Genomic DNA, 72089 nt, shown 5'->3' on the forward strand with positions numbered 1-72089 from the left:
ACTATGGCTTCACTTTTCATTCAGGCCTCTCTGGAAGGGCCAGGCACCTAGGCATGATGTCCTGCAAACTCTCTGCAGCGAGCAGGGTAGATGAAACAATCTGTGCAGCAATCTGCTCAGAGCACAACAGCACACCAACAGGGGCATCCATGACCCTGTCCAGTTAATTGACCACCTAATTACTGAAATCCTGTTGCGTAGCTTAGTAGTTAAGCGTACTAACTGCTACTAACGATTCCATTAAATCAGTGGAATTTATAGACGAGTTAATTTGTCAGATCTCCACTGGTTAAATGGGCCTGCTCTAGTTGAGGCTTACTACATTGAGCTACAGGATTTCAACCAATAAGTAAACAATATAGTGCCATAAAATGATAGTTGATTGTAGCCTGTTTATGTGCTTAGGAGACCACTTCATGTGCAGTCTCTGGCAGAGAGAGGTTTATGCTACAACATATTGAGTGGTTTTTAAGGAGCCACAGAACTTTCTCTTATATCATATTCCTACATTCCATTCTGTGCATAATTCTGTTTCTCTACATATTTATCCAGAAGTATAATATATGATCAAGCTAGATCTGCCTAATTATTTTTGTCCCTTTTCCCCCCAAGTATACCGGCAGAATGCTTTCTTTCCTGGCTGAAAGTGTAACTTGTATTCCAGTGGCACTGAGTGTTGCTGTGCTTGTGGGCCACTTAAATCTTCAGAAGTAAAAGGATGGGGTCAGACTAGACAAGTAACAAGGTTAATCAGTTTGAATTAATGACTTTTGTTTTAATATGGTTCAAAATAAAGCTGTGGCCAGAGGCCTTTGGCTTTACCTATATGTCAGTGTCAGGATGGTTGTTTCAGGGTAGCTGGGAGAAGAGACGAGATGGCACTCATCAGGGGATAATTGGAAAGATTGCAAAGTCATAGGACAGGGCGCCTACGTCAAGCAGCCGTCTTGGAAGAAAATCCCAAATCGCCCATCTCTGTGTGTTTCTGTGAATGGATTTTAGCCTTAAGTGCTTTCCAGGTTATCAGTGAAAGCTTTTGTGTGGTGCAAATATAAAAGGCATGCCAGTTTAGTATTTCACGCACAATATTTAAACCCCAACAACTTCAGATGCCAACTGTATGCAACTATAATATAGTGGTTAACTAAGCTGTATCATAGAGCTTAGACCAGACCAGATGGGCGGGATATAAATCAAATAAATAAATAAATAAATAAATAAATAAATAAATAAATAAATAAATAAATAAATAAATAAATAGAGATGCACAAGGCAAACTACCCTGAAGTAGAAATTTAAATTCTTCCTTGTTTGTCCTTGCACTTGAAACAAAGAATTGACAAATTCTTCTTCTCTGCTCACAAGAAAGGGACATATTTCGTGACTGTTAGCAAGACAAGAATATGTCCCCCTCACAATGGCTGTTGCTTTGTTGCATGGTCTTCAAAGTATTACAAGCCTTATTTGCAAGCATTTAAAAAACCATCTAGTTGTTATTGTGGTTTTTTTGTGTGGGTTTGCTTTTCAAAAAGTAGGGACACTAGTTTGAACCAAGACAGTTATATGAACCATAAATTTACGTGAACTTTGACAAGGGGGAAAAAAGTGTGCCTTGACTCACTCTGATTTCCTTGCTCTTCTCCCCCCCCCCCACATCCATCCATCCAACAGATTCATGTTTATCCCTTAGTTCAAAACACCATTGTCAAGATGGTTTATCAAATAAAATAAAAAGAATCACAAGAAATCTCCTTCTGCCTATGTCTTCCTGATTCTTCTCTTATAACATTTTATTTTCCCAATGAATGTTTATTATTATTATTATTATTATTATTATTATTATTATTATTATTATTATTATTATTATTATTATTATTATTATTATTATTATTATTATTATTATTATTATTATTATTATAACTGTTTAAAAAAAACCTTGAATAGCCAAAACAATATTGGACACTTTGGAGAGCCCAATTTCAATTCAAGTGTTGCTTTGGGCTTCTAAAGCTTCCCTTCAGATAGGTTTTGACACTGATTTCACTACAGATTCTGAAAAATTTCCAAACCTGAAGCAAATCCACAGATTCTACTATTAATCAGTGAATATCCAGCATCAGATACTGCCCAACAGTAAAAAGGTGGCTAAAACAACATTTTCTCAGATGAATAACCATTGCATCACCAAGGTTTGTTGTGTTGTTATGTGCTATTATGGCAACTCTATGAATGTCTTGCCCTCAGCCGCCCTGCACAGTTCTTGCAGACTCATGCCCATGGTCTCTTTTAGGGAGTTAGTCCATTTCATATTTTGTCTTCCTCTTTTCCTGCTACCTCCCAGCATTATCGTCTTTTCCAGAGAATCTTGTCTGCTCATGATATGTTGAAAATAGGACAGCCTCAGTTTCAACATTTCCCCCCTCAAGAGATCGTTAAAGCTTGATTCAATCCAGGGCTCACTTTTTTGTCTTTGGCAATCCAGGGTATCAACAAAGCTCTCCTCCAGTACCACATTTCAAACAAACAAATTTTTCTCCCTGTCTGTTTTCTTTACTGTCCAGCTTTCACACCCATATATAGTGATCAGAAATACAAGCGTGTACATGATTTTGGTCTTGCTCTCCAATGACACATCCTTACATTTTATGGTCTTTTCTAATTCCTTCATTGCTACCCTTCATATTACCAGTGTCCTGTTAACAGTGCAGTAATATTAGACTCCCAAATGTGGATGGCTGATGGTTGTGCTTCTTTCTTAGAGGTAAGTTAGCAAAAGCACAAAAGCAAAAGCTGCATTGGAGGTGGGCTTTTCAAACTATGGCTAAGGTAGCTGTTGATTTGATATCATACCCTAGCTTCTCAAGCAAAGAAACCTGGACATTATGCATATACCCTATCTGAGCTGTAGTTTGAAAACCTCCAGTGTAGCTTGCACCTTTCCCAACCTACTTCCAGGAAACAAGCCTGACCATGAGTTTTTGGAACTCTGCACTATTGACAAGACATTGGTGCATGCCTGAGAAAGTAAACTTTGATGCATGAAAGCTAGCAGATTGTATGATTTCTTTGTGGTTTAGTAAAGCAAAGTACAGTGGTGTCTCGCTTAGTGATGTTAATCCGTGCAGCAAAAATCACTGCTAAGCGATTTCATTGCTAAGCGATATTAAAAAGCCCATAGAAACGCATTAAAACGCCATTAATGCGTTCCTATGGGCTTAAAAACTAACCTTAAGCGAAAATCCTCCATAGGGGCGGCCATTTTCGATGCCTCTAAAGCGAGGCAACACAGCGTGCGGCCATTTTGTTTACCCAGTGGCCATTTTGGAACTGCCAATCAGCTGGCCGAAAATGGGGGTTTTGCGATGATCACTTCCCTGCGATCATCGCAAAGCGAATTTTCCCCATAAACATTGTCGCAAAGCGATTTCTTCGTTAAACGGAGCGATCGCTATGCGAGGCACCACTGTAAAGTGTTCTGCTTATATACCACCCCATCATGTTTAACGCACCCTCTGGGCGGTTTACATTTTATTTATACAGGCTACACATTGCCCCTCCCCGCAGTGAGCTGGATACTCATTTTATTGACCTCGACAGGATGGAAGGCTGAATCAACCTCAAGCCAGCTGCCAAAATCTGTTGGGGTCAAATGCTGACCATGAGCAGGGTTTTGGCTGCAATACTGCAGTTTAACCACTTCATCACGAGGCTCCTATAACATTGTGGTTTAATAAAGGTATCACATACTCCTGCATGTAATGATCACATGTCTCTCTTTGATAATTTCCACTCTGTAGTTTTTAATTCTTACAAAGTAACACAAACATTTTGTATAAATCTCCTAGAACTGTACATGGAGGGAGTAAAGTTTATTTGTATTCCATATCCAGATTTGTTTGAATTTTTCTGTTCTTCTCTAGATAATTTTGGAAGGTGATAATGCCTACCTTGTATGGATTTATATCAAAGTTTCTCCATGGAGCCTGAATGGACACTTTAACCTAATGCTTGAATCACTGTGAGGTCTTGGGGGAGGGGGAAGACTCCACTAAATTCTAATATGAGACAGCCACGGAGAAGCAGTTGCAGCATGAGCTGAATGCTGTTCTGCCTTAGATGAATCCTTGTTGGCCTGAAGGATGGCATAATATTCTCGAAGTAATGCAGCCCCAAAACATCATCATTAGCCACTTACTGAAGGCGCCAGCTGTTGAACCATAGTGTGCCACTTCCTTCAGACACTTAAAATCTGAAAACCCCATGTCATAGTGGTGAAGACTTCATGCAGCAGAACAGAAATCTATAGGATGTTGCCCCAATGTTTTGAGGGCATAAATGGTCACATGGGATGAGAGGTTTCATCTCAGGATAATTAGACATGAAGGATATAAGATACAAGTTTTGACTCTGCTGAAATTGATAAAAGCAGACAGACACTAATGTTATCAGCTAAAAGGTGTCTGTTTAATAAATGTATAAATTGAATTTTGTAATCTACATGTAATCTACATTGAAATCTACATCAACACCAAAGAAGGTGTTGTCCTGAGTCCCTTTGTCTGCAAGACAAAGATCTATCTATCTATCTATCTATCTATCTATCTATCTATCTATCTATCTATCTATCTATCTATCTATCTATCTATCTATCTATCTATCTATCTATCTATCTATCTATCTATCTATCTATCTATCTATTTGTCTATCTATCTATCTATCTATCTATCTATCTATCTATCTATCTATCTATCTATCTATCTATCTATCTATCTATCTATCTATCTATCTACATACCTGAAAGCCGTGTCCATCACATTCTGTTGTGCTGTAAAGCTGCTTCCAATTTACACTAATCCTAATAGGGTTTTTGCGATATATGAAATATTTATATGGAGAAATTTACTGGTGCCATCCCCACCCCCAAATGACTTGACATCACTGAGTAGAAATTTGAATCCAGTTCTCTGGAGTCCTCATTCCTCTATCCAGTATGTAATGCTGGCTCTTATTAAATGTTGATCCATTGAAATTATGAAGAATTTCAGATTTAAAGTTTATATACATGTCAGCGTGCTGACAAATACATATGGAATACTTGCTTCACCTACCATGATTCCATTAGGTTTAACTTTCAGATCAGCAGCCAGCAGCCAGGATTATACAACAACATCCTTTCTCGAAGCACCACAACCCTCTGGTAACAAACAAAGCAGCTTGTGTTTCTTCCACAGTTTGCAACACACCCAAAGAAAAAGAGAGAAAGAAAGAGAGATGGGGTGAGGGGGGAAAGAGAGAGAGCATGCCAGGCAATGTCAAATGTACACTAGGATGTTCCTTTAGAGCACCCTTACAGATACGTTATAGCACCACACATGTCTACATTTATAGAAGAAAAGCTATTTTAATCATTTCTTTTTCATCAGATTTGACCATACACAATAGAAAGAACAGGAAAGAACAGATCAAAGATGTCAATCCCTCCCTGCCCCAGTTCATTTGGAAAATTTAATCTGGGGTTGATATTATTAGATTATAACTGCACAAATGAAAACTTCCAGGGCTAAAGGTGATGAGAATTTGCATTTGCATGTGTGGTGGGGAAAGTGGTAAAATAACATTAAGAGGTTCAAGATACATGAAAGAAACTGCCCAACACTGACAGCAGTGAGGGGGCTCCTTATGCACTCTTTTTCATAGTAGCTATTCCTTAAATTCTTATCCATCCAAGGTGTTTAAGGTTGGGATTCCCATTGTCTTCTGGCAGCCATTGATGACACAGCAAGTCAGTTGCAGCTGACTGGGGCTTAGAGAAAGGTGTGCTGGAGGAAAAGATAGGAGAAAAAATATTGAGCTAGAAACAGCAGAAAAATGAAGGAAGGAACAAAATGGACCCCATAGTGCCAGCTAGCACATGTTGAAGAGTTAAGATGAAAAAGAAGAAACCAAACTGTATTAATCGAAGTTCAATACCCCAAGGGACAAATGATTCTCATGCTTGAAGAGATTTAACTCTCCCCAAACAGTAATCTCGCTCCTGCACAGCTAATGAAAATAAGAGCAAGCTATCAGCCAGGCAGAAGCTGCTTCCATCTTTTGAGCTCTACAGCCATTCAGAAACTGGAAACCCTATTTCTGCAAGTCTTCTGTAACTGTATTATGCAAGTATTCACATTTGGATGTTAACCTTTAAACCATTAGGGATTTCTTTTTATTTTTTATGTTTTTTTTAAGGGACTGTTTTTGAATGCTCCCGTTTACTGCTATTTTTCTTCCACAGACATGGAGGCTAAATCACCACTTAAAGATCTTGTTGGTTTTTCTTGGCATCGTTTGAATGTGTATGTATGGAACCACTTCAGTTTTTTTAAAAAAATCCCTTTGGAATATCAGATCATGTTTATTCTGATATGGAAATCTGCAGGAAGCTACTTTCTAAATGCTTTGTTATTTCAAGAAAGCATTTAACATTTTCCCCCTTAACACTAACATTATAAAAAATCCTGCCTGGGATGTGAGAGAAATATAGCCCTTATGCAGAGATTATTACTTTATCAGACTTAGTATCAGGGCTAAACAAAAATAAACTATAAATATGGATAGACACATTTAATTCTTACTTTTGATATGGAAAACTTCTGATTTGGATTTTTGTCTTTTTGTTCATGTTACTTTGATAAATTGTGTGGTAATTGGCAGATCCAATCTTTCAGGAAAAATAGAGAAGAAATATGGGTTGATTTCAGCAGTATTGGTGGATTCATAACGGTACAGGATCTAAAGATAATCCTCAGAGTTTAGGACTAACATTTTAAAACTAATGACTGTGTGCGCGAAGGGCGCGTTTTTTGCGCCATTGAGCGACGCAGCGTTTTTGCTTCCCCGGGCCCAGAAGAAGCAAACAAAGGGCCACGTGAGGCTGGGGGAGGGGCCGGCGCTGATTTAAGGAAGCGCCGGCCTGTTTACACTTGTTCTTTCGGTTTTGGCACACACCCACCCACCCTCTTTTTAGTGTGTTTTTGGGGTCGCCAATTTTGGGGCCGGATAGGAATTTTTGACCTCCATCCTGATTGGCTTTTGGATGGGGGGATTTTTCGCATATCCCACACTGGAAAAGGGTTTGTTGGCATTTGATGGTGGTTTTATATAATTGGTCACACGGGCGGGTAGTGCGGGAATAACTGGTTGTCACAGTGAGTCCCTTTTGTAATTATCATAAAGCAAACAGCGCGTCAGTTCTGACGGTTCTGCGGATTGTGCGATTACAGGGCCGAAGGAGGCTGATGCGCTGGACCACTTTCGGACCAAAAGTCATCAAATACAATGGCTAGAGGTCCGGGGTGTTTAATTGAGGCCTGACAGGTTTCTCCAGTCATTAGACAGCTGGAACCTGGGGCCTGGGACTCGCCCATTGACTGACAAGGAATTATTTGGCGTTATTTCCCCGCACTACCGCAGGCCCCCTCAAGTTTGGATTTGATTTATATGGTTGAATTTGAATTGGTATTAATAAAGTGTGGCCCGTATTTAAATTCCAAAGAATTGTTGTGTTGCGTCTTCATTTCGGGGCTTGGGGAAGCAAATGATGATACCTATCATATCTTACTCTTTCAAATAGTTAGAGCCAACACTATTTATTTAGAAAGTACTAACACATGTGACATGAACCTAAAGTTTCCAAGCTCTGACTTATTTACTGTTGACCATTGAAATCAATGGGATAGACATCTGTCATATTAAAATCATGAGTAAAGTGTTATGGGTTTGTTCCAACTGTGATCGAGTGTGGTACAATGCAAACTAATGTTATCAAACCATTTATTTTGAGGAAAATGCATCCTGCAACCTGTTTGGTAGCAAAAAGTGATTAAGAGCAAAAACAATAGAAGGCTTTTTAATTTAGGCAGTAAAATCTTTGCAGATAATCACACAAACTATCCATGTTTGTAATGCGCAGCATCTGAAGATAGACTGGGAAGCATTCTAGCCCCATCACCTCCATTGACACTTCCACTGCCTTTGCACACATGGAGCACTATGAGCTGGAAGAAGGAATAAGGATCCTCACTCACATGAAGAGACCCTGAAGAAAATGGAGCTGTACATTTTCAGCCTCATCAGTCTCCATGGTTAAGAAGGTAATAAAACAAGGAACTGTGCTACAGGACTCCACTCCATGCATGAGAGTTCTCCATGGATGTTAAAGTCTGAATAGTGTTGATGTTTTCATTTGTTATGCTCACTCTTCCAGCAAAAAGGCAGAGTAAAAACTATTTTAAATGAAATGAAATAAAATTTCTAGTTCTAAACTAGAACAGTCCCAGGCATATCTACTTAGGAAAAAATCATAGTGTTTAAAATCATGTTGCTTAGTGTAGCAAGTTGCATTAGAGTAGGTCCATATGAATAAATGGAACTCACATGAGTTGACTCACCAAATCACCACTATCCAATGGCCTACTCTAGTGCAAATTACTATGCTAGGCAACAGGATTTCAGTTGTGAATTCATATTTATTGAATGAGCATCCATAAATGCCCAGATAAACAACTTTTTAGCCTGTTGCCACAAGACCAGTAAATTTAGTACCATGTATATCTATCTCTTGGGGGAGGATATTCCAGAAAAAAAACCCAGTCACCCAATGTTTTCAAGAATACACCCAGTGTTTTCCTTATGCATGAACATTCATGTTCATATTGTGCTTTTTCTTAAATATTCATGCATTTTCCCATATATATTTTTCACACACACATTTTGTATACATACTCTATGAGTCAAGAACTGTATCACAAAATTCAAAGAAATGTTTTGCTTAAAGGGTGGTTGCAAATCAATTCACATAGAGATGCAGTAGATCAGTTCACATAAAGATGCAACCACCACCTCACCCCACTTCCCTAATCAGGGTTGTAATTTTAAAAAGTGTGGCTTTTTTAAAAGAAAAAAGAAGAAGGGGAAGCTTTTACAGTATAAACAAATATGATCCCTGTTGAATCAAGTCACAAAAGAAAACGTGGAATGGGATCCTGGACATTTAATACATTCCAGGTTCTCTAGATGTAGGTGGGAATTTTAATGTTAGTAGAGAGCAAACCATTTGCATGGCACTGTCGGCTGAGGAGACATTGACTGTGAAGAACAGAAATGACACAGGCAGCTGGGGGAAAAATTGATAAGTATAGCCAGCTCTTCAAGTTTGTGTTAGGAGGCCACCGTTTTCATGGATGGTTTATCGCAAGAGTGGTGTGTGCTTTTCAATAATTAGTATCCTGAGCAACTCCGAGATGATTGTTGACACAGCTGTTGTTGTTTAAGGTAGCAGACACATCAATGGCTAGGCAGTAGGTATTGATCTGTGCAGTGACATCCTTCTCGTGGTGTCATCTGAGTGAAAGAAGCCCCCAAATTAACCAATAATAAAGTGTTAGAAGTTGTAGTCTTTGCCTCTTGGGACTTGTTCCGGTCGAGGGTAGATTCTCCTCCTCTCCCCACAGCTATCAATCCTCCTCAAAGGGATGGAGTGTGACTCAGAATTGACCAACGCCTAGGCAAGTCTAAGGCACAGAAAAGTGCAGGTCCTTGCTTCCCCCGCCCCCCTTTTAAATGTATCCAGAGACAAAGCTGTGAAATTCACCTGCCTGCAGATCTGCCAGAGACTTTTGCCTTTAGAAAATGTGGAATGGTCATATTCCATACAGGTTAGGTATATAGAATTGTTACGGTAGAATCAAAATTGTGTAGCCAGTGCAGTTGGTTTTCTTTTCATTTCTTTTATGTAGTCTCTTGTTGCTCCTCCATCAATTGTTTTGGAACTGCTTCCTGTGAAAGGTAGTAAGTATGGATATTGGTAACCTTAGAACACAGGCTTTGGAGAATGTAAATGTTTGCTATGCAATATTTAAAATGCCCAAAGTCAGACCGAAACCTACTACATTGTGATGAAATATTTTTGTATATTTGTTCTAGTTCTGAAATTAATTTCCCTAGTTCCTGTGGAAAACTCACTTTGAATACAGCTTCCTTTACCAACCATGGGCAGTGGAAGTGGTAATCCAAAATATGGCTCTCCTAAGCTATTTGAAATGCTGTTGCTCTACATTAGGTAGGGTGACAAATATTGCCATAGACGTAGTTTTAACATTCGCCTTGGTCTTCATCTTATTCATGCTTCCCTGGAATTACCATTCATTCTATTATTAGTTCTGAATAGTTCTGCATAAAACCAAAACACAAAAACTCCTGATATACATTTGTATGGCAACATAAATAAAGTCAGAAATTTGAATATTTCTATGAGAAAGTGATGAGTTACATTGCCCCCCTACCCCAGAATAAAGATGCAAACCATAATTATGGATTAAACACGGGCCAAGCTAAGTCCCATGCCCGCCATCGAGCTCACCAAGCTCCAGCAGCAGACCCCCCCCTTGATGTCTTCAAAGACACTCAAACCTTGTTCAGATAGATGTACACCATCTGACCAAAAAAACTCTGGCCTATCCATGCAGATCCTATGGTGACCAATCACCGATCCAAGGCTGCTGCAAACAGCTCTGCAGACTTCCCTGTTAACACTCTTTGGGCAGTATTTATGGGCAAAAAATGTCTTGCATCCCTCCATACCAACCGAGGGATGATGGTTGACCAAACAAGACACATATCCAGGTATGTGGTCATCAACCAGGTGAGATCATGAACCACATTGATGATCAGGGCCTTTCCACCATGCCTGGTCAAATCATTACCACCCAGGTGCATTACCAACACCTCTGGGGGATGATGACCGAAAGCAGCCGTAGGGCAAATCTGGTTCCACAGCAACCCTCAGCGCCCTCTCCACTCGAAAAGAGCCCTTGCTTTGAGTCCAAGACAAGTCCCCCATGGGGACATAGCTGCATACCGCGCTGTCCAAAAAACATAGCTGTGGCCCAGAATCATGATGTGTCTTCTCCTGGCCACCACTGCAGTACCCGTAAGACATAAACAAAAACCAAGCCCCTGCCTAGACATTAGGAAGTGCCCTCACATCATTTTAGGTCATTTAGCCATCCTTCTGTCTCGAGAGACTATGGTAACATGCTCTGCATGGAGGACTTGGAACAGTTTCTAGTGTGGCCCAGAAATCCAATTCGAGAGCGACAATCCCTTCCACACTGAAGACAAATACAATCTGTCCTCTGTTCAGCTCCCTGACCTTGCTGTTTTTATGACTGCCTCTTTGCCTCAGCCTGCTGGACAAGGGTATCCTCAAATTGGGAGGGGCTGTGATGCAATGCCTGCCTCCAGGTTGAATGCTCCGATGTCAGGGCTTCCCACTTGTTGAGGTCCATTCCCAAGGCATTCAGATCCCACCTGCAGACATCCCTGAATTGCAGCTGTGGTCTCCCTCTGGGGCGATTTCCCCGCACAAATTGTCCACACTGGAGATCCCCTGAAATCCGACCATCAGCCATTCTCACAACATGTCCGAGCCAACATAGACGTTGCTGTTTCAGTAACGTATACACACTAAAAATTCCAGCTCATTCTAGGACCAGTCCACTTGGAACTCTGTCCTGCCAGGTGACACCAAAATGTGACAGAGGCAATGTATATGGAAGGTGTCCTGCTTCCTCTCCTGCCATGCACAAAGGGTCCAAGATTCACCGCAGCATAGGAGTGCACTCAGGACACAGGCTCCGCAGACCTGGTATATGCCGTCAGCTTCTTACTGAGCCATACTCTCTTTGTGAGTCTAGAGAACATGGTAGCTGCTTCGCCAGTGTGCCTATCCAGCTCGACATCTAGGGAGAGAGTGTCAGAGATCGTTGAGCCAAGATACATAAAGTCATGAACAAGCTCCAATTCCTGCATAGACATGGTAATAGAGGGGGTTGAGTCCACGCCCTGGCCCATGCCCTGTGTTCTCTTCAGGCTGATTGTTAGTCCAAAGTCTTGGCAGGGCCTGCCAAAACAATTCATGTGTTGTTGGAGTTCTTCAGCAGAGTGGGCAACAATGGCTGCATCATCAGTGAAGAGGAAGTCCTGCATGCACCTCAGCTGGACCTTGGTCTCCACTCTCAATCCAGAGAGATCAAAGAGTCTTCTGTCTGATCTAGTCTGGAGACAGACACCCTCTGCTGCAGCTCCAAAGGTGTGCTTCAGCATGACAGCAAAAAAGATCCCTAAAAGGGTTGGCGTGAGGATGTCAAAAGGATCTGATGTTGAAACATCAAAAACTATAGTGCCCTTCATTTCCTCATGAAAGGACCTGATGATGTTAAGGAGTCGAGGTGGACATTCAACCCTGGGAAGTATTTTTAAAAGGCCACCCCTGCTAATCAAATCAAAGGCCTTTGCCAAAGAGTGGCTGTTGTTGTTCCCCACATTTCTCCTGCAACTGTCTGAGGGAGAATACCATGTCAGTGGTGGATCTATTAGCTCGAAATCCACACTGTGATTCTGGATAGACTCTGTCTGCAAGCACCTGGAGCCTCTTCAGCACAACACAGGCAAGCAGCTTCCCTACAACGCTAAGAAGAGAGATGCCATGGTAGTTGTTGCAGTCGCCCCTGTTTCCTCTGTTCTTGTACAATGTGACAATGTTTGCATCCTTCATGTCCTGTGGTACTCCACCTTCCCTCCAGCAAAGACAAAAGACTTCATACAGTTTGATGTTGATAGTCTCTTTACAGCACTTCAGCACTTCAACAGGGATGTTACCCTTTCCAGGTGCCTTGCTGGAGGCGAGGGAATCCAAGCTGCTTTTATTTCTGCTAAGGTTGGTTCGCTGTCCAACTCTTCTAAGACAGGAAGGCACTCAATGTTATTTAATGCTTCACGGTTGCTACATTCTCTCTGGAATATAGCTCAGAGTAGTGCTGCACCCAGCGGTCCATCTTCTGTGCTCGGTCCTGGATGATCACACCTGTAGCAGACTTCAAGGGAGCAGATTTCTTCTGTATTGGACCTAAGGCCTGCTTGGTACCATCATACATTCCGTTCATGTTACCAGTGTCCACTGATATCTGCATCTGAGAGCAGAGCAGAAGCCAATAATTGTTAGAACATCTCCTGGCAGCCTGTTGCACTTGGCTACGAGCAGCTTGAAGAGCCTGCAAGTGGTACTCACCAGGACAGGCCCTGTAAGCTTCCAGAGCTCTCCTTTTATCCTTGATGGCTGGCATCAACTCCTCCGAATGAGCTTCGAACCAGTCAGCCATCTTTTTGGTCTTCTTGCCAAATGTGGACAAGGCGGTGGACACAGTGTTCTTCAAATGTTCCCATCGTTCCTGTGCATTTGCATCAGCTGGGCCTGGAAGGGTTTCCACAAGCGCTTGGGCAAATTCCTCCACTTTTCTTTGATCGCGAGTCTTGCTGATGTCAATACGTGGTCTTCCTTCCTTTTTCATGTGATACAATCTCTTTGTTCATAGTTTACTCTACTACATACCGGGGAGTCATCAGTATCGCAATCAGCACTCTGGTAACTGTGTGTGATCGTAATACTAGGAAGGCTAGAATACCTAGTGAGGATCAAATCAAGCTGGTGCCAGTGCTTGGATCTTGGATGTCTTCAGGAAACTCTGTGTTGAAGCTTCGTATTAAAAAACGTGTTGCTGACACAAAGACCATAACATCAAAACCTAGCAAGCCTTGGCCATTTTTGTTCATGTTTCCAGTGCCAAAACGGCCTAGACAAGTGGGCCAAGAATTGTGATCAGCACCAACTCTAGCGTTAAAGTCTCCGAGAATGAATAGTGGCTCTCTCTTGGGGATAGTAGCTGCCAGATCATCGTAGAATTTGTCTTTCACTTCTGTTGTGGATGACAGTGTTGGTGTATATGCACTAATGAGGGCGACCGGTCCTGCTGATGAGTGGAGCTGCAGAGACAGAATTCTTTCACTCCCCACAGTAGGTGGAATAATGGATCTCAGCAGAGTATTTCTGACTGCAAAGCCAACACCATATTCCTTGGTCTCATTCAATGGTTTTCCCTGCCAGAAGAATGAGAAGTTTTTTTCCTTGAGAGATCCTGAGTCTAGCAATCTTGTCTCTTGCAGGGCAACAATGTCCATCTGCAGTCTACTCAGTTCCATGTTGATGACAGCTGTCTTGCACATGTCGTCTATTTCCTGCAGGTCATCAGAAAAGCCGTAGTCAGAAAAGCCAGGGGTCATTGTCCATACATCCCAGGTGCACAGTTTTAGGGCAGAAGTTTTCTTATGATTATTGCATGGTGCAGGGTTATCGATCTACTTGTCGGCTTTCATCCTAAACCCCATGCATCCTGTGAAGTTAACAGACCATGGTGAGGTAGCATCTTACTGGCTGGGGGCTGCCCAGCTTAAGATGGGCGGTAGCTCCCTAGTGAGGTGCAATGACCTCTCCCACTGTCAGAAGTAGCCCCTGGCATTCCAATCAGTTCAGCCGAAGAAGATCTGGAATCTGAGGGGTTAATTACAGCTGAGGAAAATGCTGGGCAATTGGAAGCACAGACAACCGAATCACCACCAGATTCTCCTCCCAGAGTAGCCAGGGTGAGGGCTAAACTTTGGCAAAGACTCATGACATGAAGGTCAGAGGATTGCATGAATGCTTCCCATAGGAACTTCAGGTCAACCAGCCCTGAGTTTTAGCAGGATGAAATGTTTAGATGACTGCTGCTGCTATAAAATCTGCACCCAGAGGCTTGGAAGTTTGTGGAAGCAACGTCAACACTCTGGCTCGCATCCACACTCCTGCTCATCTTGAACCTTGTTCTCTGGACCCTTGGCTTTGGACTCTAACTACAGGCGTCATGTTCTATGGCAATAGAGCAAAGACTCATAACTGGTAACTGCTACTTCCCATGTTGTTTCGATGCAGTAAGCGAAGGTGGAGTGTCCTCTCCAGAGCACGAAGCCTGGGTAAAATAATATGGAGGATAGGCTGTTACCCAAGCAGCAAATCCCCCCTCTCCACAACACTGAAATAGTCCAATGGAAAGGCAAGAGCCAATACAACTGATTCCAGCAATGTTGCAGGAGTTGCCAGAACGACATGAACTGCCTCCGGGACTCCAGCTCCGGATTTTGCCTCAAGGTTAACTCCTGAAGCCTTTTCCATCAATGGATATAGCCACAAGGCAGTGGAGGTTTTAAACTGGAGTTTTCCTTCTCCTAGATGGGCTGCTTTCCATGGCTGGCAAGCCCCACCTACCTGGCCTGCTCTCTAATTGTGCAGAAGTAGAGAAAGGGGCTTGGAGCTTCTGCTCACCTTCACTTAAAGCTGAAATCCAGCCCCCCTCAGACCATGTGGGCAGGGAAAACAAAGGTCAGCCTACAAAAAATACCTCACCAAACTGCCTACCCAAACATAACTGCCTTCTTCCCTCAGCTTCTTCTTCAAGAAAGGGTCTTGGAGCTTCTGTTCACCATCATTTAAAGCTAAAACCCTGTCCCCTCAGACCATATGGTAAGGGAAAACAAAGGTCAGCCTAGAAAAAATACCTCACCAAAATGTCTACCGAAACATGCCTGCCCTTTTGCCTCAGCTTCTTCAAGAAAGGGGCTTGGAGCTTCTGCTCACCCTCATTTTATCATAGGTATGCCCTCACATAGCTACGATAAAAGGACGAAGCCCACCATCCTATTTGTTTGATATCCTCTGGGCGGTAACCAAGGGCTGCCGCCATAGATGCCCACCAATTCTAAAGGAGTGTGTCCCAAATCTCAGTCCTTGGACTCCCACCTTATGCAGAGCTAGATCAGTTAACTTCGAAAACTGGTACCGCATCAGAGGGAAACCATCCTCATGTGTAAAGAAATATCCTGGGCTGGATCGTCTAAGGATCAAGTATGCTTCAACAGCCTTCACTGGGCAGATTGGTCCTATGTAACAATGTGACAGGATGATATCTGCTCCTTTGCCCCACTGATCAGCCTTGGCTCGTCGGACATGAATCTGCAATGTCTCATCCACTACTCTAACATCCTGCCATTATAAAGCTACCCTGGTTTTGTCCCCCTTCCCTGAAGCGACTACTTCGCTAATTCTGAGGGCTCCAAAGAATGTTAATAGGATGCTGTCCTGAATAAAGCAGCTTTGTAATCATCCCACCAGAGAACCTCCCACTGCTCACAAATGCTTTCTAATAGCTCAGGTGAAATGGGAGCTCTGGTGTCCTTTACTCTGCCCCTTTCCTTAGACCAGCCTTCAATCATTTTTCTAAGGTGGTAGTCTGAGGAATAGTCCTAGTACCCATTAATTTTTGCATACAAGGCTACAGCCAGTAACCTACCCTGTATCATTCCTTGTACCAAACCTTTCCTATTTAGGTACACTATAAACTGCTGAAGATGTTCAACTGGGGAAGGCCACATTGGGTCTAAGCCCACACGGATTCTAAATTCCTGAAATTCCATACTCACAGCAGACTACCCCTTTCATGTCCTCAGGGTCAGGCCTATTGTCCTTTCTGCATCATCACGCCAATTTGCCAGACCTCTGGGGGAAGATTCTCCAGGAACTCATTGGCTCCTGGAACTAACTCTCTGAACTGCTCAATCTATTGACGTGATAATGCATCCTCTAAGCTATTGTCTACACCCAGGACATGTCTGGCCTGCACCAGTGCGCAACGTGAAAGCCCTGACCAGAGTCATGACCCTTTCCAAATGTGAAGTCAGGTTGTCTCTCCTTATCCTTCTCATCCTCCTTATCCAGGTTCTTCTTTTTTACCTTTCTATTCATAAAATCAATTAAATCTACATATTAGTCATTCAGATTTTTTCCTTCGTTGCAGGGGTGAGGTGGTCACCCAGGGACATTGCACGATCTCCAAATGGCAATGCTTGCAATGGCATGGTATTACAACCCGTGTCCGGAACCTATGGCCAGACACCTACACCACCAGTTGGAGCTAACAAGACTAGAAATGTCCGTTGTAGGCATGGGGTGGCCCAGCTGCTGAACTGGGCACTCAGACAAGGCCACGTAGAATGCAGTGCCCCAAAGCTCTGAATATTATATGGCGTATAATGTGATGAATTAAATTGCCCGCTGCCTGGACAAGGCCATGCAGGAGACTGTGAGGAGGTGCCGGGTTTGTCCACTGCCTGGCCAAGGCCAGGCTGGGAATGGTGGAGTGATGTCAGAGTTTGTGGTATATCTACTGCTGGGCCTGGGCCAGGCAGGGAACTGTGAAGAGGTGCCTGGTGTGACAGGTGACTCATCAGGCAAAGGCGTGGTTACAGTCTCCTCCATGCCATGCAGGGTATCCAGTCCAAACTCCTCCACTGCCTCCTGCACACCTAGAGCCAATGTGCTGGACTGTGCCACACCTCTGCCACCTAGAGTGGTCACAATGACCAGATAGGTGGGGTATAAATAGACAGACAGGCAGACAGACAGACAGACAGACAGACAGACAGACAGACAAATAAATAAATAAATAAATAAATAAATAAATAAATAAATAAATAAATAAATAAATAAATAAATAAATAAATAAATAAATAAATAAATAAATAAATAAATAAATAAAAATAGAGCCAATGTGCTGGACCCATTTGAGATGCATTTACCATTGCCCCATTTGCTTACTTCCTGGCTGCTCCCTCCACTTGTTGCTCCCCTTCAAAATAGTAAAAATATGTGTTAGGTTCTCTGCCAGAGCTTTAAGCTTAGCCCTATGATGACTTTTAGAATCCCTCGCTGACCGGTGTGGCTGCTCCTCGCTGGGCTGAGGTGTTCTTTTTGCTGTTCTCACAGCTTCAAAAGCTGCCATTTTATCCTGGACCTGTTGCCATATGGGGCACAACTCATTAGAAGAGGACTGGGGTGGTGACACCTGAGGCACTGGATACTTCCTGGCAGACTGTTTCCCTTTTTTATTACTTTGCCCCTTCCTTGCAGCTATTGTGCCCCTCTATGCCAGCTGAATTACAAAAGAACAGCCACAGGGTTCCTACACTTTCAAATACTGTTACCAATGCCTCAGGTATTACCAATTAATTAAATTACATTCACTAAGTTATAATGAACTATTTACCCTACCTCTTATATGTGCAATCAATTTCTTGATCACCACTATATAATTAACTAATCAATTAGTCCACTATGTATTAGCAATTAATTAAGTTAGTCAATCAACTTTAACCCCTGATGAATTACTCAAGTAATATTCAAGCACCATCACCCTTACTGAATCAGCAATTAATTAATTTATTCAATCAAATGTAAGTTCTAATGAAGTACTCAATTGATATTCAATTACAATCACCCCCTCTGTATCAGCAATTAAGTGATTCCATCAAATGAGAGCCACTAGTGACATATTCAATTAATATTCAATTACCATTACCCCTACTCTACTAAATTAGCTAAATATAATATAATATTATAATTGAAGAATTAATTTATGGAAATAATCCCTGTTAATAAAATGAAAGAATTATGATCACCCAGAAATGGAGTCGACCAGCCTCTTAGCACATGCGCTTGTTCAAAACCAGGCAGCTAAAACTCACTACATTCCACTTCAAACAAAATAGAGAGGGGGAAAAGGTGGGGGAGGGCGGAGCGACATGCTGTGTAAGCCTAACAGCCCATTCAGCTATCAGACAATCAGAAGTAACTCGATTGCTAACTACCTTGCCAGAAAACCTAATTGCACAATAGTAAGTAATCTTTACATTCGTCTTTGAAATACCCCGTCATATTCCCTAACGTCCTAATTATTTATTAATTTATTTTTATTCTTGAAGGGCTGCTCATGCCGGCACGCCCTGTTCATGCTAGTTGCGTCGCTGCACCCCTTCCCCTAAGATTATATAACCCTCAACAATAAGTAAAATGTAATTAAAATAATATAAGCAAGCTAGAAAAGCAGGAAGTTAGAGCAAAGTAAATGTCTGCCAAACTGAGGGAGGGAGCCAATGCTACCCTCCTGATCTGAAACACAATCCAAAACACTGAGCTGTGTAGGCCTTGCTACTGACTTGGATTATGGACCGAACAGCCATACTCATCATTCTTCCTTGAGTTACTCACATGAGACTGTGGGGTCCCACCTCATCCAGGGTGGAAGGCAAAGGCAAGCCGTGCTGGCTCTGTAGCAGCTTCATCAATTAGTGTCAAATAGACTGGAGGAAAAACTAATTTCTGTTTTAGTTCTAATTTCTTAAAAATAACAATTTATCCCGTTTTTTAAAAAACAGCTAAAATAGTTGTGATCTTATTACTCGAAAAAAAAAAACATGCATGGCAAAAGCTTGTGCTCAAAATCAATTCTGTTGTCATCTGCCTTGTCATTTTCTAAACACCCACAACATAAGATTCATACAACTATGAAAGAAATTAAACAGTTACAGAACAAAACAGGTGAAGTTATCTCTAGTTAAGTAACAATTGTAATATAATATGGCTGTCAGTCTCTTTCCCAGCCCAATTCAAAATTCTGGCTTTTACCTATAAAGCCCTATACAGCTAGGGTCATATGAGCCTCCTCAGCTTTTAAGATCTTTTGGGAAGGCCTTTCTCTTGGTTCCACCACCTTCCCAAGCTCATTTGGTGAGGACATGAGAGAGGACCTTCTCAATGGCTGCTCCCGGGCTTTGGGGTGCATTGCCTCGAGAAGGCAAACTGCCCCCCTCCTTCTTGTCCTTCCATGGTCAGGCAAAGACCTTCCTCCTCAGGCTGGATTTTAAGCAATAAATTAACCCAGGAAGCTGATTTTTGATTTACAGACTTTGAAATGTTTAATAATGTTTAACAATTGTTAATTGTTTAATAATTGTTAATTGTTTAATAATTGTTACTTGTTCAATAAATGTTTAATAATTGTTTTTAATTGTGGTTTTAATATAGGTTTAGTTGTTTTTAAAGTGATATTGACAAATCATTTTAAAACAGGGTTTGTTTCATAGTTTTATCTGTTGGTTCATACATGGGGAGGAATATGGCAAACAAACAAACAAACTTCATTATTGGGGGGACAAAAATGGATTACAATGAAATTATTACTTGTTCAAGTGATAGGCGTATTAGTCCGTGGAAGCAAAATAAAAAAAATAAAAGGTAAAAAAAGGCAAAAACGTGGTGGCACCTTAAATACTAACTTTTATATTTTTTAATGTGAGCTTTTGTGGACAAGTCCACTTCATTTGATATAAGAGAATGAGATATAACATGGAAAATATTTCTACATGGCATCAAAAGTGTCAGAATACAGAGATCGTGGTTGTTTGGTAAGAAAGTCAGTGGGTGTTTAACATTGTGATGATAGTGTCTTTGATTTGCAGGTCTTTCATGGAAGCTTGTACTGTAAAGGATGTGATTAACAATGGTAATATAACAATGGTAGAGTAACATGAATGTTAATTAGATGGCTATTTACAGTCATTGATGAACTTTCCCCCCTTTTCTTTGTAATCATTTGAAATGCTCTGTGAATTAACTCAGACAATGGATGACCACAAGAGCAGAGTAATGATCTGTATGACCTTAGAAATTTCTAGGGTGGTGGATCTGTTAAGGGGGAAAAACATCTTGAAGATGCAGTACAGCACAATATTAGCAGTGTCTATATCTGGTAGAGCGCCCCAAAGCCTTGGCTTATATTAAGTCCATTGATATGTGTGCCTAGCATGAGTATATATTTTATTTCTGCCATTTTTCTGTGGATTCTTGCCCTGTTGGTTCCCCCGCCCCCAGGATGGCCACTTTCAAATCATCCGTGGAATGCCCTGGTAAATTAAAATGATGTGAAACAGGTTTCTCTGTGTTGCAATTCCTGATGTCTGATTTATGTCCACTGATTTTTTTGCATAGGGATTGTCCCTGTTTGTTGGCAAAAATGGGCATAAATAACATTGGTAGAGTCACAGGCAGAAGTGCCTTTGATATTATCTGTGGCATTATTAGGTCCAGTAATTGCATTGCCCAAATAAATGTGAGGGCGTCTGAGTTTGTAGCATGGTTTTGTTCTCATCTCTGTCTCACTGTTGCATAGTCTATTGTGTTTCAGTAGTTGTTTGAGGTTGGAAGGTTGTCTATAAGCCAGTATAGGTCCACCACCAAATACTTGGGCGAATGAAATGTTCTTGTCAAGGATGGGGTGGTGATCACTTATGATGCATGTGTGTGGTCTCAGTTGTTGACTGAAAGTGACAACTATTGGTGTTCAGTTATTTTCCTTTCTGGGTCTATCCTGTAGTAGGTTGTTTCTGGGTATCTATCTTGCTTTATTAACTTGTTCCTTAATTATATTGGGTGGGTATTGTAATCTGAGAAATGCATTTTGTAAATACTTGAGTTTGGAGTCTCTATCTTGTGGGTCTGAGCAGCTACGATTATATCCGAGGGCTTGACGGTAAACAATGGATTTTGTTGTGTGTTCAGGATGGAAACTGGAAACATGCAAGTAGGTGTATCAATCAGTGGAGTTTTGGTACAGCATGGGATGGCGATGTTGTAGTTGTACAGTGGTGTCATAAAAATGTGCCTCTTGTGTAGATTGTTCCAGGGTGAGTTTCATATTTGGGTTAAAGTTACTGAAACCTTGGTGGATTTTTTTCTAGGGATTCCTTTCCATGGGTCCAGATTAGAAAAATGTCATCAATGTACCTCAAATAGAGTAGTGGTTTTTGGATGCAGGAGTTAAGAAAGTGTTGTTCAAGATCAGCCATAAATATATTTGTGCGTATCGAACTCAGTTCTGTTGATCTGGTTAATAAGTTCAAGGAATTCCTCTTTGTTTAGGAGTGCTGTGTTAGTCCTTAAGACTGCTCCATCAAATATATCTGTGCATATATAATTACATATATCCCTATTTCAATGTGTATTAGTGTACATAGGTAATCTAGTTGGGTTGGGGGAATAGGAGAAATAAGCACCACTTATGAGACTGGGTAAAAAAAAAAATATTTACAAACATTTCTGGAAGCTGAGTATTTCAAAGTTTGGTTGTTGTGGTTTTTTCCAGCATAGTAGTATGATTACCCCCCTCCACATACAGACACACTTCATTTGAGCTTCCTAGAAAAGGATGTGCCTATTGAAGAATGGAAGGGTCAAAAAGCCCACAGAAAATACAGTGCAGTTTTTCAAAATGTCTTTTTGAAAACACTATTTGATTTCTGAAGAAGTAGACAATTGGGTATTCTCTATGAGGCCTTTCAGACGGAAAAAAAACATATTGCTACCTTTTCTTATGGGCCCTAAATGTTCTCATGGCAGGTGCAAATCCAATATGGCTTGGATGGATACATCAATAAAAGAATTAGTAGTCAGTCATCAAAATTTGCTTGCTTCTGCCTGCTATGAAACAAAAGGAGAATTTGTCCTAAGGGAATCAGTAAAGCTGAGGGAATCAAATGATATTTTAGACTGTTGATGCTCATTAGGTGAACTTATGAGATCTTGGTTTTCATGATAATGTGTTTCTTATTTTCTTATAGCATCTCTGTAATCAAATTTGATGTCTTCTCAAAGAAAAACTCTGGCTGTCTCATAGACCACACAATGGGGAAATATCTTCAAAGTATGACGAATATTCATATTTGTGTCTACATCAATCATGACTATGTTTGTGTGTGTGTATGTACATACATACATGAACACATATGTAGGTATGTATGCATGTATGCATTCAGTTTTATTAATAAGCAATTAGCTATTGTTCTTTAACTATAACAATAGTTATTTGATCAATATATAAAAATAATAACGTTTTGTTGTTGTTTAGCTGTTAAGTCATGTCCGACTCTTTGTGACCCCATGGACCAGAGTATGCCAGGCCCTCCTGTCTTCCACTGCCTCTCAGAGTTGGGTCGAATTCTTGTTGGTCACTTCAATGACACTGTCCAACCATCTCATCCTCTGTCATCCCCTTCTCCTCTTGTCCTCACACTTTCTTAACATCAGAGTCTTTTCCTGTTGAGAGTTCTGGTACTGTACTGAATTCCAGTACAAATGCACAGCAGAAGTGCCAGCCGGTTCAGGCAGAATTAGCTAGAAGTTTCCCTTTGTACCCGCCCCTCACCAAACACTAGCACTCAAGAATAACACTCAGGAGGCCTTTTTATATAAAAGAAAGAAATCTATATTGTACTCACGAAGATAAGCATTTAGAAGGTTTCAGGTAGATACAAGAATAAAAATAGCGAATACAATGTTCTTCTGTTCTGGCCCCACGTGGCTGGAGAGGTCTCCAGGCTCAGTGGGCCGGCATGGAACCTTTACATCTTTCCAGGTGAAGAGCGTGTGCAAGAATGGGGACCAACAATGGTGGTTGAATCACCTCATGGCCAGGAGGGCCGGAAACAGGGGTGGAGCCTCCCTACCCGGGAACAACAAACTTTCTAATTGGTCAGCATGTAAACAAACAAGCAAACAAGTTAGTTTGTGTTGCAGGCCCTTCCCCTTTGAAATTTACATCTAGATTGCTTGACCATCCAACATTTCCATGGAGTCTTCTCATGACATGGCCAAAATACTGGAGCCTCAGCTTCAGGATCTGACCTTCCAGTTAGCACTCAGGGTTGATTTTCTTCAGAATGGATAGGTTTGTTCTTCTTGCAGTCTAGGGGACTCTCAAGAGTCTCTTCCAGCACCACAGTTCAAAAGCCTCAGTTCTTCGGTGGTCAGCCTTCTTTATGGTCTCACTAGATTTCTACCTCTCACTAGATTTCTCTATAGATTTCTCAGGAGATAGATAAGGTGATCAGGTACTCCCATTTCTTTAAGGACTTGCCATAGTCTGCTGTTATCCACACAGTCAAAGGCTTTGGTGAGCAGGTACTCCCATTTCTTTAAGGACTTGCCATAGTCTGCTGTTATCCACACAGTCAAAGGCTTTTGTGTAGTCAATGAAGCAGAAGTAGATGTTTTCCTGGAACTCTCTGGCTTTCTCCATAATCCAGCGCATGTTAGCAATTGGTCTCTAGTTCCTCTGTCCCTTCAGAACCCAGCTTGTACTTCTGGGATTTATCAATCCACATACTGTTGAAGCCTGCCTTGGAGGATTTTGAGCATATCCTTGCTAGTGTGTGAAATGAGTGCAATTGTACGGTAGTTGGAGCATTCTTTGGCACTGCCCTTCTTTGGGATTGTGATGTAGACTGATCTTTTCCAATCCTTTGGCCACTGCTGAGTTTTCAAAACTTGCTGGTATATTGAGCGTAGCACCTTAACAGTGTCATCTTTTAAGATGTTTAATAGTTCCACTGGAATCCCATCACTCCACTGGCCTTGTTGTTAGCCATGCTTTCTAAGGGCCATTTGACTTCACTCTCCAGGATGTCTGGCTCAAGGTCAGCAAAAACACTATCTGGGTTGTCCGGGACATCCAGATCTTTCTGATATAGCTCCTCTGTGCATTCTTGCCACCACTTCTTTATGTAACAATTTTTGTCCTATTTTATCTGTTGTTTATGCTGTGTTGGAAGCAATTGTACACAAGAAACACATTTGATTTGAAGGACAGATACAAAGAGTTTCAAAACTCATGAGAACAAAAATACCTTTATCTGTGATTGAAAGTACTCTACATCACTGGTTCTTATCTTATCCTTGGGTTACTCAGGTGTTTTTGGACTGCAACTCCCAGAAGCCTTCACCACCAGCTGTGCTGGCTGGGGTTTCTGGGAGTTGCAGTTCAAAAACATCTGAGTAACAAAGGTTAATGACCACTGCTCTACATGATACACCCATTGCTTTGCGTGTGTGTGTGTGTGTGTGTTTCATATACTTGGGGGAGGGGCTTCTTCATGGCTGGCCCTTCCTGGAGCCTCAATTCATGAAAAATGTCTCTGTACAAAACTAGAACTCTTTCCTGCTGTGAAAGAAAGCACAGACATACAACAGACACAGAAAGGACTAGTCATTAGATCTGCAATCATACTTCTGCTTCTTCCAAGCCCATGCAATAAGGCAACAGCCACTGCAGTTCTGCCCAATTAGGATGGTTATTCACAAATGTGAAATATGAATTCACAAATGTGAACTCTTTGTTGACACCAGCAGAAAATATGTCAGAAGATTCTCCCCCACCCCACTTTGTCATCCTCATGGATAAGAAAGAGATAAGAAATGCCTGTTTCAGAGGTCAAACTACCATGCCTCCCTCACAAGAAGACACAGTGTGTAAAGTGGACATTTTAATTTCTTAAAAAGTCTAGATGTATGCAGATAGTGAATCCATGTGCTTTCAGTGGTAACAGCTAATATGGGCCGTATCTGCCACCACTGGCTGTGTACAAAATCAATACAAAAAACTTATGAGCATTCACTCTGCCCAATTTAATAGAAAATATGTCCTACTTTTACAGGTTTTGCAGCATTGTCTGAGCATCTAGGGCATCGAAGTCTGGATGCACGTTTTATTGAATCATATCTTCAACGTCTTCATATATTTTTAAAAGAAAAGAAAACATACAGAGGTTCCAGACTGAAACATGCTGAAGGGAGCTACACAAAGTCACCACGTTTTCACTGTTAAAACAGCAGTGGAATAAATGTAAAGGAATCACTATGAATGTTGAACAGCTGTGTTTCTTTCTGAAAAGGGACATTAATTCTTAATATGAAGCCAGTTTATATCTTTCCCTATCAGCTTCATAGAACTCAGTGACAATGTAATTGGTCCTGGTTGCAATAAAGACAATACTACATTGTTAATCCAGACAACAGCTTTTAAGAGATCCTATCAATGGATATTACTTATTTTACTTTCTATTAAAATAGGTCATTGGTGCAAAGGTTTTATCTGATTCCTCATCCCACCACATTTTCTCATTGCATTATTGGAGATAATCTTTAACAACACATCACATCTTTTAAACAAGTACATTTAATTTGTATCTGTTTAAAAATGAATGGACATCTTGATCCCAGGGTCCAAAGAAACCAAGTAGGATTCAAAACAGCTGTGGCTTAACAAAATTAAAGAAATCAATTAAAAATCAGCAAACTAGGGGAAGCACTAGTTTTCCATTCCTCCAGCAATTGATACAGTAGGAACCCTCAGTGTCCTTTAAGCATGTGTAGAGTTGCACAGAAGTTTGTGATGGGTCATATTTTCTCTCCTCCAAAAGTGGAGTCTTTGACTTTCAATCTACATATGCATGCTTAGGCTGGAAGTAGGATCATAAAAATCAGAAGACCTTTTTGCCAGATAATCTAAAAGCTATCATTCAACATTTAAAATAAGTAGTTTGGTTATTGTCTTTTCCTTTAATTCTCAAGGGCTTAACAGGGCTTTCAAGGTACGTGAGTTATTTAAAGAGTAATTTACCAGTCCCAACTCCCCACCAGTGATTTTCCATGGCCAAGCAGGGATTTGAACCCAGATCACTTGAATTCTATTCCAACATTCTGTCCAATATACCTCACTGGTGTATCAGCAGTGGTTGCCAATGAAGGGTGGAAGTGTCCTCCCTGATCACTCCCTATTGACTCTTTTGGATCACTCCCTTCCTCAATCTTCTCCCCTCATGCAGCCCCTGGCTTGTATCTCTTCATACGCCCCCCCCCCCCTCATGTCTTATAGGCATATCTTTCCTCCCTCACTTTAGACTGATTTGTGTTTTGGGTGGGGGAGCAATCTTGCCCTCTCACCTTCCATCCTTCCTGCTTGAGTAGGATTGCTTGGGTGCTGCTTTTGGGGGGGGGGGGGAGCAAAGGATCTGAAATCCTCTACTGGCAGTTAACCTGACAGCAGAAGTATGCCATTAGCTGAAACGAAAAACAGTTAAATGCAAGGGCTGCTTTACAAGTTACATACTGGAATCTGGTGCAAAGTACCTCTGTTTTCTCCTGTAAATTCATTGACTTACCCCAAATTGGTGGAATGGGTGTACATTGTACATCTTTTTTTTTTCAAACAGACTTTAGGAAATCATAGACTACCAAGGGGTGGGTGGAATTACAGTTCATTACTAGAATTTATTCATCAGACTTTGAAGCTGTCAAGATGTAAGTGAAATACCTGAGATGTCCCAGGAAGGCATTGATGCATGAGGAAAAGGTGAAACCTCACTTCCTTCAGTAAATAATAAGAGAACAAGAAAAACTCAGCACTGCTGCTGCCAAGATCATCAAGTGCAAGGTTCACACAGGCACTAGCATTGTCAAAGTTGCCAAGTCAAGGCAGCACCTGACTGAATCCAGAAGAACATAATCATCCTAGAGTGAGTTGTGTTAGATGCTGATATCCTGCATGAATTATTCAGTGTGGAATTAGAGGCAGTGCTGAAATGCATAATAATTGATTTAACCAACGCTGAAAAGCATTTCCAAAACCTACTGAGGTGTTACATTGTTTCCATGCTTAATGCATTATTTCAAAAGACTGAAAGGACTTCAGAACAGGAAATGCAAGTTTAGGTATTAAATAATTGGTATGGAATTATATACTCACAGGCATTTGCTGATGTCACCTAAGTCACACACAATGTGTGCTTGGTATTTAAGGTGCCATCAATGGTCTCTGTCTAAATTAGGCAGGTGAAGACAATTCACCTTTGTCTTGTTTCTGGTCTGAGATGTTTTCTTTTGACATGGCAAGGCAGCCTGTAACGGATTCTTTGGTCCTGCAGGAGAGTTCGTACCTCTAAGATGAAACACCCCCTGAGCATTATTTTGCATTGTCCTTTGTATGATTCGTACAGTAAATCTGATGTAAATCTGTATAGAAAACCTTTGGCAGTTGTAAATGCTTGGAATAATATTTCAAATTATTAAAAACTTCCTAGAATTTTCACAGTGAAGGTTCAGGATTCTTCTGCGTGCTTGACTGAGGCACTGAAAAGAGTGTATATGCACGTCTTCTTTGTCAGGGCACAAGCATCTGTGTGGCAGCTAGCCAGCTTCCCTCACCCTGGCAACTTCCCACATGTCAATTAAAGCCCACAGAAGGCATCCTATGGTAACTCCTTCCACAGGGCCTTTTAGCTCAGAAAGTGTGGGCATCCAGGGAAGCTGTAGAGTGTTGAGTGGAGGGGGTGACACAGAGAAGTAACATGTTCAACTGCCTTGCAGTGTTACAGTAAGCTCAAAAGATATAACCAAAACAGATTTGCAAGAGAATGAGGAAGAAAAATGAGCAAGGAGAGTTTTCTTTTAGAAATAGGAGGACAAATGATTGCACAGCACTTGCTTCACTCTCCTTTTCTTCTTCCTGGAATAGAGCACACCTTTCTATTTGCTACTGTTGCATTATAAGCACCAGAGGTAGAGGCAAAATGTATCTGCAGTGACCCTTCCATAATTAAATTTTTGAAAAGTCCGGAAATGCTGCTGAAGAATGACAACGGCTGAGCAACTATTTTTATTCTCTTCACTCTCCTATAAATAAAAGTCCACTTTCCAGAATTATTTCCAGAATTTGTCCACTATGTTTGGGTAGCTGCTCCCTCACCATCATCGCTACAATGCTTTGAAATGACACCAGGCAAGCAGCATTACTGCCTAGGCAAAATTAGGTCCAGATTAGATGAAGTCTCAGGATGCAGAAAGTAGAAACGAGCTCTTTATTCTGCATTTCTTTAAATGAGTTGTTAAAATGCTCTGGCTCAACAAGTTTCAGCATAGCCTTCTTCAGGAGCAAGCTTCTTTATACTCTCTGCACCAGTGCTACTTTCTACATCCTGAGACTTTGTCTCTCATTTATAATCTGGACTTCCGTGGATGTAACAGTTCCTTTTGTTTTGTTATGCAAAATGAGGGCCATGCTGCCACCAGTTGGGTTTTGTTGTCAATTGCTGTGGCTGTGCAAAAAAAGAGAAAAATCCTGAGGTGGGGGCATGAGCTGTGTTACAACCACAGCTAATGGTGGGCACCATATCTGAGAAAGTGTTGGAGGCTGTCTCCTTCCTCTAGAGAAACTCATGAGATAGACGGTCCACTATTCCCCAATTTCCACTCCACAGTTTCTCTGCTGTGCTTCAGAGTAGAAAATATCAAGAAGATACCTGTGCAGAGCTGTATTTCAGTGCCGTTTCCCTTTGTGAAGCTGAAGCAGAGATATACTGCAAATAAAATAGGACAGGCTGATTAGCCACAGAGATGCAAACAACCCATCCAGTGCTGCTACATTTTATCAGGGCATACAGCCATGCAGCAGTTACATTTTGACACATTTACAGAAATGTGGAGGAAATCACATTTATGCAAATATGAGTATTGCCTCTGAGGCTGCCAAAAATATCAGTCCACACTTCCTTGTTCACATGAAATAGGTGAGGATTTGCATCACTACATTAAAGTGATAACTCTTGTCCTGATAACTCAAGACAATGTCAGTGACACTTCAGAAGTGTGTGATTGGCACATGTGACCATTGTGATGGCTTGTGGTCCAAGCAGATAGTTTTGCATAGAAATGTTAAGAGGCACCTGCTGTGCTTCACTTAAACCATTCATTTTTTTAACCCTTTGACTGGTAGAGACAGAAATAATCAGAAAGCCCAGATGAAGTTCAAAGCAATGGAGAATGATGCCTTCCTCTTGAGCAGTGGTTCCCAGCCTCGGGTCCCTAGATGTTATTGGATTGCAACTCCCAGAAATCCTGGCCAGCACAGATAGTGGTGAAGGCTTCTGGGAGTTTTAGTCCAGTAACATCTGGGGACCCAAGTTTGGGAACCACTGCCTTATAAAGAGAAAAAGGGAGACAGAAAACCCCAAGCCCCCATCTTAAATGCAACAGGAAAGATACGGCACTGGGAATGCATAGAAAGGTCAGTTGTGATAGCAGCCAATACACCAACCAGCTTTCTCGGTTCTCTTCCATAGATACTTACCTCCAAATTTCATTCCCTTGTGTAAATTGTATGCATTGGTGCATCTGAAGAGGAAGAACTTCCTGAATCCTTCAATTTTTGACTCACATGGAATCTCCATTGATATGGAGGCTGTCTCTCTTCAGGTAGATCAAGAGTTGCCAGAACTGTCTTATGCTTTCTCTATATGTGAGCTGACATCCAAATAAAGCTTGATGTGATGTAAGAGATATAATGCTGATTTGCATGACAGATCTACCCTCTTTTTGTTGTTATTATTGTTCATTTTTAGCTCAATAAATTGATCTTTTAGGTTATAATTCAAATATTTGAGTCTATGGAATCTGCCCTCCTCAGAGGTAGACCACTGGATGATCTAGTCTACTGTTCTCATCATCTACAGTATATACTCTGCAACATGTCAGGCAGATTCTTTGCTAATTCAAATTGGCACCCTCAGCATGGAAAGTATGTACTCTACTGCTGCACTATAACTCATGTTCTATCATTCTTGGAAAGGATGACCTGTGTAGTTTGTTTGTTTTTTGTTTTGGACCTCCACCGCTAAAAGCCCACCACCACTATTTCTCCATCATTCCAACCATGAACCTGATGGTCATCATGTGAGCAGAACACTGGACTTAATAGGCCTTTGGTCTGATCTTTCATAGCTTTTCTTATGTTTTTAACACTGGTTCATAAATGTTGCAGAACAAATGAAATCAATGTGTTCTGAGGATTGTGGAAGAAAACACTATAGATCTGAAGTGTCTAAAGTTGTTCTATGCCTTTAAGATGCCCTCAAAATGGGCAACAACTACACCAATCCTGGGAGCTGGTATTGTTTATTTGAAAGAAAAATGAAAGAAAGAACACCACACTTCCTTCCTTTCTAGCCTGTTAGTTTGACCCCAGCAGAATTGGCATTTTTTTGGAGCTCCCCTGCCAGAACTCTACACTCCCCATGCAGGATTGATGTGCCCCAGGAGCCTTCTGTTTGTGATGTGCAGCCCTGTCTCCTGCAGGATTGTTATCTGCCATCTTACTTTTGCATCACAAATGCTGGAAATAGGTTCTGCTGAAACAGTCCTTTAACACTGCATTAGTTCTAATAATCTCCTTTTTAATATATAGATTTAGCTCAATTGGTGATGCACAAGCCCTTCTCAATTTTGGCCCAACAAGGCTGATTGCTTATACTTCAAGAAGTAAAATGCAACTTGGTGTAATGGGCTGACCCCTTCTACCCCCCTTCCCTTCCTGCCACAGCTCAAAAGCATCCTGCTTGTTTTATTTTGTTAAACGGAGAGGCCCAATCTTGGAGAGCAGCCTCTGCAGTCATGTTACCTAATTGATTTGAGAATTTTTCATTTCAATAATGACCTTGAAGCCACTGATGCCTGGAATGCCCCCAGACCATGTCATGGGTGCTCCAGTAAAAGATGTATCGTCAGATCAATTACTAAAAGCAATGGAACATCTGATCCTACCCTTGAAATTAACCAGGAAAAGTAGGTCAGCACACCTTCAGCTGACACAATGAAGTATTATGCTCTCAATGACCCAGGAAGGAAAGCACTAATGATTGATGGGAAGGGATATTTAAATGAGAAACTTGAAGCACAATGGAATTAGGCGCATAGAAATGATCAAATAGCCCTGAAAGCCAGTCATTAAAGAGCAGCTATTTCAGCCAGTGTTCACATAAGTTTATATCAAAACAATTGTAGATGAGCATTTCTAGCTTTCATCATGTACACACAAACACACAAACATAAAATGTGGTTTCATCATTCTGACATTTATTCCAGATGGAAATATTTTTCCTGTTTGACACAAAAAGCATACATGTGTACACTATCATCTATCTATCTATCTATCTATCTATCTATCTATCTATCTATCTATCTATCTATCTATCTATCTATCTATCTATCTATCTATCTATCTATCTATCTATCTATCTATCTATCTATCTATCTATCTATCTATCTATCTCTCTGAGGATTACTGAATTCAAGGGAAAAATCACTGGATATACTGTATTTGCCTCTGCGGTGATTCAATTTAATGGATACAATTCTGTGCACACTTACTTTGGCGAAAGTCCAAATGAACTCAATGCAATTTACTTCATTGTATATACACTGTACAAAATGAACCACAATGTGTTTTTCTAGTCATCGAATATGCTTTTCTAAGTATTTTTCTCTAGATGAGCAAAATTAACTCAGTCTATGTGTGACATAACTGATTATGTGAAAGAGTTTTTAAATCTATGGTTAAACATTCCAAGCTCTGACATAAACATCAGTAAAAATCAGGACATGTGAGCATATAGTAATTTAGGGACATATTTGCTGCATGATTTTCTTTGCCACATGAGGGAACACCATCCTTGGTGGTTTTTTAAAAATACATTTGTCAGTGTCAAATTCTTCTATGTAGTCATTTAAAGCATTTCTTGAAATCGAAATCGTCCATTGAATCCAATTCACGTAATATCTTTCTTGGATATACTGCAACCTACATATGATGCCTCTGAGACTTTTTAGCTGGAAGAGACTTTTTGGACTGTAGTGGTTGTCAGTCAACTCAGTAGAAGCCAAGAGTTCCCTCTCTACCTCAGATTCCTTTGTCCACCTTTCTCCTAGTCAGTGTTAGCAATTGAATCCGAAGACTGTTAAAGTGATGTGTTCTGTCAGTATGTAACCAATCAATTAGTAATGAAGCTAGTTAACCAGTTAAGATCAGTGGTGTAACAAGTTAACATAACAAACTGAAGATACTACTCGGGTGAATAGCGAAACATTTCAACCTAATAAGAAAGAAGTCCACTTAACATGACTCAGCTTTCAGATAACCTCACCTGGATGACTGAGAATCTTCACAGATACATTATGTTATTTGTCTATGTTATCTATCTATGAAGTAAGCAAATGGGACATTTTACTCTTTGTCAGAGTCTCTGATGAATGACTGAGACAATAAGTAGCAGTTGAGGTAAACTAAAAAACAAGGGGCAGCCTACTGAGGGACACTTGAACCCAATCTTCTCTGCAGGTTTCTTACTGAACCATTTTATTTGCTGCATAATTAAAGGAAGGGAAGTTTTATTAATTTTATTAAACCAACACTTAAATTATTCACACACTCTGCACTGAAGAATCTTAATCTCATGAGATTTTAAACATGTTATTTTCAATCTCATTCTATCTATCCAAATCCATTGGTAGAAATCTAGTAGTAAGTCACAACTAAAATAAACTAGAGATGGGCACAAACCAGAAAAAATGATGATTCATTTTGATTTGTGATTCATCAAGGTCAATAAATCATCAACAACAAATTTACGATTGTTTTCTGATGAATCAATGAATCAATTCAATTTTGTTTTACTTTTAAAACCCTCTAAAGTGCCCCCCCAAACTGCCTAGAGACACCGTATTTTTAAGGAAGATTCCCTGGACCCTCCCCTGGGGGTCTCTTTGTAAGTATATAATTCAGAGATCTGAAACCAAATCTTCACCTAACTTGGAGGGACTGTAGAGGAGAGTCAAAGTGTCTCTAGGTGGCTTTGGGGCCATTTTATAGCCAAATGAATTGATGAATCAAATATCGCTAAAATTTTGTTGATTCGTATTTGTTAGGGCATAGATTTGTGTGAATCCAAATTTACAAATTAGCAATTTTTGTATGAATTTGGTGATTTTTTAAATTTATGCCCATCTCTAGAGTAGACCCAATGAATCAGTGGGGATTCAGTGAGCCACCTCCTACAAAGTTTGCATTAATTGAATAGGCATGTTCTAGATGTGACTTGCCACTGGAGTTCAGCAGCTGAGTATGTTCCCTGAATTTACAACTACTAACATACATGCATGCAAAATCAGTATGAGCTCATCTGTTTTTGTGTGCTTGAAACTCTTGATGTGGTATCTTGGGGGTACTTCTAAAAGATCTTGTGGGACTCATGTGCGTTCTCAGGGTGGAGGTTGGACAAGTCTTTTCTTTCACATTTTCAGGAAGTGTGAGAAGGTTGCTCACTTGCACATCCTCCTTTTGGATCAGGAGTCATAGGCAGAAAATGGAATATGAAAATCTCTCTGTCTCAGCCATAGTTTGGAAATATTAATGTTTTGAACTATCATTCCCAGAATCTCCAGTATCTAGTCTAAAGAAGTCCTGATATCAGTTTCATTGTGAATCCTACCTGTGCTTTGTATCTTACTCCATTTTCATATCAGGTTGAGAGATTTTTAATTCCCACAATGAAATCCATACATACTTGTGCTCATATTTGCTAATAATGTAAGGGTCTTTAAGAACATATTTTACATAATGCATTCCTTTACTTATGCATTTTACCTCATTTATGCATCCCCGTTGACTAAACCCTGTTTAGGCATGTTTATTCATTTCATTGGAAAGGTATGCATGGATTTTGCTCTCATGGTTTTATTTCTCAAAAATCCCCCATAAGTCTCAAAAATGTAAGCTTCTCAAGATAAGGTGCTTCTGTTTTTTCCAGTGAGTCTCAGGAAGTGCCCAAATGCCACTGTCAGCAAGACTGTTAAATCCATTCCTTTCGCATTCCTAGGTGTAATTCACAAAAACATCTCAGAGCAGTTGTTATCTCTGCATACTGTATTAATATGGATGCATCCCATCTGCCTAATGGGACAACTAGTCCTACATGTGAATGCTGTTTCCTGTGCCTAGATGGATGTAACAGGCAGCTCTGACCTTGCCTGTCCGTCACAATTGGGCAGTGAATCATCAGCCAATGGGGTGATGGAGGGTGGGGCTGAAGAGGGAGGAGCTGGAAGAAAAAGGGGTGTGAAGAGAATGTGAGAGATCAGATCTGGAGTGTGTGAGAGAAAGAGCTTGTTTAGAGGCCTGCGTGCCTAAGTGTTCAGTGAGGGAAGTCTGTGATTAATTAAATAAGAAACAGTCATTGACATCGTAATTAGCTATTTGTGATTTTCATATTTTATTTTGTTATACCAATAAACCAATTTTGTTTTGAAGGAAGCAGTTGTCCTTCTTGAATAGTAACTGACTAGAGTGGTCGTAACTGACTAGATAGGCAGGTTATTAATTCAATAAATAAAATAAAATAAAATAAATAATTATAATTGGTGGCAGCGAGTGTGTAGTGGTGTGGTGGGCACCCTGAGAGGCCTGAGTTGGCAGTGACATCAGAGTGCCCTGCCAAGTCACAATGGATAATGCCAAATAGCTAGTTTCCTCACATGCAATAAAACACAATTAGGGTTATATATCATCTTTGGGGGGGAGGGGGAAAGTGTCCAAAGGTGGCATTTCCAGATCAGCTTCAGAATGGCTGAAGAATCTGCCAGTTGCCCCTTGGTTCACATTTGGTTGGTTCACATTTACCGCTTTGGCAGGAAGTTGGGATCCTTTGCTACTCTGCAGTTCTATGATTTTTATGATCCCCTACAAATCACAAAAATTTCCTCTGGCATTTTTGGGGTTAGAAATTGTTGGAAGTTTTTGCAACCTCACATGCTGCATTTAGTAGGTTTGACTGGGATGAGTGCCAATCCATTCAGCACTAACCAATAGTTCCTTCCCTGCCTTTGATTCAAAGAGAGTCCCACCTCTCTGCTTTGCTTTTTCACTCCTTGTTATTTGCTGGCAGTTAGTAGTCTGTTGAAAGCAATCAGTGAGTCTATTGAAGTTTGTTGTTGAATGCAGTCATGTTTTTTTGTTTGCTATCATTTGTTCAATTGTAAGTAATGAAACCTTTTATTCTTTCTCTTACAAACACCTCTGAGTGAGTTATTGAGACTATAAGTGCCAGTTGATAAAAAAAAACAGTGGACTACTCTCGACAACTTGAAGTTATTCTGCTGTATGAATTCCTGAACTTTTACTGTGCTGCTAGAGAAATTTAAGCAGAAACTTGAAACTCTGTGACAGAATTACTGAATTTTGAATGAAAATATTTGGTGGCCATTGTAGTAGCCTAAAGCTGTAGCACCAAAGTAGGAGATTGATGGCTGAAGCCGCAAATGAAAGCCACATCTCTGCTTCAAATGTTGAGTGCATCGATCTGGGGGTGGTCACACTGGATTCCATAGATATCAATGTCCAGCCAACTAAACACATCCTAGCACAGCAAAGGGTGGGTACTACTTTGCTTACTTGCCACATTCTATATTTTCTTCTAGTTAGCTATGTACACCGAGACTTCTTCATCCTTAAGAATGACTCTCGCTGTGTGTAAATGTGGGATGGATGTTTGAGTCTCTTACATTATTGGATATGTCAAAGTAGCACTAGGGATCCTCCCCCACCATCATGTTCTACCTTTAGTTTTTATGTTTGCTGCCTGCTGATGTATGGTAGACTCATGGAAGGGAAGAAGCTACTCAAAGAGCAGAGAGCACAACAATTCTGGAAGGAAGGGAAGTGTGGACAGAAGCCGGCAGGAGTTTTGCCTATTTAATTGAAGGTCCACCATACTTCTAAAAGTGATGGTGCTGTATAACACCCTTCCACAATCCTGAATTGTAGCTCTATGTTTTCCTCATTCACAGTCTTCACAAATCACAAACAAAAACTGTCACAACCCCAGGAACAAATCAGTTAAGTCCACCTCCAAATAACATCTGGTGGGTTGTTCCACATCTGAACAACATCAAATATTTTGATACCAGTTGATTCTGACCATAGTTACACAACCCCAAAAGCAATTAGCTCTAGCATGCCTTGTCCTGGGAAGTGTGAAGGCCAGTCTTCACTTGTTAACAGCTGAACTTTTCATTAGTATGCTCTTATTTTCAGCAATTTCTTGCACATTCGTACATACTCAAATGTACATCACACTCAGCGTACAGTGCAACTTTCTCGCAGGTGGTCTGGTATTAGCAGTTTCATAATGCAATCCTCAGCGAGTTTCCATAACAGAAAGACCCACTGTGTTCCATGGGACATGTTCTCAGGTATATATACATAGGACTACAGTGGTGCCTTGCTTAACAGCGATAATCTGTTCCAGGAAAATTGCTGTTAAGTGAAAACATCATAAAGAGAAAAACACCATTGAAATGCATTGAAACCCCTTTGATGCATTCCAATGGGGTCAAAACTCACTGTCCAGCGAAGATCCTCCATTGGGCAGCCATTTTCACTGCCTGTCTTGCGAGGAATCCGTCCCAGAAAACAGCAGGGAGCCATTTTGTTTACCCAGTGGCCATCTTGAAACCGCCAATCAGCTGTTTTAAAATCGTTGTTTTGCGAAGAATCGGTTCCCGAAGCAGGGAACCGATCATTGCAAAGCGAAAAAAAAACCATTTAGACCATCGTTTTGCGATTGCAATTGCGAGGCACGACTGTACAGCCTTATATTCAGATTTTTTTTTAAAAAAGCTTGATAGATATTCAGCATGTGACAAAATGTGACTGTACAAAACATAACCTGAGGTTATAGCCTGATACCACTAGCCATTACCTGAGATTGCAGCTAATACCAATATGCATTGGGACTGGATGGAGAAGTTTAGATTTGCAGTAATTTTAAAATTATTATTTTTAATTATTATTATTATGCACTGTGTTATAGCAGCTTCTACCAAAAAAGATGAAAAGAAAAGAAAAAAAGAGAACATTTCCTCCCTCTAATCAAACATAAGTGTAATTAAGAATGGTGTATTTTGAGTACTGATTAATTTCAGGTAATGATTTTCCAGTACACTGGAGACACAGGGCAGTTTTTAGTATAATTAGACTTTGAATGCCTAGGTCATGATCAATAAAAGTTAAAAGACCATTTGCAAATGCTGTATTTATGGAATTTATACAGTCAGATTTCTCCTATTCTTTAAATATACCAAGCTTCTAGCTTTAAATTAAAACTTGTTTGAGGCTTTTCTGATAATATCATCATGCATTTACTTTTATAAAGCATTTTACAAGGCAAGGAGAAATGACTTTAATATTCTGGGTAAAGCAAAGATTGGTTGCCTCTAGTTTGGCAGGTGTCAATTTAATTAATAATCTAATGACATTCTAGATTTGCTTCAGATAGCACTTTAGTGCTTGCTATTGATTTTGTATTATTGGCCTAGATGTTGTCATCATTATTATCATGTGGTGACATTCAGGTAGGATTTGCATTAACCAATCACATATTAGTAAAGGATTTTGTTTCATTAAATTGGGCAAATGGTTCCATATGCAGATAGAAATGTAGCATGAAGTGTTGATATGCTGAAATAGTATTCTAGTGTGAATGTTTCCATTAACATATTTTATTTTTATATCTGCTGCATTTCTTCGTTCTTCAAATAGTACACTAATCAGTAATGAATACTAATTAGTGTATAATAAATTTGCATTTCTTTCCATTTTTCCAATTGCACCATAAATAAGGTTGCAGTTTTAAGTACATTTAAAAATGAATCTCCTTGAAGTCAATGGATCATACCTGATGCACCCCTAATGTATATTTAACAGAATTGTATGAATAACATTATTATGGGTTAATTCATTTAATAGGCTTCCACCCAGTGTACACAAAACCACATTGATAAAGCAATCAACATTACAAAAATGTGTAAATAGTAACATTCAAATAGCAATGGAAGTAGCATGGAACCAATTAACTCAGGTTTAAAAGACCTTTAAAAGGCCAAAGAAATTGTGAAAGGCTTCTCTTGGAGCTAAAAAGTTAGCAGCAAGGATGCCAGCTGGATGTACAATCTCAGGGCGCTCTCAGAAGAAGGGAATGGCAAACCACTTCTGAGTAGTCTCTATCTGGAGAAAAGGGTCACCATAAGTCAGAATTGACTTGATGGATGATGATGATTGATGATTATTACTTAAAAACACCAGGCACAGTCAATCGAAACTATAAAAACATTGACTGGTATTATATAACACATATATTTGTAAGCCGCCTAGAGTGGTCATATTGACCAGATAGGCGGGATATAAACAGAATAAATAAAATAAAAATAAAAAAACAAAAAAACCTAAGTATCTGTTCAATACCGGTGCAGTATGTATGCTGTTCCTAATACCGCTGGTTTTTCTTTTTGTGGCTCTGATGGTATGATTTCTGAGATCTGCAGCTGCTTATAGTACTGGGTGAAATTTCTTGATATTGTTCCCAAAGCCCTGATGACTTCAGGAACCACTGAAGTATGTTTCTTCCACAAGAAAGACGTTTCGATTGCCAGGTCTCTGTAATTTGTTAGTTTTTCCAATTCTTGATTTTCAACTCTGGCATCCCCTAGAATTGCAATGTCAATAATCAAGACATTTCGTCCTTGTATTACTTCGGTGCCTGGTGTGTTATGTTCAAGGTGTCTTTCTGTTTGGATCAGGAAATTCCACAAGATCTTCACTTCCTCATTTTCATACACCTTCTCCACCTGATGTTCCCACGGGTTTTTGGAGGCTGGCAAGTTATATTTTTTGTATAATGACCAGTGCACTAATTTTGACACTCTATCATGTCTAATTTTGTAATCTGTTTGTGCAGTCTTTGGACATTCACTATGAGGTGTGACACAGATTTACCTTTTTCTTGGCAGAGTCGACATTTGCTGTTAGCCTTAATTCCTTGGATCTTAGTTTTCATCACATTGGTTTGGAGTGTTTCTTCTTGTGCAGCAAAAATCAAGGCTTTGATTTCTTTCTTTCTTTTAGCCATGCATATGCTGAATTATGATCAGGCTTTCCATCAATATTTCTCAGGTGTTGTCCATTTAGTGGTTTATTTTTCCAACTGTTTAATTTATTTTCAAATCATTGTTTCTTATAATTAGCCTTTGTTACTGTTGTTTTCAAAATATTTTCCATTTCCCCTTAAGTATTTTTCTCTACTTGTACAGATATGATAATTTACCCTTCTTTTGTCCACCTCTACTATCTGTTGCATCACTTTTTGGCATGTTCATTAGTTTCCGTGTTTTTCAATCCAATTCTTCTAATTCATCATCATCATTATAATCACCATAATCATTATCATGTCATTTATCACACTATCTGTATTTAAAATTTTTTTTGCTTTTTCTTTTCAGTAGCTGCATTAAGTTCTTCATTACATCTCAGATGTAATGTAAATGTGTGTAGATGTGAAATGGATGACTAGCTCTCTTGTGCAGGCTTTGATTGCATAGTATGAAGTAGTTTTAAGGCCTACCTCTCCTGCCCCAATTTTCTGTATTCTTGTAATTGCTAATGCCTACTGCTGTCTTTTATTTGCATAGCCATTTTATTTTAGTGGCTGTGAGTGGCTGTGTATGCTCCGCACTGGATGGATGCCAAATGAGCAGCACTTCGATTTGGGCTAGGCAGTGAGGGAACCCTAAAGAGACATCTTCCACATCTCAACACATATTCAAATTCATGTTCATCTCTCCTTCCAGTGAGCACTCAGGGTTGATTTGCTTCAGAATGGGTAGGTTTGATCTCCTTGCAGTTCAGGGGACTCTCAAGAGTCTCCTCTGGCACAACAATTCAAAAACATCAATTCTTTGGTGATCAGCCTTCTTTATGATCCAGCTCTCTTTATGGTCTCCAGCTCTCTTCTAATTCATACTCTAATTGGAAATAACAAATGGATTTAGCTCAGAATTTTGGGGGACTGGACAATTTTCACACATATTCATTCATTCATTCATTCATTTGCCGCCCTGGCTTTCTCCTTGAAAAGGACCCATGGTGGCTTACAACGATGAAAGACAATATTTTAAGTTGAAAACAATGACTATACAATGATGGTTAACATCATTGAAAGACAATGTTAAAACTACAAACAGTGAATAAGGAGGCATCTTACAACATTAACAGGCAATATTACGGCAAAAATCAATGTATACAAAAAAAGTAAATTGGAAAACACAAAAAATGGAAACACAAGCAGTACTAAAAATCCAGTGAAAACAATAATGCATAATAAACAGTCTAAAAATCACACAGAGGCAGCTGGTTTACTGAGGGACAGTTTGCCTGAAGAGAAAAAATTTTGCCTGCTTGTGAAAAGATAGCAAAGATGGGGTCAGTCTGGCCTCCTGGAGGACGGAGTTCCAAAGTCTGAGTATAGTGACAGAAAAAGCTGTCTCCTGTGTCTCCATCAGACACATCTATGAAGGTGCCAGGACTGAGAGAAAAGCCTCTCCTGATTATTTTAACACCAGAGCCGGCTCATAACGGAAGATATGATCCTTGAGATAGCTTGGACCCAGGCCATTTAGGGCTTTATAAGTTAAAATCAGCATTTTAAATTATTCCCAGTAACTGATCAGCAGGCACTGGAGCTACTGTATGTGAGCCTTGTATGTCAGCAATCTGGCTGCTGCATTTTGAATCCTTTGAAGTCTCTTGACACGTTCCATCAGCTGCCCCACATATTTCCATGATTCTGTATGTTTTTATTGTTCTGCTAGCAACAGTCAGAAATAAATTAGATGTGCAGGTACCAGTTGCTAGACTGCACAGACAGAAGAACCAATAGTCATTGTATACAATTAGAGCACTAAGTACTTTGTACAGAACACTGAACAAAAAGCAAGCCAAGACTGATAGGCCAAGGGGTATCATCAATTCCCACCCTTCAACCAGTGCCAAGACCTATTGCCCCCCCAGTTTATCTACTTTAAGTTTGATTCAATAAAGCCATGGCCTTTAGGTCACTTTCTATATAAATTTGTGCCTGTGTCCTCCTTGGTTTCTGTCCACAGGAACATTCCATTTAACCCGTTGCCTCACAAATTAGCAGCGTTCCTATTGAAAGGCTTCAGATTTAAAGACAGACACACTCGCCTTAGTCTGAGAAACATATTCGTGTTTCTAGCCCACAACAAAAACAAAAATAACTATAACAATCTATGAACCAGAAATGTTTTTCGCTTTTCCTAGATATATTTTGGGGTAAAAAAAAGGTGGTGGTTTCCAGACAAATAACCCAAGGGTTTCCTTTGGCGGAAATGTTGCATTTCTCTGAGTATAAATTGCCAGTTGTTTGGGGACAAAATACTCCTTAATAGCTTGGCAGTAGAGTGGAAGAACTTATAGAAGAAGAGCGATATATCTGATAGAAAGCAATGTCATACTTAATCACTTATGCCAGCCTTCCTCAGCTGCATGCCCTCCAGAGGTATTAAACTACAGTATCCATAATTTCCGGCTAGCAAGATTGAGCTGGGTAGGTATGGTAGAATGTGCATTATGAAACATCTGGAAGGGTCTAACTAAGATAGTTGGTTGATTTTCTGTTGATCTTGATTAGTCCCTTGTTACTGTTGCTCCAGGCTTAGAAGAGCTCTCTTGGTGGTATCATTTTTGCCCTGCATTGTTTTAAATTATATCACATACATTGCCAGTCAAATTACAACTGGAAAAAAATGAGGTGAAGGCACAATATTTTGTATATGATGGTAAAGAGCATTATTTCAGACATATGTACAAGCACACACACACACACACACACACACACACACACACAAAACCCACAACTCAACCCTAAGTCAAGAAACCCTGTTCTGAGGAAGACTTCAATATTCACATTTTTATTAAAACCTGGAATATGGAGCTGGAATATGCCAGTTTTGACATGCCACCAGAATGACTTGTCTTGCTCAGATACTGCCACACATCATGATTCATTAATGTTGCATAATGTGATGTGTTGACATAACCAGATGTATTATCAAAATGAGATGTCAAATCTGGAAAACTCAAAGGAAGCGAAGTTTAAAGAAAAAACTATTCTTAAATATGACACTTAGGACATCTGGTTGTGTTACATTTTATTAAACATTTGTAAATATATGCGAGTGCTTGCATTTTAAATGCTTTTTTTTAACATGTGGGTTCAAATTCAGGCATGTTTTTACTTGTTTTTCAGGAAGAATTCTACTTTTCACCAAGAAATCAAGAATAACAGGCCTGTAATGTGCATAACTGTCCATTCCTTGGGCACTACTATGTGTGACAGCTGCCTCATGACTACTACCTATTACCATTGAAGAACGGAACCAGGGAAGCTGGAAAAAATGAGCCCGTATTGGTGAAGCAAAAAGCCAAAGTTTTTATCTTGGCTGCCTAATCATGTGTTACAATTTGATACTCTGCTTTTTCTGATTATAGTATGAAGGCAGACTTTTCTGTACCGGAGTATGAAATTATTAACTACTTAAAAGCAGAGGTGAAAAAAAGAGGGTTTAAGAAAAAACATTTATTCAATCCATGGTGTGTGAAGTTTTAAATGAAAGTATACACACATCTTTCCATTTATTATCATCTGAGGAAACTGCAGGCATCAAACTCTTCCCCCTCCCCTTTTGAATTATATGCATGTACCTTAAAATATACAGTAGCTATGTGCTTCCTGGAAGCTGCTGTTATGGAGGCCTGGGAAACCCTGCACAGTGGCATAAGAAGTAATGGAGGTCATCAAGGAAAATCAGTGAAGATGAACTCTCCTCCAGCAGGGAGCTTCTACTGGATCATATGCTTCACATGAAGAGAAGGAGCCAGTCTGTTCGTGAAAAGGACAATCCACGTATCACCACATTCCACATTGTGAGAGAGTAACAGTTCTTTAAGAGCAAATGCAAAACTTAACTAACCTAAATTTGGAGTTAAATGTATTAAAAAGCCATCCTGGAGGAGCCAGGTCATGTTCCAAGCATTGGGGCCATGCCACCTCAAAACTATGGAGAAAGATACCGTCTTGGCTTGGATAAGGAACCAGCTGTAATCTCTTTTAAGATTAATGCAGGGTACATCAGTAAAAGGACAGATCCTGAAGCTGAGGCTCCAATACTTTGGCCATCTCATGAGATGAGAAGACTCCCTGGAAAAGCCCCTGATGTTGGGAAAGTGTGAAGGCAAGAGGAGAAGGGGGATGACAGAGGACGAGATGGTTGGGCAGTGTCATCGAAACTACCAACATGAATTTGACCAAGCTCTGGGAGGCAGTGGAAGACAGGAGGGCCTGGTATGCTCTGGTCCATGGGATCATGAAGAGTCTGAGTGATTCTGTGAATCCTGTTCATTTCATTTAGTGAGTCTATCCTAGTTTGCACTAACTGGATTTAGCCCTTAATTTAGATGAAAATGCTTTATTACACCATCTAAATGCCCAGAGTCTGATATGCTGTGAGGTCTTCCTGTGGAAGTTCAGCAGTGCTAGGACTTGGACTTTAAGGCAGTCTCACTACCAGATAAAATATCTAGAAGCTTTTGAAATGTGAGTTTGTTTTTTGTTTTATTTTGTTTCTTTTCCCAGGATGCTAAGAATTCCTTGGATGTCAAATGTGACCAACAAGGTACTGTGATGAACTATAGACTAAGAAATCATAAAACTCCTGCAATGCAGAACACCAGAAAAGTAGATGTTTCAACAGCTGATCATTCCAAGTACATTAAAATGGGAGAAAGAAATTTAAGAAAGAGAAGAATCTATTTAGTGGCGAAGATGGGGACTGATTATTTAGAGTTGCTTCATCCATAGCCAAAATAGCCATGATGAGGTAGAGAGGCAGACGAAAAAAGGGAAAAAAAACTTGCATAGGCTTCATCTACATATTGCAATACGTATTTGACCAGTTGATTTATCCCAAATAAAGCAATGAGTGCAACAGATAATAATAATGCCATTGGTGTAGAGTCCTTCTGAGCAGGTGTTCATTTCTGTACAGTATTAAATAGTATCAGATTTTCTTCCGCATAATGTGTTTTCTGGCCTTAGGAATTCAAGTGCACCTCTTGATGCATAGTTGGGCATTTTTATGAGTGGGGGCATAATGATATCAGCACTCACAGGGTTCAAGCACCAGATTTTTTTTTCATTGGCTGGGATGATGACATCATCTGCCATACCTTCCAAAATTGCCTGTCCTCTCTGAGCAGTTACATTGGTCACTGTATCTTGGTTGGAGCAGGGGAATGCTATTTTTCACACAATTATATATAGTTATGAGCTAGCATCATAGTCATTTGTATTTGTTTATGATGCATAATTAAGGCTCAATAGCTGTATAAAAGACTGTCTCTTGATGGAGGTGGGAGTCAAAACTGCTGGAATGAATGTGCAAAACAACTGAACGCAACTGCCTATTATTCTTGGATTTTTCTTGAAGACCTGGCTATGGGGACAGTCAAAATAAGTGTCTGCACTTTAAATTTGTCTCTGCACTACTGCTTGTGAACAATAGATACTCTGATGGCCCATTCAGCTAATGCATGCTATCCTGAGCGCTTCACATCTTTAATGGAATTTACTTACGAACTCCCGAATTGAAAAACTATTACATTACTTTAAACATTAGAACATCTTGCATTTAGAGCTGATCAGAATGTTAAACTTCAATTGTTCAGAATCATTTAAAATTAGTAAAGCACTTCATATTTTTTTGAAACCACTTAAGTTTGCAGATGGTGACATATGTACCATGTCAAAATACGTAAAACTGACATTAAAAAGCGGTGGCATTCCCATGTGGTGATAATTGAGGTTCTTTGCTAGCACATCACAGAGCTATTCATAATAACTTGTGTATTTCAAGTGCATAATATTTTTAGAAGAGTTTTATTTTGTTTTCCTCGTCAAAATTAATGTTTCTGATAGTGTGCTACGCTGAACATGCATCCACAATTTTGTTTCTATAATCTTCCTCTGTAATTACAAATATTCTAGTTTTGTGCCTAGGAAAGGAAAATAATACCATTCTGAATTACAGATGCCAACATCCTTCTTTGCTTTAGTTGTTCCAATGTATGTTGCTGTTATGTGCTGTCAAGTCACTTCTGACTTAAAGTGATCCTCTGAATGAGAAATCTCAACAATGTCCTGTCCTCAGCTACCCTGCTCAGCTCTTGTAAACTCAAGCCTGTGGCTTCCTTTAGGAAGTCAGTCCATCTGTATGTGGTCTTCCTCTCTTCCTGCTACCTTCCATCTTTCCCAGTGTTATTATTTTTTCCAGAGAATCCAGTGTACACCACACATAAAGATGTTCTGTCACTCTTGCTCTCTCTCTCCCCCTATACTCTCTCTCACATGTGCTCTTACACATTCACACAAGTACATACTCTGAGTCATTATAAAGAATGATACAATTTGAAGAATGGAGTATAATACAATTATGTTAAATTTACTAGAAAATTTCAACACTGCAAAATTAAAGATTCAAGAAAGACAAGAAAGATACTTGCTCAAATTTTTAGACAAACTAAATTGGGTCCTTTCATAAAGCAGACTGAATGACAGGCTTCAGGTAGCACCATGGTGTTAGAACAGTGAAGCCTACTCTTTTGCAATGTGGGATGACATTTATGGATTCAGTGGGAGTGAAGTGTATAGACTCCCATTTAGACAAAAAATGTCTTAGGCTACCACTCTCTGTTTGCTCTATCTCACCTAGGGAAGTGAACATTTACCAGTCTTTTCTCAGAGTCCTAAAACATTCATGTTCTATCATCTCTCTTTTCTGGAATATGAGACTATTTTGAATTCCCACATAGAAATTTGTGCATAAATATTTTGGATTTTTTTCTCAAAATTATCCTTTTTCACATGCCACATTACTAATGTACATAATGATGTACATGTTCATATGAAAGTATATATTTTTTTGCCTTTTTTAAAAGGGCACATTTTTATGTTCATTTCTTTAAATCTAAGCAGTGCTTTGTGTGCATTTCCCTCCCTGGAATGCATTACAAACCACAGGAATATGTGGATTCATTTCCATTCTTTTGCCATTCTCAGGAAGTGCAATATGGAAATTTCTGTATAAAATTAGCAACCCAATAAATTTATTTTCCATCCTTTTTCTCCCTTACAGTTACTGTAATCATGTGATAGGAGGAATATTTTCACTATTGATAAATTCATCCCAACTCTGGAAATTCTCTGTAATTAATTAATTAATGATTGTTTGCTATCAAGTCAATTCTGACTGATGGCAATCCTTTTCAGGGTTTTCTAGCTAGAGAGTACTCAGAAGGGGTTAACCATTCCCTTCTTCTGGGGGAATGTGTGGCCTGTGAAGCTTGCCCAAGGGTACACAGGATAGCTCTTCCCCTGGGAGGCACAAACTCTGGCTCTGCACCAGATGTATTTATTAGATTCCTAGTTAGAGGTGAAAAAATTACTTTTTGAGTCTAGAGTTCAGACAATCTCCTAAAACAGCATAGCCACTGGCATGGGAGATTCTGGAAGATGTAGCCCAAAAAGTAACATTTCCAGCTTCTTCGTGGCCTCTGTGAATCCACACAAATGGGTTTAGACTGCGCCTATGCAGGACTCCTTGGAATATTCTAAAGCTTAAAACAACTGATTGATAGTATGTTGCCCCATATCACGCATACTCCGCCTGCCCGTTACCTCAGTTCGTCTTTGCCACCGCTGCAATTAGACTTCTCATGCTAGAGCTATCTTCTCAATATTCTGGTTTTTGATTCTGGACTGTTTATTCGATCATATGATATATTTCAGGAAATTTTTGACCTTGGATTGTCTACTGGTTACTCTTTTGAATTTTGATTTGTACGTTGTTTCCTGGTTTTTTGATTACGGACTATTTAATGATTCCCGCCTTTGGATCATGGACTGGTTTGAACTAGGTTGTCTTATTCAGCTTTGACTATGGACTGTTAGGACCTTCTCTTTAATCAAACAAACTCTCTTTGATTTTCTTGTGATTTCAATCCTTATTATTCGGCTGCTGATTTTCGCCTGGACATTGGACAATTCTTTGAGTTCTGTGAGTTTCCCTTTTCCCATCTCCCTCCCCTCCCATGGTGAAATAGTTTATGTTCTCCTCAGACCCTTTCAAGTAGTGTATCTCGTGTGCCGGTAAAATTCTATTCACAGACGACCACAACCACTGTTTATTTTGTTTAGGGGAGGGACATCAAACATACTTCTGTCAAGAGTGTAAGAAACTCACCAAGCCAGCCCTCAAGCTATGCTTACAAAGTCTTAGATCTTACCTTTGGCAAATAGCTATGGAGGCGGCACCAGCCCCACCATCTACACCTCACCCTGAGCCCACGGTGTCTTCAGTACTGGCAAGTCCATCACCCAGGTCATCTTCTAAGTTTTCCAAGTCCACCAAACAAAAATCTTCTGTATCGGCACCAAAGAGAGTCTCGACTTCTACCTCGAGCTCGATGTCGAAACCTCCAGCTGTAGAAAGCCAAAAGAAAAAGAAGGCTTCAACCAAGCAAAAAGACAAGCATTCATCTAAAACAAACCTAAGAAATTCCTCCTATTTCAGCCTCCCTGCCTTCGCCGATATTGGAAGAGTCCTCTCTTTTGGAAGGCGCCAGGTCCATACCACCTACACAGGCTCAGGCTTCAGCAACTATACCGAGCTGATCACCAAGCCAAGGCCATGTTCAGGCTGATATTCCTTCCAGCCAGGCCTCTGCCCATTCAAACTCCATGTCCATCAGGTGGACAACAGTGGTACATCTTTTCAACTTGGAGGCGTCTCCACACCAATCTCCTCCTAGGAAACAGGTAGCCAAACGCCGTCACATCTCTCCGGTTCAACAATTCCCCTCACATCGAGAAGTGATTGTCCTTCCTCACAGTTCTCGGCATCAAGTTCGAGCAGAGTATGGAGAACCAATATATGTGGAGGTCAATCGCAGTAGCGGTTGGCATTGATATCGAGAAGACAAGTTCCATGTCTACCCATATTATGAGACAGAGGGATGCGAAAGATGCAGAAGAGTCAGATATATCTATGCTTCTTCCTCTACTCCATCATCATCTCCCCCTTGACGTCGACATTGAGTGGCTTATGAGGTCCCTTTACAGGTGTCTCATGCTTCAAAAAGACCTCGCACCACCTTGACAGTGACCCTGCCTGCCTCTCATTGTCAGGTAGCATCTTTACTGATTCATCAAACATCCAAAGAGCCTACCTCAGTACAGGGTCTTTGAGCTCCATCTCAAGTATTGAGAAGACATCACATTTCACCTTCTCTCTCTCCTTCCCTCCAGAGGGGCTCCTCAGTTTCATCTTTCTCAGAACAAGATGTGCTTTCTGAAGCTTCAGGAAAAGAATCCCCATCTAATCTACCTACCCCTGACTCAGACACTGCAGACCTACATCCACCCTCTCCCTCAGAAGATTTCACATCATATTCTCAGATGATATCACGAATGGCTAAGTCTCTTGAGTTGGACATTGAACAACCTCCACCACCCAAACAAGATTTGGTGTTCAATGATATTAATCAGGACAAGTCACCCCATTAAGCCTTGCCTTTATTCCAGCGATGATGGACTTTATCAAAGAATGATGGACCTTACCATCTACGTCCATGCAGGTTCCTAGGAGAGTGGAAAACCACTACAGAACTCATGGCAGTGATACAGCCTTCCTTACAAAACACCCTACACCTAATTCTATAATCGTGCAGTCCAATCAATCCAGAGCCAGGAACAGATCAAAGGTTACTCCTACCAATCAGGAAGGAAGAAAACTGTATGTCTTGGGATGTAAGATGTATTCCCTCATCTCATTTATAATGAGGGTGTCTAACTATCAGGTGGCGATGGGGGCATACCAGAGGCAAATATAGGCCAAGGTTCTGCCTGTTCGTCAGGCTGCTCCTGAGAAAATTAGAGCTACTGTACTCAATGTACACACAGAAGTGACAACACTTGCAAAGCAGCAGAGGCTAGCATCACGCCACACAGTGGATGCTGCTTCAAAGTCAATGACATCTTGCTTTGCAGAGGCATGTATGTTTGCACTCTTCTGAAATTACAGAGGATGCTAGATCATGCATTGAAGAACTCCCCTTCGACGGCGCAGGTTTATTCAATGAGAAGATTTATGAAGTCATGGAAAACCTTCATAAAATTAGGAAAACAGCCAAATCTTATTCAGTACAACAACCAAGATTCCAAAAATATCAATGGCATAATCAATTCAATCAACCACAATACCAGCAGTCACCTCATCAGTCTTACCATCCATACAGACCTACAGCTCAAGGGAGATCCAACTTTCCTCAAGCTACTTCATCCAATGTTGCCTTCAGGTCTCAAGCACCAAATCAACATTGCCAACCATACTGACACCCTGCAAAAAAAGGGAAACAGTATATTTGACTTATCCATTACAATCAATCCAAATGATACCCTTCATCACTCCAGGCTAGCCCCTTTCATACACAACTGGTCACTTATCACCAAGGACACTTGGGTGCTGGCTATCATATGTTCTGGTTACCTCTTAGAGTTCACAGAGCTTCCTCCAATTGGTCACCTCAAAATCACATCCTAAACACCTGCTCTAGAGGAAGAGAGGCTTACGCAACACCCGTCCACCCACTCAACTCCCACTTCCGAAGTAGTCGTTACAGGGCGTTTTGCGAGCCCTGACCTGTACCACATTCGAGCCAATGGCTTCATCAGACTTTTGACTCCTCTCCTTCAAAACTTTGTTCTTGGTTGCAATACCTTCTGCAAGGAGAGCAAGTGAACTGCATGCCCTTCGGGCTGATGCCCCATGTCTACAGTTTTTGCCAGACAATTTAATTTTCTATCCTGATATTTCCTTCCTTCCCAAAATTGTGTAAAGTTTCCACATTAATCAACCTTTGATTCTCCCAATGTTATTTCCTAATCCTTCCTCAGAAGTTGAGTGCATGCTCCATTTACTTCATGTTCGGCAGGCATTGACATTTTATACATCCAGAACTAACTTTCGCACCTCTTCTAGATTGTTTATTTGTTTCCATGTCCCACAAAAAGGATCTCCTGTATCCTAGCAGACAATTTCAAGATGGATTGTGTCTACTATAACATTGACCTATGAACTGGCTGGCAAAATTCCGCCAGAGGCTTTAAAGGCCCAATCTACAACATCCATGGCTACTTCAACTGCCTTGTTACGTGGCATTGATGTTTTGGACATTTGCCAATCAGCCATCTGGTCCATACTATCCACCTTTGTAACACACTATCAGCTGGACCTCTGGGCCAAGAAGGAAGCGAGTTTCAGAAGAGCTGTGCTGACTTCATTGTTGGTGTGACGGGCCTCCTTCCTGTAAGTGAGCTTGCTAGTCACCCATTTTGTGTGGATTCACAGAAGCCATGAAGAAGAAAGAGAGGTTACTTAACCATGGTTCTTCGAATGTTCCTCTGTGAATCCACACATCCCACCCAGCCTCCCCACTGTCCGTCACTTGTCTTGAGCTTTATTTGGGGTCAGAGCTTTTGACAGCAGCGGACATTGAGAACTGAGGTAATGGGCAGGAGGAGCATGTGCGATATGGGGCAACATACTATTAATCAATTATTTTAAGCTTTAGAATATTCCGAGGAGTCCTGAGCAGTCTAAACTCATTCAGGTGGATTCACAGAGAACCACTCGAAGAACTATGGTCACAGGTAAGTAACTTCTCTTTTATTCTAGCTTTTATTCTAAATAGCAGGTTGGACGAATTATTATGTGATGTCTGAAGCATAAAAGGCTAGCCTAGATGGGATGTCTTGGGTCCGAGTGATGCAATATGCAGTCCTTAAATTGTTTACTTGCATATTTTTTGGTACTTTACTTCCTGAAAAACTGACATCAAGAAGGGAATACAGGTATTTTTTCACATTTCCAAAGAGTTTGATTGTAAACTATCTGTTTCTCCTTTTTAAAAAGCCAGTTCTAGAGGTGCCATATTTTTCAAGCATTTTCTTTGCTTCTCCCATATGTCAGCTTCACCTGATATACTTCAGACTGTACTCCCTCCATAGAAATATTGCTCTCCCTGCTCATTCTCAGAACGATATTTTGGTAGAATTCACAGTGGGTAGATTTCTGAGTTAAATTTATTATCTGCATGAGAGAATCATAATAGTTCCTTATTTTAAGATGGAAGAAAAAACTACAAAAGGCATCTGTCTGCAATGTATTGTTTCTGTATGCTGAATTTATGACTCGGAAGGAAACCACTTGAGCTGTACAGGAATTCTGTCGTATGCATTTAAAAATTTAATTCATCTCATGTTGCCCTCTTCGTTGTTACTAAACTGCCATTGTTTTTTTCTAATCTATTCCCCACCAGTACCTCATTCTCATTCCTAGCTGCTTTGTTTCTCCATCTGTTCCTATATTGTATCAGAAAAGGAAACCTTTTCAATTTAACTTTTCATTTGTTCAAATAATATTCACACTATTAAACATCTTAACTTCACAATAGTGTCCTGTTTTACTTTTGCTGTAATTATTCAGTTCAAATGTGTTTGTTTTAGAAATAAGCTATATGACGTTTCTACAAGATTAACAATGTTTGGAAGCAGAGTAATAATATACAATCAGTAAGGTTTGGCATAATTGGCTTAATGCAAATTTCACAAGTAATCTATTTAGAGTTGCAGTCTACAGATGGGACTTTTGACATACAGTATAATGTACTGTAACATAACATAAATATTTTAAATGTTCTGTCTCTTACTAATTTCAAAATCACAAACATAATCAAAAAGTAAAGCACAGGCTATTACAAAAATGTAAAAAAATCAAGAAATATATAAAGTCAAGAGACAACACAGTAAACAAACATCGTAAGCAATTTTAATGAAATAAAATGTCATTCGGTAGGTAGGTAGGCTTTATCATTACTCATATGGATATGATGTCCTTTCATCCTTCTGCCATATGAGGGCTTAACAAGTAACTTTTTTGGGTTTTTTATATAGGAACTACACTGGAATGCTATTAGACTTGAGAAAAATAAAAGTAACATTTTTTGTTATTTTGTATAGGAATTACACTGGAAGGCTATTAGACTAGAGAAAATAAATTTAGATACACTGTTCCAGCTTATTTTGCCTTATTTGAAGACAAAGAATGTGAAAGGACATCTATATCGCAAAATATTTTGATTACCAAAAGTATGTAAAGTTTAGTACTAGAAAAAAAAATTGGTATGTGGGACTTCTGAGTTTTTCAGACTTTGCACTGATTTGATCTTTTGGTTTCAGTTTATCCATACTACATAGAACAGAGGCAAAAGATTTATGGGTCTTGTGAGGGACTGAAAGAGGAGAAACAGAGATTCATCTCTTGAGGGACACTAAATCTTGGAAGCTACCCAAGTTGAAATACTCTTAAATTTATTAAAATGATGTGTTTCAAAGATATAACAGGTTTTCATTTTACCTGTATCCCTACAGGAATTGTTCCTATAAATATATCAGAGGGTTTAAAATTGTAGAGAGGATGAGAAAGTTACTCAGATTAAATGTAAGTTTTAGATATAAGAACTACTGGTTATAATAAAATTGACTGAGCATCAAAAATCAAAAACTATTAGGGATGAAAGTACAATGTTGTTCTTATTACTGTGAGGACAGGAAAACAATTTATTTGTTCCAACACTGAGTCTTATATCCGAATCACCTGGTATCTCTGTTTAATTCCTTTTTCAGCATATGACTAGCAACTTGTTGTCCAGAAAATGTGCAGTATTCTGTATAATAATAATAACCACGTGCTGTCAAGTCAATTCTGACACATGGTGACCCTTTTCAGGGTTTTCCAGGTAGAGAATACTCAGAAGTGGCTTGCCATTCCATTTTTCTGAGGATACCCTGAGACTGTGCATCTTGCCCAAGACCATGCAGGAGACACAGTGGGGAATCGAATCCCCAAACTCTGGCTCCACACCCAGACCATTGACCTAGAAGGGGCTTTAAAATGTAGGAAATTGGATAGAAGATCTTACTTTGTGAAGGAATCATTAGCCAGCATGAACTTCATTTTATGTGTTTATTCAAGATGTAGTGTATTAATTTATTCCAAGGATCTTCTCCAGCACTATTACATATCCCAAACATTTGCCAAAACATTCACTATTTCTACTGGAAGAGTGGGATTAAAGAGCTATTCTTCCATTGCCAAGGGTAGATTCAATCCTGCTGGCCATTTAGCCCTTACTTTACAGAATATACACCTGTTCTAGAAATTGGTTCTCCACTTAGCTGATAACACCAGAGATATGCTGAAATTGACTAGACTAACTCAAGCATTTCTGAGTTAGTCTGCTTGAGGCAAAAAAATATTCTGCTTGGGGTAAAAAGAGAGTGGAGAAGAGGGCTTGAATGATGGGGCATTTCTGAGATGCTGAGCTAGCCTTGCAGTCCTGTGTTTCCTGTCCAAGGGCTGCAGGCAAGTTTATCTTGTGCCCGTCTTTTTATGTTAATAAAAATCTTTACCCTTTAACTAGATCAGCATTTAGTGTCACTAATGAATTGGATGAGGGTGAATAAACTGAAACTTAAACCAGACAGGATAGAGATGCTCCTGGTCAGTAGAAAGGCAGATGAAGGAGTGGGGATCCACTTTCTCATGGAAACCCAGGTGCGCATCCTGGAGGTACTGCTGGATTAATCTCTGAATCTGGATGCCTAGGTTTTGGCTGTGGCCAAGAGTGCATTTGCACAGTTAAAACTAGTGTGCCAGCTATGCCTCTCCCTGGAAAGTCTGGTTTGGCCTCAGTGACACAGGCCTTAGTTAGATCCTGCATGGATTACTGTAACACACTTTACATGAGGCTATGGAAAGTATCAAGAAACTTCAGTGGGCCCACAACACAGCAGCCAGATTGCTAACTGGACACAGGGATCACCTAACTCCTCTGTCACAGCAGTTCCACTGGCTATCAATCCTTTCCCAGGCAGAATTCAAAGTGATGGTTCTAATCTATAAAACCTTAAACGGCTTAGGCCCAAGCTATCTCAAGGACCACATCTCCCTTTATGAACCTGCTTGAGTGCTAAGATCATTAGGAGAGGCCTTCCTCTTGGTCCAGCCACCTTCACAGGTGTGTTTGGTGGCAAAACGGGAAAGAGCTTTCTCAGTTGCTGCTCCCCAGTCTTTGGAACTCCCTCCCACAGGAGACCAATCTGGTCCCATCTTTGTTGTCCTTCCTCAAGCAAGTGAAGATCTTTCTCTTCAGGCAAACTTTCCCAGAGTGAATGGCTGTCAAGTGAGTTTTTAAAAATGGATTGTTGTACCTTACTGCATTGAATGTGTTATTTGGGTTTTTTTTAATCAATTCGACTTGTATGTGACTTTTTGTGTTGCTTATATTTTTTGTGTGGATCAGATGACTTAAATACTGTCTTTTAATTGCTGTAAGCCACCTTGGGGCCTTTTCAAGGCGAAAAGTGGATTAAAAATATTTTAAATAAATAAAAATAAATAATCAAATTAAAGTACTATTCTTTTTCTTTTAAAATAAAGAATAAGCCACTGTGCAAACCTTGAATAGACATAGATTGGGGAAGAAGAAGGAAAATCTAGCTCAGGGAAGCTTATGCGACAATAAATTCATCTCTAAGATGTTACAGTACTTGGATGTTTTAAGTGATATGCACGTGTGTGTGTGTGTTTGTGTGTGTATATAGAAGTGTGTCATCGCTACAAAAGACTAATATGACTCCAATTCTGAATTGTCTGAGTTCTAAGGTGCTTATATTTTATTGTTGGAGGAAAAGAGCTATTTTCAAACAAGCATACCTCCTACTGTTTTGAATCATTCATCCACAAACCAATCATTTTCTATGTTCTTCTGAAAGTTGGGATACAAGGGTTACCTTCCATCTGCAATGAGCTCTTTCGTAAACCTACTGAGATTGGCTTCCATTTTTGCATATGAATAGGTTTTACTTTCACAATGGCTACCTTTTAATACTCTTCCAGGAATGAGTTTTATTTATTCCACTGCCGCATGCACAAATAAATCCCTGTACCATCCAGCCACACACCAGATTGATCTAGGAAGTAAGTTGCCAGTTGGCTTGTTAGTATTACATGGCCAAAAGCCAACTGGCATTTCCTTGATTATTCACACCAGAGCAGGAAACAAGCCTCTTGCTGCTAATACTTCTGCTAATTGCTAATGTTCAACACAATTCATCTACTGTCTGGCATAATCTGTAAATCCTGGGAGGGAGTATGGTGGAGAGGAGGTTATGAGGACAAATTGGCAGTTGGCATTTGAACTGGGTGGCTGCTGGCCAGCTGGTTATTTACACTAAGTTATTAAACCACACCACATTCCATTCAATATCGTTCATTCACTCTGGTAGACTGTTTTATCCCTGCATCATGTATACTGAAGGAGAAAGTATTGAGATATTTGCCTGACATTTCTACTACAGTACTATATATGAAACTGACCCCCCCCCCCCATTTTAGCTGCTTTATCCACAGAGAACAAGATTGTCTAGTGATTAAAATGTACGACTAACTTTTACGCTGAGTTATAGTTATCACTTGGATCCAGGTCCTTCTCTTTCACATGCCACATTGAGAGCATAGATTGATGCTGGTCAGTCTGAAGGTTGTACAGCCTAAGTTCATGAATTGTATCTGCAAGCCCTGCCTTTAAAGGTTCTCATGTCATCAGATGCATCCAGTAAAATGAAGATCCAAAACTGAAGTTAAATGACTGAAGGTAGCTGTGAATTAAAGCATCACTTAGACTTCATATAAAAATGCCCCTTCTCTGCACTAGATATTCTTTAATATATAGCTCAGTGGTTTAGGTCTGAGGCTGTGGAGCCAGAGTATAGTAGTTCAATTCTTCACTGGGCCTCTTTGACGAAGGCTGGACTTGATGATTCATAGACTCTCTTCCAGCTCTGCAGTTCTAAGTTCTAATAATATGCAATTCTTGGGGGCAGGGGATGCATCAAGATACACCATCTATATTTCCAGTTCTCTACTTCCCAGTATTCTCTGCTTCTCCTAAAGGCACTTCCTCAACTGGAGTAGTTCTAACACTCTGTACATTTCACCCTGTCACTAAGTTAGAGAGTTTCCTTCATTGCTGAAGGATACCCTGTTGTTTTCATCACCATTAGATATCGGCCTGAGGAAATTGGTGTTGCTTCCTTACTGAGACTTGCTTTGGGTGTCGTTAATCTTGTGTTGCCTTGTTAATACCTTGGGCTTTCATTTTTTGTTAGTACTTTGTCCAAAAATAGCTGAAAAGTTATCTCCCATGGCTGGCATATACATACATACATACATACATACATACATACATACATACATACATACATACATACATACATACATACATACATACATACATACATACATACAGCCAAGCTTTAGGCTAGAACTTTTCTTGTCCTATTTTTGTTTAACTTCATCAAAGTTTAACTTCATTTGCCTTTATCCACTTTTTGCCCCCATGTTTGCCCCCATGTTCTATTCAATTTTATTTTGAGAACAACCAAAGTAATAAACAGGCTGGAACATCTTTTTGTGAGTTGCAGTTAAAAATGTGTGGGACTTTTTAACTTAGGAAAAAAGAGAGGCAAAAAAAGCTAAGATACAGTAGAATAATTATGTGCGATGATGTCAATTCTGACTTATGGTAACTCTTTCCAGGCTTTTCTAGGTATACAGTACTAAGAAAAAGTTTGACATTCCTTCTTTTGAAGGTGCTCTGGGACTCTGCAGCTTGCCCAGGACTACACAGGCTATCTCTTATCCTAGGAGGCAACAGTAGAGAACTGAACTCTCAATCTCTGGATCCACAGCCAAATACCCAACTCATTGAACTATCTGGATATGGTGCATAAAACTCGACATGGCGGGGAGAAAAATGAATAGAGGAGAATATTCCTTTTTAATACCACAGTATATAGTGACAGTCACCCACTTGGGCAACTTTAAAATGGAATCAGGCAGGAGAAACAATCTCAATGGAGCTGATAGCTGTTTTCAGATTTGCTGGCAGCCCAATGGTTGCACTCACTAAGAAGATCAAGCTAAAGAGGAAAGGACATACTGTACATATTTAGTTTTGTATTACTTTGGTTTTTTGATGCAGTGGCTATGGTAAAGGTTGCTGCAAAGTGTGTTTGTTAACTGAAAAAAAATGGGTTCAACTAAAGCAAATATTTTTTTAAACTGTAGGAAACCATCTTATACCCCCTATTGGCCAAAAATATTTTAACATGTTTTGCAGGGCATTGCAGGGGACAGGATTCCTACTCTCATGTCCTGCAAAACTGGCAAAATTGTCCCATAGCCTCTTGAGGGCACAAGGGGCCGTTTGGAGACAAACATTTGGAGGAGTCATTGGAGCCATATCTGACCTGCAAGCTGCATATGTTGTCCACCTCTAGATTACAGAAATCCATGCAGGATAAGGCTATTTAACAGATTCTAGTCATGATGGTTATATTATCTTGGCTTGATCATCAGAGACAGTGTGCCTCTTTGTACTGTTTGATAGGAACATAAGCATCTGAGTGTTATTCCACATGTTCTCTGATGTTTAGGTTTCTCATAGGCATTGTGGGAACAAAACGTTAAAATAGACAAGCCTTTGATTTAATCCCGTAGGGCTCTTCCTACAGTCTTGGGTTTCAGGGACCTGTTTTTTTCAGCATATGCCCAAAGATCTGTAGAGGTTCACAGAGCAGACAGCTTCTGAAATGATGCCAAAGCAGATAGGGCCATCTGCGTGACAGTCTTTCCAATATAAGTACATGATATCTTGCTATGTGGGAAAAGGACCTGCGTTTTCAAGGATCCTTCCAGGGGTTGTCAATGGCTGCCTAGATGCGGTCGTACTTGAACTGTACATATGGGTGGCACAGCATTTTCATTATTGTTATTCCTAATATTTCCCCCCTTGAATGCAATCCTTCCCGAGACAATTTTGTGAATAATGTCATTTGTGTCTAGGGGATTCTCTCGTTGTATGAGACTGAACAAGATCTGCTTCTTGACATAGAAGATAGGTAACCCAGGGTTACAGTAGCCAGTAAAGCATCTTTCGCTGAGTGGCACCATGCTTCTCATGGTCCCACTCACTTTCATCTGGCAATTGTCAGCTGCTCCTGAGAGCACTTGGCAGCCAAGAGAGCTTTAATAAAATATATCTATGCTTACATCTCTGCACTCTGAACTCTCAAAATGCCCTTTTAAAAATAAGTCTTTTCCTCTTGCCACACTTGTGCAAGGATAGTGATGAACCGATGTTGCATTCTTTAATCTGCGTTGGAAAGGAAAGCGCTATGAGTAGGGTAGCTAAGTTCTCTCTTCGTATTGTTTCAGTACACCAGCACTAAAGGCTGATTTGCAGCCAAGTATGCATTAGAAATCTCTTCACTGGCTTTGCCTGAAGTAAGGGCAAATGATAGCCAGTCAAGCTAATGGAAGCTGGAGAGGCATAGGGGTTGGGAGGGGTGAGGAACAGATCGTAGCAATCTTGGAAAACCTTCTTCAATAACCAAAAATAAAACAAAATTCCCCTCCCCCCGTTCCTACTTTGGTGGACATATGCCTGTTTACACATAATATTAAACCACCATTCTAGTGTTACCTTGTGTGATCCTAAATGCATGCCTCCTATGTTCTCCACAGGAGCTATGAATAGAAGATGGAAACTTTCACACTGTTTTAAATGAGCCTTGCTTCATTCATACCTCTGAACAGGAAACTGTGATTTGTGTTAATCAGTTTCTTGAAACCAGCGGAGATATTTTGCCATACTTTAACTTGGGGTTCTTTCTGTAAACTATGAGCAGTTGTTACCACAGTTCATCCAAGATTACATGTAACAGGAAACCACTGTTAGATGGAAAAAGATGCACTCTTCTTGGTGGCCGGGCTGGAGGAGAAAAGGGGAAAGGGGATCACACATGAGCCCGAGGAGGCATGCACGTGTAACTCTAAACTATAATTAAGCCGTACAGGCCCTTCTGTCTTTGGAAAGTCTTATCTGTGGGGATTGATTTGTGATTACTCTTTCACACATACACTTTTCTCTCTCTGTGATATGGTTGGGAAGTAAGGATCTTGCATGTGCAAACTGGCCAAATATGCTGAAATTGCTACCTCAAGAGTCAATAGTGAAACATCACGTGTCCTTTATGTTTCCTCACTTGGTAAAAGACATGAAAGCTGTCAGTGGGTGAGCAGTATCTGGTATGCAGCAATGAAGAATTAAACTTGTTCTGCAAAATCATTTAAGTGAGTCAGAGTGAAACAACATAACTGCTATTCATTGGACTAGTGAGATTTTCTTTTTACAGCTACACAAGTCAGCAATGCTCATCAGAGAAAAGACGTTTGCAACTGGAATCCACAGTTCATCCAATGAGCTGTTGTTTCTTTGTTCTCTCTTGTTTTCTTTGGTTTGCTGACTTGTCCCCCCTCCCCCTGCTCTCCTTCTAGTTTTTATATTGTTTGTTTTTAATATTGTGAGCTGCCTTGGGTCCTCTTGAGGAGTAAGGGAGGATATAAATGTTTTTAACAAAAATAAACCACTTATTGGCTGTATTTGGACTCCCATATCAATCCAAACTACTATAAAATGGATTCAGGTTAATGAGGCAAGCATGCACACCACTATTTTAGGATTCAGAGTTTTGATACAGAAATGGATCCCATCCTACTGGCTTCAGTACAGGTAGTGACACAGATGAGCCCATGTTGCAATTCATGAGGATACCACTTCTTGAATCTGCATATGGAATGGAACATAATTAATTCCCTCAATATTTGTAATTAACAGGGTTTTGACTCAGTTATGTGCATTAAATGGAAGCAGAATATGTATGTTAAGGATGCATACAAAATACATATTTTAGGGAAATTGACACATCAGATTTATAGTAATGGGAAAACAGACAAAACAGTGCTGTTAGGTCAAACTGCATACTGTACAAACGCATGTGTATTAGGCAAACTTAAATGCTAAAATTAGAGAAATTGAGGACAAAAATACGTACTCATTCTAATGCAACCTTTTTTTGGAGTTTCAAACTGATACAAAAATAAAAGATAATGAATGTATGCTAGGGACAATTGAGAAATAGAAATTTTGCTTGAGTATTCAAAACAGGCTCTGTATATCAGCAGAGATACAACCACCCTCTGATTTTATACACCCTACAATGTCCCTCATGCATTCTTATTTAATACAAACACATAGAACAAATGTTACATATGGTGTGTTTTATAGTGTTACATACAGTGCTATAGAACAAATTGGCTGCACAGTATAAACAGTAGAAAAGAAGTACACTCATTTAGAGGGTTCTATGTAATATGTAATGTCAGGTGTTTGAATAGGTCTCAAGATAAACAAAAACTGGCAGATTCATTCACCTCTGGCATGATCCCTTTTCTGTCAGCGCATCCTGCTTTACCAGTATCAGGAAGGAAGGAAGGAAGGAAGGAAGGAAGGAAGGAAGGAAGGAAGGAAGGAAGGAAGGAAGGAAGGAAGGAAGGAAGGAAGGAAGGAAGGAAGGAAGGAAGGAAGGAAGGAAGGAAGGAAGGAAGGAAGGAAGGAAGGAAATCCTTTCTTTTGGGAAACATAATGCTGGAATGCTTTGTTAATGCAATGAGAAACTAGAAGTATGAATCGTTGCAGCTGATCATTAGTGTTAAAATATATGGTGAAAGAAGTGGACAAAGAATGTCTGTGCCAAAAAAAACCATAGTAAACAGTATGGATACAATGCAACATCATCGTTTGGAATGGCCACATCCAAAGACAAGACAGCGATTATGAAACCCAACTCAAGAAGAAAGGAGGGTGACAACGACATATAGCATATAATATGTGAAGTGTAAAGTCCAAGATTAAAAACAAAAATTATATTTCACTAATTCCTAATGGTTTAACTTGCCAGCAAAGGTGATTTCCTTATTGTCATTCAAATCAGGACTTGACTTGACTCTTTCTGTGCTGTAGATTTGCTAACATCAAAGAGGCAATGCCACCTAATCTGCTCTTAATGAGAGTTGTTAGAATTGATCTCAAGTGACCCCTGAATAGCAGAAAGTCAGACTGCTTCTTTGTTTTGTTTGAGGGAACCAAAGGAATGGAATGACAGCCTTCAAGGGAACAATTTCTCAGGGACTGAAAGAGTGCATTAAGAAAGCATGTTTAGTGAAGGATAAAGAGGGTACCAGTGGGAGCTAAAGCACATACCACTACAACTGTCTGTGAGCCAAGAAAGCAAATGCTTTCATTTACAGATTTGGCAAATGGGCTGTAGTGAGTCTTGTTTTTAGTCAGAGACAGAATGGCATGTTTTCCCATTGCCCAGCCCTACCTGTCCATTTCTTGTCCGAAAGATTTCTGGAAGGATTGAAAGGTGATACTTTTGCCTCCCCATATGCATATATTTAAACTTTGCTTTCCCACACAAAGCAAGACATTGACCCCCTTTTCCTCCTCCTTCAGCACTGGAAATAAAATGCCACATGCTGGAATTGTGTACACTTTTGATAGCCAGGTCAAACTGAAAATGGGAGGTTTACTTGGCTTCCTTTCCTCCTTCATATGAATTTTTTAAAAAAAAGAACTATTTTTTTCTGTTGGGAATATAAATTCTGCAAATTTGGTAAACTCATGAAAAACTGAAATGAAATATCCATGACAGTGGATTATAATCTATGAAAATGCATGTTAAAAATAAGTTGGTCTAGTTGCCACAAGATTTTTCTTCCTTTTCGTTATACTCATGCAGACTAACAAAACTACATCTTTGAAAATTTAATTATTCAGACACCATCTACCCACCAGTCTCTGGTGGCAAACTATTTAAAAACCATGTAAAGCCTACTTAAAACATCTCAGCTTTTCATCTCTATTTTTACTCTTTCCTTTATTAAATGGCCTAACTTGCATCAGATTTACTAGTAAATTATCTCTAACATTCTGGAGGGATGTGGAACCATGACTGAATAATCACTGTTTGTCCCAGAGGAAAATTTCCCTATATTGCCTGAGATAACAGGGATTGCCATTGGGGTGGGTTTCCCCTCCCTCCTTTTTCCTTTTTTTCCCCCTCTGAGTTCCCATCCCTACCACAAGGTTCACAAATATCGCCTGGAGCCTGGGCTTGGAAGCCCTTGTTGTTCAAAGGCTAAAGCTCAAAGGAGAAAAAGAAAGAAAACAGCAAATCCAGCTTGCTCTGGGGCGTTTTAACCCCATATGGGACATGTTGCCACTGGACCTTTTGCCTTGCTTTGCCTGGCTCCACAGTCCCTTGTGAGACTTGACATCATTGTTCACCAGGACTGGAGTTGTACTACTGCTCCCAAGAGTCACTGCTGCCTGAATGAACTCTTATTATTATGCCATAAAAGGGAAGAGAAGACTACTTTGTAGAGCGAAAACTGAAAAACATAAGGTCAAGGTTCCTTAACAAATACTGGAAAGCTGGTGTTATCAATGTGGTAGCCTGTCACTACTGAAACATAATCACTATCCCTTCTTCATGCCTCAGCTTGTGCAGTTTAAGGGGAAGGAACTGCTGGCTCTTTTCCCTCCCAAACATGGAGGAAGGGCTTAGGCCTTTCGTGTGCCTCATCCTGTAAAAATAAAAGTAAAAATAATAGTAGCTAAGGGGCATGGCAGAAGTGGGAAAAGTGATTGGGAGAATATTATAGCTATCTAACCAGTACAGAATTATGGGAGTTGTTGAAAAATAACTTTCTCAATTTCTCCTACATGCTAGTATATTTTGCATGGAGGTACAGGGACATTCTTAAGATCAGAGAATATTGGGGCCAGCATATTGCTAGCGAATACCTGCTAATGTAACTAAGTTGGAAATGATCAAAATCTCAGAAGTCAATAGTCACAAGCATACGCATTTACTGTTCTACACAAAGTGCAGAATGCCTACATTGACATCTTTGTTTGCAGTGGTTCCCTTCAGAGAATTATGCAATATTGTTAAAGCTATTGTGAAACGTGTTAATATTCCAGTCAAAGGCATTGTATCAAATAAATTAGCCTCATTGGCATCCTGCTTTATATCCAGTCAGTCTTCATGTGTGACCCATGGAGTCAAACCAAAGTATTTTGCTATTTGAGGTAGAGGAGGAAATGATCCATCACTACCACAACCTCAAGTAGCTGAAGTACATGACACCTAAATTTGGCCAAATAGAAATGGCATGGGAGGCAGAAAATCCTATAAGTACATCCCCTTCCCCCACCCCCACCCCATTATTGGCAGGAAAATAGCTGCTTAAGGTGATAGGTCTGCCCCGGTGCTATGCTCCTTTCTTAGTGTAACTACATCCAGGCATCTGAACTGGAAGACAGCTATGCTGAATCCCAGAAATCTCCTGCTCTGTTTCAGGATAATCATAGAGCAGAAATTTGCACTTGTTGCTGCACTCATAAAGCTTATTCAGGGCAGTTAAGGGCTTCATATATATTAACCATGGAAAACCGTGATGGTAGCCAAAGAAGATGAGAGTGTGGAGAAGACTTGGTATAATATCTGTCATATTTACTATAGACAATGGAGCACATTTATCTTCTGTTGCTGCAGGACGGGTCCTGAATTAAAGGGTTCAAAATAGATTCCTTATTAGGAAGAAATTCCTTAAATTCATGGGCTGTTTGAACCTGAGACAGACAGCTTCAGAAAGTGGGGATTTTTAAAAAGAAGTTGTGTCACAGAGGCTGCATGTTCACTTATCTGGGATCCTGTAGCAGTGAATTTTTCTGCATCTAAAGGGGTCTAGACTAAGCAAATTCTGAAATCCATTTTAGCACTGTGATTTCAAGATTTCAAGAAGCAATTCTTAATGAGTGTGAATCATTTGTATAGCCCATTCTGCCTTGCTTCATTTTTTCTCACATGGGAAACAGGGACAATGTGAGATTTTTATCCTTGCTGTGAGGTAAGATGTATATGCGAGGTTTCAAAAATATTTTGCATATGTTTGCAAATACACAAAATATAAAACTGGGACAAGCTGCCTTGTTGCACAGACAAATGAGTAGCATGTACTCTTGGCAGTTTTTTTTAACAACTTACACATTTTTGCTTGCTCTCTCTCTCTCTCTCTCTCTCTCTCTGTGTGTGTGTATATTTGTGTGTGGGGGGGGTCTGTGGGTGTGTGCTCTTTGACACAAAGGGAAAGGATACTAATTCTGTACAAAGATAAATTACAGAAAGCACAACGGTGGAGGGGGAAGTGTTTGGTTATCAGTCTTGCACTGGAGATGAGAACCTCAATATCGTAAGAGAGACTGTCTCAATCGAAACTTCACCAGCTGTGAGATTAGGTTCATATACAAAAGTTCAGCAAAACCCTTAAAAGACTTTCTTCCAGTACTGATGCAAAGAACCTTCCCTTTCCCTTAACTGCCTCAAGATCCAGAAACTTACCTTTGGGACTACAAATGAAAGAGTAGCAAGCCTTCTGACAACTCCAACAAAGCATGTTTCTTTAGCAAGACAGAGACCACAAGTCCAACAATCTATGGAAGAAAACTGACACAGTATTCTGCTTGGTGGCAGTAAAGCATGCCAAGGTTATGCAAACTGTACTTCCAATTCCTCCCTTGTAGAAAATGGTACTCTTCTGGAATTCTTCGAGGAGCCACTGCCACTTCACTGTTGCTACATTTCTCTACTCCAAAGCTAAGTCTCTGGGAAGGAAGAGGAGCCAGCAACTTATGGGATCCAGGCAAGCACAACTCTATGAGCCAAGGTGTTGCCTCAATCTTGCCTGCAAGTCTTTAGATGGGGTGTTTAATGGCAATAACATTGGCTCAAATACTTGAGACACTGTTCTAGTAAATCAAAAGGGAAACTTGGAATTTGTAGTTTTTCACAAGGCTCCCAGGAATATGCCTGTTAGTCATTCAGCATCTAAATACTGACTTATTGCTTGAAGACATGCAGCAGGACGTGTAAGCTGCTTCCAGGCAAAAGCATTGTTTTGAGACCATGTGAAAACTATGCTTTATGTATGGTATATGTTCCAAGAATCATTGAAGGTTCCATGCAGCACTCCATTACATGCACCAGTAATGACCTGATGATGTAAAGGACGTGTATGAACAGTTTAACAGGAACAATCAACTTGTAAGGGATGCTTCATGTTCTCTGCAGTTGTAGACTGAGTTTCAAGTCATCCAGATGTTCCTTCCTTACACATCTAGATCTCAGTCTTCCAAGACTCCATACTGTAGCCTCCCCCAAATTATTTCCCCTGTGCTGATTGGGAATGCTTGAACTTTTGGTTAACTCATCTTGAAATTGCTTGTTTGGAACCCTACAATTCCTTTTTTTTTTCTTCCCATGAGAGCTTCTCCATTCATTTAGATTGTCAAAATGGATATGAGCTGGATGAAATTCTTGGGCTGCAACCAATGTTTAATTTTAGTGTGGAAGTTGTGAATGAACATAAGAGAACTGGTTCTTCCAGCTTATGTAATAGTAATGGATGTGTTTGGAGGTAACTTTTAGATGGTGAGTAACGGCTGAACAAGTTGTGTTCTCAGAATTTGAAATGTATTATGCCAAAAATATGGTATTGCTGATAAAATCCAGAAAGGAACCCAAAAGAGTGGAATGTGTTTTCCATCCCAATAATGAATTTAAAATACTTTAAAAGTAGAAACACTCATAAATTTTGTAATAGTTTACTGTTTACTTTTAAAATAACACACTTTGTTCACTAGTAGCTCTCTAACTTCTTATGAATGTCTTAATTTCTTCAGATAAATGACATTTTCATTGCCAAAACTCCCTCCATTCCTGCCTTCCAAGGAAAAGCAGTGCACATTTACTGATTGAATCACAGACCTACATTCACAACAAAGAGAATATTATGAAGGGCAGCTGATTTTAGACAGATTTTTTAATCAAGTTGGGATATTTCTTAACAACATTATTTAAAACATTTTTAAAAATTGCTCTACCACATCTTTGTTCTTCCTGTACCAGGAAATGGTATTCCATATTTAATAGCAGATATTAAATGTTTTATATGTTTGTGACAAGAAATGTACAGACTATATCGTATTCATAACACTTTGAATTCTTCTACATATCAGAGAAAGTGCTGCCTGTTTAGTTTTGCACACCAACCCCAAAATGTGTGTGAGACAGCCACATATTGCTACATAAAGGGGAACAATGAGCTTGGAGCTATTTTGTAGCAAGCTTGTTTTCACAATGAGAAGGTCGATGTCCCCCCCCCCCTTAAAGTCCTTCATGTATGTTCTTGGTGCATGTACGAGAAAAAAGATTAAAATTCACAAACCACTCAATACACTACAATAAATGAAATATGATTTTTTAAAAAATTACACCAGTGCAACGGACAATAAGTAAGCCATAGATATAAATAACTCTGTAAAAAGTTTTTAAAATGATTAAAAACATTTTAAAACATTCGTTATTAAAAGCGGATTTAAATAATTCAATATTTACCATCTTTCTGAATGCAAGGAAGGAATGGACTGGCACATCTCTGTTGGTATTTATTTATTTATTTATTTATTTATTTATTTATTTATTTATTTATTTATTTATTTATTTATTTATTTATTTATTTATTTATTTATTTATTTATTTATTTATTTATTTGACTTTTACCCCACCGATCTAGATTCTGGGCAGCTTACAGTCCGAGCAATATAAAACAAGAATTAAAACAGACAATATCCGAAGAAGAAGAAGAAAGAAGAAGAAAGAAGAAAGAAGAAAGAAGAAAGAAGAAAGAAGAAGAATTAAAGTAAGAAAAGTCTAAGATGAGAAAACACAGGGAACTAAATGATGGAAGAGGGGAAGGCCTCCCTGAAGAACCAAGTTTTCAGCTATTTCTTAAAGACTCCCAGTGAGGGTGCCAGGCAAATCTCAGGAGGCAAGGTGTTCCGGAGGCAAGGGGCCACCACCTAGAAGGTCCGGTTTCTAGCTCTCCTTCCAAGTCTCTCTCGGGGTCAAGCCCCTCAGCTGCCCAGCCTGGCTAGATGGAGTGACATTAGTAGAGCTAGGTTGGAGCAGGCACTCTGCCAGGTATCAAGGACTTAAACCATTTAGGGCTTTATATGTAAGCATTATTCCCTTGAAGTCAATGCGGAAACGAATGGGCAACCAGTGTAAGACCGCTAGAGGGGGGAAATGTGATGATATTTTTTCAACCCAGTTAATAGTCTGTTGGCCTTGTTCTGGACCATTTGTAGCTTCCACATCAATCTCAAGGATAGCTCCACGTAGAGAGCATTACAGTAGTCTAATATCGAGACTATGAGTGCATGGACCAGAGTGGTGAGTGCCCCAGCATCAAGATAGGAGTGCAGCTGGGCAATCCACCAAAGATATAGGTGGGTGGTATGGACCACAGATGCTACCTGGGACTCCATGGTAAGCTCTGGATCAAGATGTACCCTTAAGCTGTGGACCACACTCTTTGTGGTGAAAGTTGCCACCCCAAAAAGAGAAGGAGCTTCCCAAACCACTGACAGAAGAGGCACCAACCATCAAGACCTCTGTCTTGTCCGGGTTCAGCCTCAGTCCATTCTCCTGCATCCATTGCAGTACAGCCCTCAGGCAGCGCTCAAGGGAAGCAACGGCATCCACTGCTGTTGGAAAAAAGGAGATGTAGAGCTGCATGTCATCAGCATACTGATGACATGAAGCACCACACCCCGGATGACCCCTTCCCAGTGGCCTCATATAGATATTAAACAGCATTGAAGAGATGATTGAGCCCTGCGGCACCCCACAATTGAGGAGCCACAAGGCTGATACACTCTCTCAAAGCTGGACTCTCTGGGAATGGTCCCCCAAGAAGGACTGGAGCCAGGCAAGAGCCAGGCCACCAATCCCCAACTCAGAAAGTCATCCCAGGAGTATACTGTAGTCGATGGTATCAAAGGCAGCTGAGATACCAAGCAGAACCAAAAAGGACATTTTGCCCCTATCGGCCTCCCTTAGTAGGTAATCAAGCAGGGTGAACAATGCCATTTCCATACCATAACTTGGCCTGAAACCCGACTGGAATGGATCCAGGACATTGGTTTCATCTAAGAGAGCCTGAAAATGATTGGCCACAACCCTCTCTATAACATTGCTAAGGAGGGAAACATTGGTGATGGGCCTATAATTGCCAATGCTGTCTGCCACCAAGCTTGGTTTCTTCCAATGGGCCTAATGAGTGTCTCCTTGAGGGCAAGGGGAACCTTGCCCTCCTGGAGAGACCCATCAATTATTGCAGTGGCCCATTTAGTTGTCACAGGCAACTGAATTATATTCCAGACACTAGCGGCCACAATCAAAAAGGCATGATTACTCTTATTCACCTCCTTCAGTGCAGCAGCATTTAACAACATGGATTGAAATGACAGGGTAGGATGGATTTCTTTCTTCTGAGAGAGACGTTCTGACAATTATTGAGTTCCTGAACTGTTAACATCCTTATAAGCCATAACCAGCACCTTGAACTGAGCATGAAGATTGACAGGGAGCCAATGAAGGTGTGTGTGTTATTCAATTCTTCAAAAAACCTTTGGTTTATGAATGTTGGATATTGTGCTTCTGTACGCATGATTCAAAAAGCCAGGAAATGGCCCAGTATTGAAGCACAATATTATGCCCGCAGGAAAAAGGATGCCGAGGTTTACATAGCAAAGGGCATCCTGAATGTTGACCATACCAATGGCAGCAGTCAAAATGGTCTACAGGATACCTCACCTGCTCACACCCATTCACAAAGTAACATCACACAAGGGAAAATTTCCAGAAGCAGACTCCCTTTTTCATCAATTATCCACTTCTCATCCAAACACAGAGCAATTGTAAGAGCTGTTTCTCAATAACTGTGAATGGTATTGAGCATAAGAGGATATTTTCTCTCCCAATTTAGCACAGAGCAAGAGCAGACTGTCTTCTAAATGTGTTCCAAATGTGGTGCTGATCTGTGGTCCAGTTTCATTGTTATACGTTTTTGTTTAGGATTCATTCCCCCAGATTTTGAGTTGGCATATGGAATGGGGACTTCTTCTGTTGCACAGTATCTATTGCTGCACACTTGTGCAGCAATAATTGTATCTGTGTGGTTCTCTTGTCATCAGGCCTGACTTGTTGGGATTCTAATCCACAGAATTCCCTAGCTAGCACAGTTACTGGCCATAGCGCCTGAGAGATTCTGGGATTTGCAGTCTGAAAAAATAACTTTGACAAGCTCTGCGCATCACTTTTTAACGTTGGTAATCTCTTAAGGCAAATGTTCTCTGTCCTAAGAGAGACTACCCGAAGGGCTGACTTCAGGCTATGTAAATGTGAGAATACTAGTGAGATTTTTTTTGACTAACTGATCATGAACAATCCTGATTTTCATTATTTTTCTTTCTATTAAAGAGCAAAGCAAAATGTGTTGTGTAACAAATGACAGATATTGTGGATTTACAGATGGTATGAACCACAACTAATATTCTCCATTGTTTTTGCTTTTATTTAACTTTGTATACACTGTAACAAAAACATTAATTCATTAGATGCCCAGAAATGAGCTGGCATGCACTGAAGATAACCCAGGATGTGTTTCCCATTCCAATCTACCATAGAACTCAATGGCTTAATAAGAGCATTGCTTGCACAGGACTATTGACCTCTGGAGACCTTTCAGTGGATTTCTGTATGTGCTCATAGTCTGCCAGGGCAAAGAAGATGAGGGAACTACATGCTTTGGAACTTTTATGTGGCTCTTATTACAGTGATTCATATTTAATTTGAAGCTCCTTGGTCATTTCATTTTTTTCCCCTTTTCTGATTGGAATTTCTCATAAATAGTGAACTGTGTTCTTATTTACAGGTCTTGAAGTGCCTTCTATTTGGAAAAGGGTCTTTAAAGCCAGTTATGGCTCTTTGCAAAACAGAAAGTTGTGACATGAATCATAGCTCTGGTTTGGCTGAACAAACACATTGGGGGACTCTGTGGGTGAGGGACTTTACCCTCTCCACTTGGAATAGCACGAGATGTGCTTTTCACAGCCTGGTGATCCAGGAGGGGATGGGAATGGAGTGCCTTATTTAACACGTGCTCCTTCCCTAATCAGCCTCTTCCGAGGTTTGCAAGCCACCCACCCACCCTCATCGCTAGTGTGAGCCTTGCTGGTCGCCTCTAGGGCCAGATTGGCTGTTGCAAGTGGGGATTTTTTTTTTTTTTGCCTCTCCCACACTGGCAAAAGGCTTCAGGGCAGCTTTACTGGATGCTGTTGTGTTTGGTTGCACTGCAGGTGATGTGGAATGAAAATGGGTGGGTGAGTTCCCTGTGGAGTACAGGCGAGGTATAGCGCATCTGAACCCTCAGAGCTGCAGATCGTGTGCTGGGGATACCTCTGGGCAGAAGGCCACCAATAGACAGGGGGCTAGAGGCCTGGGGGTGGTCAGATCATGGCAGGTTAGGGCTGAGCTGTTGTCAGGACCATGCAACCTCAGGGCAGGACACTTGCCCATTGTCATGAAGAAGGGGTCCTGTGAGACCTCCACTACAAGCATCATTCCACACTACAGCAGGCTATGAGTTGATGAAGTCTTATGGTTAATAAAATGTGGCCCTGTTTCATCCCATCAATGGAGTCTTGCCTCTTTATTCCAGAGTGGAAGGGCAAAGGTCTAATTTCATGTCATGCTAGCACCCAGCTGCTAATGCAGCAAGACTTCTCTTCCCCATTTCATCCCTCTGGAAGTTCTGAGTGTTGAGGGCAAACAAGAAGAGGCTTTAGAGAGAAACAGAATCACATTCCTCCCTATTCTAAGTGACAGCACCCTTGTAGGTAGTCATATTAGAGTAAAACATCATCCAAGTCTTGGTGCCATCAGCTTGATTATCAGGGTCAAAACCATAGCACACAGTTGGGCTGAAAAACTGTTGGACGAAATGGAATATGGTTTTATATTCAGAGAGGAAAGCAAAATAAAGGGCTAAGAAAGGAGGCATGCTTGGTAGTCATTACAACTGAAGTTGGATGTGTTCGAGGTAAAGCATTTGTTTATGCATGTAAAAGACCCAAATCTAAATCTCCCAGTTGGCTGTGACATTCATTAGCTGGGCTTGAATTCTGGATAAAAGTTTGGTAATTTAGTGAATGAGGTAAATTTGGAAGTGTGAGTGCTTATGGCAATAATCCTCAAAGTCACTCCCCTAAAAGGTTAGTGAAAAAATGAAGGCAGCTGAGTAGTTCATATTAGATATGTGCTTTGGCTTTTGAAATTACTCAGAATCTGAAGCAAATCAAGGACATCTTAACAGCCCAAAGCAAAGAGGTAAATCCAAAGTTGTGCTCAAATTGAATTGGGGCTGTCTATTGTTTTTGGTTTTCAGAGGTCTTAGAAAACTGATTTTTTAAAAAAATAAATGCTCACTGAGAAAATGAAAGCAATACATTAGAGGTTTTTTCTTCTTTCACTTTAGCAGGTTGCAGATCTCAATCCAATAAACTTAGTGCACATGTGTGTGAAATCTTGGCTGCTGTGCCGGATGTCACAATAGCGTTATTTATCGAACTAAGCTTTCCCTACCTCATTTTGTACATTAC

At 40.2% G+C, this 72089-nt stretch overlaps 1 long non-coding RNA gene across 1 annotated transcript; it reads left to right on the plus strand.

Moving 5' to 3' along the window:
- The first annotated feature begins 9616 nt into the window (after positions 1–9616).
- Positions 9617–52263, plus strand: LOC144589255 (uncharacterized). Its single transcript, XR_013545288.1, has 3 exons — positions 9617–9698; positions 22423–22593; positions 25294–52263. It is a non-coding gene; the product is annotated as an uncharacterized LOC144589255 (long non-coding RNA).
- Positions 52264–72089: the final 19826 nt, after the last annotated feature.

This window comes from Pogona vitticeps, chromosome 4, assembly GCF_051106095.1.
Source record: "Pogona vitticeps strain Pit_001003342236 chromosome 4, PviZW2.1, whole genome shotgun sequence".
NCBI lineage: Eukaryota > Metazoa > Chordata > Lepidosauria > Squamata > Agamidae > Pogona > Pogona vitticeps.